Here is a 72,089-nt window from a genome sequence, read left to right on the forward strand (position 1 = left end):
ACCTGGGCTCAAACACCCTTATGCATCACTGTCTGCATTCAGTTCATATTCTACGTGGGTTTTGATCTTTAGAAATGATTTACTGTCTCCTTGAAGTGTACACAGCATTGTCATTCTTTACATTTCCTACACTTGCTCCATGGGATCCTTAACGATCTTGATATTCACCTTGTATATGATACTGATCATAGAGGAACAGATAGGTGTGGCTCTGAGAAGAGTTCTTGGGGCCAAAACAGAGCTTGTCTGAACCCTGAGAAGCTTTGTAATGCTGACCACCACTGCCTCCTTCCAATCATGGGCCCCGGGCATCAGTGGATAAGGCTCCAAGGTTTGTGCCCAGTCTCTCCTGATAATGGCCCCCGTTGCTTAGCATGTTGGTAAGAGAAAATATTGTGCAAGGTGTTGCAAGGCAAAGGAGGATCTCGCTTCTCTAAATGTTCCTAACATTTTTCTTCTTTGGGCTGTACATGAAATATCCCATCACCCTCTCCCACAATGCTGTCAGACATCATAAGATCAGTAAAGTCTCATAAGAATTCACTCTGACTTCACTGTATCCCTGGTGATTTTTATCCCACTATTCCACTACTGTGAAAGGGGCTGGTTACGGCAATAATGAGTGATATGTATACATGTACTGCACATATAGAAAAACACTGGCAAGAATATACCAAAATGCTAATGACTTTTCTAAGAGACCTGTACACTTTTTTGTATTTTTTAACTTTAGGGGGAAGTTGAAGTAATCATAATTCTTAGTTCATGACCTTCTTTTATCACTGGCCCACGAATTGCTCACTTTTAGTTAACTGTTTTGTTTTGTTAGGCAGTTGATTGTTATTCTTATGTAATAACCCATGGAAATACCACTCAAAGCTAGGTCCTTCACAGCAACGTACATAAGTATATGGTCACCCACTGGGACTATCCCCCTGCCTGTCTATCCAGGCATCTGTCATCCCAAATTCCTTGTTTACCATTTCCTTGCTTTTCTTTTGGCAATTGACCCTTGAACAACACAGGTTTGAACTGCCCGGGTCTACTTATACGCAAATTTTTTTCAATAAAAGTTACCCAATTATGCCTGCCTCTCCTTCCACCTCTTCCACCTCTTCTGCCTCTGCCGCTCCTGGGACATCCTCTGCCTCCTCCTCCGCAGCCTACTCAATGGGAAGACAACAAGGATGAAGACCTTTACGATGGTGCACTTCCACTTTATGAACAGGGAATATATTTTCTCTTCCTTATGATTTTCTTAATAACATTTCCTATTCTCTACCTTACTTTGTTGTAAGAATATAATGTATAATACATATAACATATAAAATATGTGTTATTTGACTGTTTATGTTATTGGTAAGGCTTCCAGTCAACAGTAGGCTATCAGTAGCTAAGTTTTTGGGGAGTCAAAAGTTATACGTAGATTTTTGACTGCATGAGAGGTCTGTGCCCCTAACACCTGCATTGTTCAGAGGTCAACTGTATATAGTTTTATTGTATCTGTATGTATTCTTGAATATATATACACATATTTGCAAGCAAGGGGTGTGTGTGTGTGTGTGTATATATATATATATATATGTATAAAAACATTTAATTTTAGTTTGGCTTAATTTTATAAAAAAGATATATATATATGTATATAATATATAAAATTTGTTAAAGCTTACTTTTTCAGTTGCTATTATATTGCTAGGTTTTTTTTATATTATTCTATGTTGCCATGGTTAATTTGTTTAACTACAACGTGAATATACCGCAATTTTTAACCATTCTCCCATTGGTGGGCATTGGAATTGTTTCTAGGTTTTTGCTATTGTGAATAGTTCTCCTAAGAACATATTGAACATGTTTCCTGTTGTATATAAGTATGAATCTCTCTCTCATATAAATATGTATCTTGGGGTGGACAGAAGGAAGATAAGGCCAAACAGTTTCTAAAGTTTTGCACCAGATTACACTCCCACCAGCAAAATATAAGAGATCTTGCGGGTATTCAGCCTCTCCAACCCTTGGTGGTGTCACCTTTCCTTTTGCCAATCACATGGGTATAAAATATGCACCTCAATTTCCAGATCAGTAATGACGTTGACTATCTCTACATGTATTTGTGGGCCTTATGTGTTTCATTTCTGTGATGGATCTGCTCGCGTCTTTTGCCTGTATTTTATTGGATTGTTTGTGTTTTTGTTATTGATCTGAAAGAGATCTTTATATTCTTGATATTATGCTTTTTTTATTGTTAATATTTTCTTTCAGTATGTAACTTATTTACTTATTTTAAAGTATCTTTGATAAACAAAAAATGTTACTACAAATTTATCCATTTTTTCTTTAATATTTAATATCTTAGGAGTCTTTTTCAAGAAATTCTTCTCTACCTCAAGTTTTAAAAGATAGTCCTCTGTGTATTTTAAGAGCTTTAAAGTTTCACTGTTGACATCTAATCCTTTATCTAGAGTTGATTTTTAAAAATTTTTTAATTGTAATAGAATATACATAAAATTTACGATTTTAACCATTTTTAAGTGTACAGTTCAGTAGTGTTGCACATTGTTGTGCAACCAATCTTCACAACTCTTTCCATCTTACTGAACTGAAACTCTGTACCCATTAAACATTTCCCCATTCCCCTCTCCCTCAGCCTTTGGCAACCCCCATTCTACTTTCTGTTTCTATGAATTTGACTACCCTAAGTACCTAATGTAAATGGAACCATACAGGATTACATTTTTGTCTTATTTTTATGTCTTTCTTAAGTGTGCCGTAGTCACAGATCTGGTTTTCAATAATGCTTATTCTGTGAAGATTGTTGAAGTTTTCTTTATGGACATGATCAATTTTTATAAATTTTCCAAAAATATATTCTCTAAGTATTGTTTGAGGATGCCTGAGAAAAAACATGTTTTCTAATTATTGCATGCAGCCTTCTATATATGTCCCTTAGGACAAGATTGTTCATTTAGATCTTTTATATCCTTGATGAAATTTTTGTCTGAGAGGACAATGTGGAAAATCTATTATTAAACACTTTCTGCAATAAACAAGCAGTATTTTTGTAATAAACAACAACAAAAAATAAACTAAAAAAAAAAAAAAGCTAAAGAAAGATGTCTCCTAGTTCCCAGAGTGGAAGGAAGAAGTGGAAGTGAGCCAGGAGACCTGTTAGTAGGCAGTCGGGGAAGTCCAGGTGAGCTCTGCTGATGGGCGGGAATGGGAGAACGACTCTGGCCACCGGAGAGGAGGATCGATGACAAGAGCTGATACAAAATATTGATGGAATGGAATAAACGTGAGCAAAAAAATTCAGCGAAGGAGAGAAAGAGTGCAGAATGACTTGTAGACTTCTGACTCACCCAAGTGGTTGCATGGTGTGAACAGAATCTGAAAATGAGGGTAGGGACTAGCAAATGGTACATCTGGTATCACACACAGCACGTTTGAGGGGTTTGTGGCACATCCAATATGCAGTAGGACAGATGGATTTTAACTATAACAAACTTGAGGTTTTATGAGTCAGAGATCTAATAAACTAACTGGGGAGAGGGATAGTGTCAGTGAGACAATTAGAGAACTACACAAGGCAATTACTAAAGGGCCTGAAATATTTGGAGGAGTTAGAAAAGCTGCAGGAGAGTAAAAACACTAAGCACTTATGCACTATGGCTGTAACTTTTGCAGTTTGAGTTGTTACAGCAAAACTAGCATGAGTTTTTTTCCCTTCTTTATAATTTCATGGATAGAAGATCCATTCTTTAGATCTTAGCAAGCTCAGCATATAATTTTTTTTCTTTCCTTACTAAGTTGAGAACTTTTACCTTTTCACTTAAAGGAAGCACTTTACGGCTTCTCTTTGGTATATTCGAATTGCCAGCATCACCATTCTTCGGCTTTGGGGACATTAATGGTAAAATAACAGTTACTTGAACACAAGCACTGAGTTACCACGACAGTCAATCTGATGGCCAAGACAGCTCTAAGGCGCTAACAAGCAGGTAACATCTACAGTGCGGACACACGGGACAAAGGGAGGATTCATGTCCCAGGCAGGACGGAGCAGGATGGAACAAGATTTATCACGCTACTCAGAATGGTGAGTAATTTAAAACTTATGAATACTTTATTTTTGGAATTTCCCACTTAATATTTTCGGACCACAGTTGACCATGGAAATTGAAACTGCAGAAAGTAAAACTACAGATAAGGGGAAACTACTGTATGTACTCTTCTATCACAAATGACACACTCAGGTTTTCTATATCTGGGGGATGGGCCATTCGGGATCAGCACATCCTGAGTGCAGTGGGTGAACCTCACCCTTAGAATCATGCCATCTTACCTGGTAGGTAAATATCATGCAGACGTTTTGTTTTAACTTTTCATTTTGAGATCATTTTAGACTTACAGAGCAGTTGCAAAGATAGAACAGCAAGCACCCACATACCCCTCACATTGCTCCCCCCAGTGTTAACATGACGTTGGTATAATTGTCAGAACTAAGAAATGAGTCTTGGTACAATATCACCAACTGTACTCCAGACCCCAGTCAGGTTTCCCCTTTCCTTCCTCTGTTTCAGGATTCAATCCATGATCCTCGACACTTGGTACTTTGTCAGATGTCCCTCAGTTTGAGTTTGTCTGAGGTTTTCTCATGATTAGGTAGAAGCCATGGATTTGGGGGAGTGCCCTCTCCAGTGGTCACACCAGGGGTACACAGCACAGACACTGACGTGTCTTATGACTGGTGTTAACAACCTTGGTCCCCTCATTAAGGTGGTATCTGCCAGAGTTCTCCAGTGTAAAATCGCATGATTCCTTGTAGTCAACACATATTTTGGGGGAGAAACTTTAAGCTATGCAATATTCTATTTCTTCTTAAGCTATTGTCCACTAGGTTTAGCATTTGTTGTTTGGTCTTGGCTAAGCAATTACTAATTTTCATATTCTTATGGTGATGTTTTTTATATCCCTCACTCCTAGCAAGTGTGTTATTAATAATTGGAATTCTTCTGTATGGAATAGTTGTCCTTTCTCCCCCATATTTTTTTTTTATTCACCCATGGGATTCATAGGGGTTTACTTTATCCTTTGAGTTATAACCCAATACAGTCTTCCCTTGGTGTCTACTGGGGATTGGTTCTTGTCCCCACCCACCCAAGATATCAAAATCCCAGGATGCGTAAGTCCTTGATATAAAGTGATGTAGTATTTGCATATAACCTCCACAATCTTCTCATATACTTTAAATCATCTCTAGATTATTTATAATACCTGATGCAATGTAAATTCTATGTAAATTGTGTTAAACTGTGTGTTTTGTTTGTATTATTTTTATTGTTGTATTGTTATTTTTAATTGCTTTTTTCCCTAATGTTTTTTTTTTTTTTTGAGACAGAGTCTCACTCTGTTGCCCAGGCTAGAGTGAGTGCCGTGGCGTCAGTCTAGCTCACAGCAACCTCAAACTCCTGGGCTTAAGCAATCCTACTGCCTCAGCCTCCCGAGTAGCTGGGACTACAGGCATGCACCACCATGCCCGGCTAATTTTTTGTATATATATATTTTAGTTGTCCATATAATTTCTTTCTATTTTTAGTAGAGACGGGGTCTCACTCTTGCTCAGGCTGGTCTCGAACTCCTGACCTTGAGCGATCCACCCGCCTCGGCCTCCCAGAGTGCTAGGATTACAGGCGTAAGCCACCGCGCCCGGCCCCTAATGTTTTTGATCCACAGTTGGTTGAATCCTGAGGAACCCATGGATACAAAGGGGCTGATGCATTCTTGTTATTTATTTTGTTGCTTAAATCTCAAATGGTTCCAGCTGTGGCCATTGAGAGCTCTTCCATGTTGGCTCCACGTTGTCCCTTTGACACCCTACCCTTTTGTGGTTTGAGCACTTCCTTACTTTCTAGCACCACAAGATCCTTCAGGCTCATCTTTTATTTTCCCTGTTCCAGACCTGGAAAGAAGCCTGGTTTCTTTCACTGGAGTATAATATTTAAAAACCAAGAGCTGAGCACTAGATGTATTGATCTAGGCCTTCTCAGGCAACTGAGCTAAGAAATACATGTATGCATCCTGACTCACGTATACACACTTATCTATATTTCTGTATCTATCTGTATGTGTGTATATATATTATGTGCATCTATTTAAATATGTGACATAAATAAATATTAATATATGTTTTAATAATATATTTCTATCTCACAAATATATATATTTTTTAATTTTTATTTTTTTAGAGACAGGGTCTTACTCTGTTACCCAGGCTGGAGTGCAGTGGTGGGATCACAGTTCACTGCAGCCTCAAACTCCTGAGTTCCAGTCATTCTCCTGCCTCAGCCTCCCAAGTAGCTGGGATTACAGGCATGTACCACCACACCTGGCTAATTTTTTTTTTTTTTTTTTTTTTTTGTAGAGTCAGAAGTCTTACTATGTTGCCCTGGCTGGTTTCAAAATCTTGGCCTTAGTGATCGTCCTGCCTCGGCCTCCCAAAGTTGTGAGATTACAGGTGTGAGCCACCATGCCTGGCCTATATTTATTTTTAAAACATGATTTATACTGATACTTCTGATTCTAATCTGGCACCACAGGATTCATTCTGAAATTTCCCCCTTGGCTTATTTACAATTTATTCCTTTTTCTGATAGTGAGAAACTTGGCTTTCAGTATCTTATGCAGAATTTACAAACCAATTTAAAATTTTGTTTTGTAAAATGCAATAATTTTATTCTGCATATTTATTTCAAAGCTTATGAATTTTTAACTACTCTAAGGGCTCATATAGAACTTTCACATGTTTTCTACTCTTCAACAGAAGGTGAGATTTTAATTTAGTCTATAATTCAAGAATCACATTACAAAAGGGGTCCTGTAGTTCTCTGAGAGCTAATTTGTCTTGGCTAGGTTTTAAGGAAAGAGTCATCTAATTATCTGATTATATAATTGGCATAAGATAGGAATGACCCTGACCTATTTTCTTCAATTTGCATTTAAAATAGGAGATTAGTAGCTGCTAAATAATATGTAATTGGTGTATTGGAGTTGAGAAGTGAATATTTTTCAAAGCAGAAGATATTTCTCATCCTTGCTGGCTTTTAGAAGTTGAAATTCAAGGAAACCCCTAATGTGGCACCTTATTCCAGGAAGGTATTTGGAATTAATTTCAGGGCTGAACAGAGTGTCTCTTTAAAACACTATTATATAACAGAAATATCATACAAGCCACAAATTTAGTCACTACAAGTAATTTTTAAATTTTCTAGTAGCAACATTATAAGAAGTAAATAGAAACAGATGAAGTTAATTTTAGCAAAGTATTTTATTTAAACCAGTATGTTCACAATTTTAAATTTCAACATATAATCACTACAAAAATGATGGATATTTTATATTTTTTCATATAAGTCTTTGATATCTGGTGTGTATTTTATACTTACAGTACCTCTTGATTTGGAACAACAACATTTCAATCTTTCAATAGTCACATGTCACTTGTAGCTACTGCATTAGAGCAACTTCTAGAACAAAGGGGTTCCTTTAAAAATATTTCAAAATTGTAGTCTATATGGCAATTTGAAAACTGATCTGAATGATTTCTCCTTTTTCAGGAAAGGAAGTAAGAATGAAATTAAGTTAGCAGATGTTTGATGGGTCCCAAGAGAAATGCACATAGTTGGAAAGAATGACCTCAGTCAGAAACTCAGAATGAATCATATGAATTAAACATTGGACAATGTCCAGTGCTTAGCATGAGTTTTTGGTTTACCAAACCAAATTTGCCACCAAACATAGAGATTTCCTAATTATGCTTCATGTAGAGGGTGTATTGATACACTGTTCTAGACTACTACAGTTCCATACTTTGTGAAAAATTATATTTCACTCTTTGGGAATTGTATCTCATTGTACTCTCAAACTGCACTGAAATAAATAATATAAACCACTTGTCAAATTTCTCGGAGCAGGTCTGAATTCTACTTTGGTTATAAGGGAAGGAATAAAAATCATGCTTTTGTGTACACACTAGACATCTAAAGCAGTCATCTATGGTTACAAGCCTAGGTTAACAAGCAGTGCTCTTACCAAAGGGTAACTCTAGAATCTGGCACACGATTTAATATCAGTATGGGCAGGCTTTGTTGTTCCATTGCAGAGCACAGGCATAGTAGATTTAACATAATTCTTAAGGACCCTAGCATTTTTGGAATGCTGAATGAATCCTGGCTTCAACTTAAAGTCACCAGCTGCATTAGCCCCTAATGAGAGAGTCACCCTGGCCTTTGAAGCTTTGAAACTAGGCATTGACTTCTCTCCAGTTATGAAAGCCCTAGATGGTCTCTCCTTCCAATAGAAGGTTGTTTTGTTTGCATTATAAATCTGTTGAATGGCCACCTTCATCAGTGATCTTAGCTTGGTCTTCTGGGTAACTTGTAGCTTCTACATCAGCACTTGCTGCTTCACCTTGCACTTTTATGTTATGAAAATGGCTCCTTTCCTTAAACCTCACAAACAAACCTCTACTAACTTCAAATTTTTTTTCCTGCAGTTTTCTCTCAGCTTTTCTAGAATGAGGAGAGTTAGGGGCCTTGCTCTGGATTATACTTCGAATCTTATAGCTGGTTTACTCTACCCAGGCCACTCAAATTTTCTCCCTTTCAGCAATAAGGCTGTTTTACATTTGTGTGTTTACTGGAGTAGCACTTTTAATTTCCTTCAAGAACTTTGCCTTTGCCTTCACAGCTTGGCCAAGTGTTTGGTGCAAGAGGCCTAGCTTTTAGCTTATCTTGGCTTTCAAACATGACTTTCTTACTAAGCTTAATCATTTCTAGGGTTTTTTTTAAGTAAGAGATGGGTGACTCTTCCTTTCACTTGAACACCCAGAGGATATTGTAGAGTTACTATTTGGCCTGATTTCAACATTGTTGTGCCTCAGGGAATAGGGAGGCCAGAGGAGAGGGAGAGAGATGGGGGAACAGGCAGTCAGTGGAGCAGTCAGAACACACACAACATTTATTAAGTTCATCTTCTTGTATAAGCATGGTTTGTTGCACCTCCAAACAGTTACAAAAGTAACATAAAAGATCATTGATCATAGAGCACCATACAGATATAATGAACAAGTTTGAAATATTGTGAGAGTTATCAACATGTGACACAGAGATGTGCTGTTGGAAAAATGGTGCCAATAATCTTGTTCAACCCAGAGTTGCTGCATACCTTTCATTTGTAAAAATGTAGCGTCTGTGGAGTGTAATAAAGCAGAATAAAATGGTGTATGCCTGTAAATGAACAGACATTTCACAGAATAGGAAACAGAAATGGGTAATATTTAATAATATAGGAAAAGGTACTCAACATCATTAGTAATTAGCAAGAAATTTAAAGCCATAGGAAAACTGTAAATTAAAATCACAGTAAGATTCTACCCACCAGACTGGTAATAATTAAAAAGTCTGATAATATCAATTGTTGATGAGAATGTGGAGCAACATGAACTCTCAAATACCATCTATCAAAAAGCACATTGGTACATCCACCCATTTGGCGTTATCTAGTAGGGTTCAACACATGTATACTCTATTATCCAGTATTTACACTCCTATGCCAGCTGATGAAATGATGGAAAGGAGAGCCTACATTTATTTCTCATAAAGGGTTGCAGCCTGCAGGCTGGCCATCTTACAGGCTGTGAGGCATAGCCTTGGGCAGAAGCTGAGAGCATGTACTTCAAGGGAGGGACAATAGGAACAGGAATTCACGCTGAGTGGGGTGGCCAAATATACCTATTTATAAGAATAACAGGCTATAGGAGGAGTCATGAATGTTTTACAAAAGGAGAAACATGTGGACACACAATTGAGCTTTATGCCTTTCATGGGATCCATGTTCAGAAAATGGTGGCCTTAGCATGATCTGAGGGTGGAGTTTTTGGTCATCTGATGTCAAAAGGTGAAGCAGAGGACATGAAAACCCTGATTGTGCAGATTCCATGGACTGATTAGAACCACTCTATGGTCGTGGTCTCTTATCAGGAAAGAATTCTGGTCAGTTGTAGTGCCCATAACTCAAAAAGGGAGGAGCATCATGCGATTGGTCTCTGTTCAGCCCTTAGGGAAGAAGCCTGCTGGCTGTTAGCCAGGGAGGGGGTGTAATGAGGCGTGTCTGACCTTCCTGTCATGGCTGGGCACTCAGTTTAAGATTTCTGTGGGGTTCTCTTGGCCACAAGGCGGTCCAGTCAGTTGGTGAGGGGGCTTAGGATTTTATTTTAGTGCACACCTACATATGCCAAACTCTTGTACATAAGTACCGTGAAACATGTAGAGTAACATACATGGCACTATCATTTGTAAGAACACAAAATGGCAACCATACAAATAGCTGTTGATAGATGGGATAAACTGTAGTATATTGATAAACTGGAATACCATACAGCAATGAAAACAAATGAACTACATCTCTATGCATCAATATGAATGAATTAAATAACATTCTTGAGTTAGAAAGCAAATCAGCTGAAAATTCAGTGTATAATTCAGGTTTTATAAAGCTCAAAAGCAAGAAAACAATAATATACACAAATTCATGGGTATGATTAATGCTAAATTCAGGATACTGGTTACAAATGGGAGCCTTGAGGGTTTGTAATCTGGGAGAGGCACGCAGGTATTGTACTTCAAAGGTATTGCTTTATTTTTTTAAGCTGAGTGGTGGGTGTATGTGAGTTCATTAAGCTATTCTTCATTACGTATACATGCTATATTAATTTTTTGTATGCATGGTCATTCACAATAAAAGTTAAATGAAAGAAAAGAAAATCACCATAATTTTATCTTTCCTGGTAACAGTAACCTGCAGATTAATTCAATGGCTGGCATAGCTTGCTTCCCTCTTTCTTGCCTTTCTTCCTTCCTTCCTTTTTTGAGACAGAGTCTCACTCTGTTGCCTGGTATAGAGTGCTGTGGCATCAGCATAGCTCACAGCAACCTCAAACTCCTGGGCTTGAGCAATCCTTCTGCCTAGCCTCCTAGCCTACAGGCATGTGCCACCATGCCTGGCTAATTTTTTTTTCTATATATTTTTAGTTGCCCAGCTAATTTCTTTCTATTTTTAATAGAGACAGGGTCTCGCTCTTGCTCAGGCTGGTCTCAAACTCCTGAGCTCAAACCATCCTCCCGCCTCGGCCACCCAGAGTGCTAGGATTACAGGCGTGAGCCACCGCGCCCGACCTAGCTTTGTTATTTCTAGACAGGTTGTTCAGGTGGAGGGCATACCCTCGAGACAATCTTGTTACTTAAAAATTCTTCTACCCTCCTCTGCACACCTTGTATTGGCAGGGTGGCATCGATGTTTATCTTTTTAGCTGGGACTTTTTAGAGTGAAAATGGGTGCTATTAATAACTGTGAGAATAACTGGTGTAAAACCACTGCTGTTCTGCGAAAAACAGAACGTTGGTCACTTTAAATGTCTCCTTTAAAAATGCATTTTGATGATATAAATTTATCTTAGTTAATAGTTTTGGGGCCTAAAAGTGTTTACAAAGACGTTTCAAGAAATGCTGTAGACCAAGTCCAGCACTAGTCATAACTCTGGGCTCAGGGTGGAAATCTGGATTCTAGTCCCAGCTCTTGGCAGGTGTAAAGTTTTGAAAAATAAATTATTAAGGTCAGAATGTAGGTAAACATCAGGTGTATTTACTGATTAATCCATTCCTTACTCATGAACTACATTTATTTAGTGCTACGTCTCATGCCTTGAGGTCAGGACAAGGAACGGAAGAAAATGCAGTAAACTGGTAAACCTTTTCACAGGCTGAGTAAGGAGGGAGGAAATGGTGTGCCTACTCAGTGCTGGGCTTTGTGATGTCATCTAATAACTCACAGCTGTCTAATTTATCTCCTTTTTAGCCATAAAGAAATGCGGGCTCAAGGCACTCAAGAACTCACCCCAAGTCATCAGCCAGTGAAGTAGATATTGTGCCCTGGTCTGTTTGAGTTCAGAGTTCACACTCTCACCATTGTGCTGTGTGAAACATCTGATATTCACTTTCAAGGCATGTGTAGGAAGTTGACTATGAGGGTGCAGAGATGTTAAGTAGAATCCAGTCACTTGACTCTCAGGTCCCTGGAATTCTCATCCCACGATTCTGTTTATCTCTGTGTGTCAGCTTAAGTTTCTTTGCACTCTCTGTTGGCTGGCTTTCTCTGCTCTTCCCAGGCATTTCAAAGCTTCTGTGTTTGTGTGTTGCAATTCCAGTCACAGGAAGATATTGACTTGACTCTTTAGTCCCAAGTGCATTTTCCCAAGAGAACCCAATTTGCTAGGCCTGGGTCAGAACTCTTTATCTGCTTCAGTTGATTATGGCTGGGCCTACGTGCCCCTCTGTATGGTGGTGGGGCAAAGTTCCCAGAGAGGCAGGGGTGGAGGGGATTGCTGTCTTCTCAAATGCTAGGCAGACATCTGGAGCAGTAACCACTACATGTTCAGAGTGAGCCCATCCTCGAAGAAAAACCAAGTTGGTCGCTTTCATTAGGAAAGGCTGGAACTAGATTCAGTGTTTATTCATTCAAATTTCCTGTTTTTTCAAAGTGACAATTTAAAGGTCACAACTTGGTTCTTTTTCATGTAAGCACATTCCCCCCCCCCCTCCCCCCCCCCCCCCCCCCCCGGAGACAGAGTCTTGCTCTTTCGTCCCGGCTAGAGTGCAGTGGAATCATCATGGCTCACTGCAACCTCAGACTCCTGGGCTCAAGTGATTCTCCTGCCTCAGCCTCTCGAGCAGCTGGTACTACAGGAGTGCACCACCACACCCCAGCTAATTTTTTCTATTTTTTATAGAGATGGGGTCTCATTCTTGCTCAGGCTGATCTCAAACTCCTGGCCTCAAGCAATCATCCCTCCTCAGCCTCTCAGAATGCTAGGATTACAGACATGAGCCACAGTGCCCGGCCAACATAATCACATTTTGAATGCAGGTGAAAAAGGTTTTTGTTTACATATAACTTATACATAAATACCCAAATGCTTTTTAATACCCATGAATGAGAATTAGCTCAAAATGCTTGCAAAATTGTTATCAGGTTATTTTCCTTGGTGTGTATTAATTTTGAAGCCAAGTTGACTTTCAGATACCAAGGCAAAATAAGAGTCTTTGAACCAAGTTGAAACCACTACATTGCAATTTAATCATAGGATATGAGCACTTTTTTGGTGTGTTATACCATTCACCAAATACCAAAATGTGTCTTTAGGGGAAGCTTCACACCCTCAATACTATACATTTCCAGTTATATCATTAGCTAACATGGAATTTAAAAAGAATACAAAGTACCGTATGCCTTTAGTAAGCCTTAACTTTGCTTGTGGTTCAGTTACAATTCTGCCAAAGTTTGTTTAATAGAATGTAATTCTCAACCTTACACTATTCAGAGCACAAGCAAATCTCATTGTACAGAAGAGATGTCTTAAAATCAGAGGAGGTCTGGAACTTAGAGATGGTGCATCAGTCCCCACTCTTCAGGGATAGTATGAATTCAGAGCCTAAGAAATCACGGAGTGATGAGTGTACCCGGCCCAGGGATGGAAAGCTGCTTCTCACCAGAGGCCACCTGCTGCCACGTCCACTCCTTTCCCGGGTCAGCTTGGTTCCTCTTTTTTTGTGGCATCTGTGTTTCTCTCTCTCCCTCTGCCTCTCCCCATCTCCCAGTCCAAATTTCCAAAGAACTCCAAACCACTGCCTCTAACTGATCAAAGCTCTTCATCTAAGGCCACCAGGTTGGTAGCCTTAGCTAGACACCTGCTTTGGCCGAATCCGTGACTATCTTGCCAGAAGAAAGGCCCAGTGCTGCTTCCAGTTTCAGCTGGAAGGAGGGTGTCAGAAACGGCAGGTCTAGATGGCACATACCAAAAGGTCTACATTCTCTCAAGCACCTAATAGGTCTGAATGGTGTCAGTAGTAAAGGACATTGCAATTCCAATTTATAAACCAATTTAAAACCCCAAAGAAACAGTACATGACAGAAAAAGAGCAGCCATAAAAATACAGTTAAACATATTTAATAGAAATATTAAAATATTACATCTCCTCTCATTGTTGAAACCATGAAAGAATATGCCTTTTGTAATCAAAGTAATAATTTTTAATCATGCAAAAGATATTTTTGTTATTACATTCATAAGTAGAGACTGTATTTCAAAACAAGTTTATATAGACTTTAAAAGGCCTACACTCAAAGAGAAAGTGAAATTTATTTAAATACTATTACAGTTTCATTGTATGCTGCTGGCATACTCACGTTCACAGTTTATAAAGTAAAAAAACTAAACTCAAAGTCAGATCTGAAATAGATGCAATTTCATTAATATATTCACTAGTTAGGTCTGTTCTAAGACAGGAGGAAAGAGAAAATGAAATACTTTTTAAAGAACAAACTCAACATGTCAGCAGTAAATTTCAGTTAAACTCAACTGGAAACCAAAGTTCTACCTAACCAAAGTACAAAGTTCTCCAGTGAGACTGAAAATCAAGAGTATAAATTAGAAGGCTTGAGAGAACTTCAGAGAGCATACTGTGTGGTGATTTATTAACAACAAATATTAAAAATAGAATTCTCAAATTTTTGATTTAAGAACACCATTTTGATCTAGTTCTTAAAACACATTCAGAAGCATTAAAGGCAAGTAACATTATCTAGGGTTATTCACAAGAACCATGAAAATGTGGCACTGACCTAGGTGTCTTTCTAAAATCCCTCCTGATGGAAAGCTTATGGAACAACTTTATCTGCCAAAACTCTAGAAGCACCAATTTCATATTTAGATACAATGCTGAAAAGTACAGTCACTGTTGTGATGTTTTTATTTGGGGAGATGGACAGAATTCTTAAAACAGACTTATAGCTTGCAAGTAGTGGTACCACACCAAGAGCCTGGAGAGACACCATGAAAGTACCCCAACGAGGTGGTGGTCCCATCTGTTCATAGTTAGTGTCACACTAGCCAGTACTAGGGCTTCTTACAACATGAGTTCTGAGAAAATATATTTTAGAGAAAAAAACCCAGTTTATTTTAAACTAAATAACTAAACTGTATTTTAACTTAGCATAATTAACTATAGCATATTTACTTCACAGCCACTTAATAACATAAGTCAACTTTACAATAAAGCATTTTCCTTCATATTCTAGTCACCAAATTATCTCAACAATTTATAACTAGTAACAATCTATCTGCAAATCTGACTTTGCAATAAATAGTCTTGAAACACTATTTTAAAAACCTAAATTCCAGTTGGTACAGGACCAAAATTTAGTTTAACTTCAAAATTCACAGTACTGAGGTTCCAAAGAAGGGGCAGTGAATTCATTCCTTGTGTTTTCATTCTGGCAGCATGCAGGGGAGAGCACGTGAGTTATAGAGGGCTGTGGACTGGTACCAACTCTTGAAGCTGCTGTACTTTTACTTCCAGCTGAGACTTTAAAAATATATCTGTCATATATATGTACAAATATATGTAGATGTGAACATATATACACACTTTTTGACAAAAGAATGACAGTAATATACATGAACCATTTTTGCAAAATGGATTCTATTTGGTCAATGAAGAATTTTCTTTCCATCAATCTATCGAAGTCCAGACCAACTATGCAGATAGGATGCCCATCCAGAAGAACGGGAAGCATTTTCTTCCTCACCTTTGGAAAGTTAAAAAAAAAAAAAAAAAAAAGACAAATATTCTCAATGTGAAATCTATATTCTAGAATCACTCTACAATATAAGCAAATAATATCTTATTGACAATTATATACCATTCTTTAGACACGAATTACTATTCTAAATTTCTCTTAAGGATATTAGATTTCCTTAGTTGAACCAATAATAGCTACTTTTACGTTTTATATTTTAACTCTAAAACAGTTGTATGCAACATGAAGCAATCTAGAACTTAATCATCAAATGAGACAGGACACATTTGCTCTTGCCCTGGAAGTTATTCTCTCCTGATAATGTTCTATATCCTCTGCAAATCAAATCAAGCACCTGCAGTGGATATGTGAGCATGCATTCTCTTCCTGCCAGTCTGGAGATGATCAAAAAGTTTATGATAGGCTTGGCCCATTTTCCTATTGGGTTGTTGGCCTTTTTTCTCTTTATTTACTTCTAAAAAGTGTTCGACCTTGGTGTGTGTATGATGTACTAAGGGATAATATTCAGTCCTGGAAACTGTAACCTAGTTTAGGAGTAAAGAAGATGAAGACAAGCAGCTTCTAGCTCTTGTTTGAGTAGCAAATTTGAGATTCCAATTTTGCATAGAGAAGTACTATATGGCTAACTTATCTGGAGAGCAAAGCTGACTCACCATAAGTTCTATCTCAGATAGAAAAGAAACCCCCAACTAGTGAACTGTGCTGAGATTCAACAGGCACGGGCAGGGTGAGTTAACATTTGTCACACAAGTAGAGGAGCAACCTATACTTCTTAGCAGTGTCTCCTGGATGTTACTTGTTTGGGGATTACTGTTGCACTCTAAGTAGTCTTACCTTACACAGAGGGTTGATAGGCTGCTCTAAGCAGCTAACTCATGACACCTGCTTGAAATTTAAGTTGGGCTCATAACAGGTGTTTATCATAAGGAGTTTGATGTTGCTTATCAGAGTTAGGTAACCTACTTTACTCCCTTAGCTAATGTTTCACAAATATACCAAAACCCATAGAAAGAAAAACTTTACATCAGGATCTGATACAGTCAGACAGATACCAACACTCATGTATATACCTAGAGTTTCAAGAAACAATTCTTAACTTTACTAGATTCAACAAAGCCTTTGACTTTCTCTTTTTATTTAAAAAAAAAAATATTTTGGATGTGATCCACCAAATTAATTTCAGTATTCACTAATGGGCAGCAACCTGAATGAAAAACGCTGTTATAAACTACACAAAATTAGAGATCACATTGTTTCCAAGGAGAAAAGGGGGCAAGAGGTATTTGTGTCACTTGCTCTGCTGGTCCTGCCCTCTTCAGTGCCAGGCAGAGTGGCTCTCAGATTCTTTCTTCTGGCATCCCACGTGTGTGCAACATGGGTTATTGTCTTCAGGGCCTTGGTAACGAAATGTCCCTGGTGCCCCAGTAAGGCCTTGCGCTCATATCTGTAATGTGGCAACAAGTTTCCTCCGCATGTCTTTCCTTCTTGCACCTTACACCTTCTACCTAGGAGGTTTTCCTTTTGCCTGAAGTACATTGTTGAGAATTTCCAATGGAGGCAAATTCTTAAAGTTTCTGTTTGTCAGAAAAGATCTTGAAAAATACTTTTACAAGACTGGCAGTTATTTCTTTCAGCACATGGGAGACAGTCTCATACCAGTGCTGTTGATAAGTCCGACTGTGGGTCTGTTACTCTCGCAAAGGTGAAGCAAGGTGTCTTCTTTCCCTGGCTGCTTTTGAGATTCATCCTGGTTTTGGGGGGGCAGTTTCACTTTTATGTGACTAGAGGTAGATTTTTTTTGTTTTTGTTTTGGTCCTGCTTGAGATTTTCATTTTTTAAATCTGTAGATGGATATCCTTCATCAATTCTGGAAGATTTTCAGCCATTCTCTTCACGTATTATATCTGCCCCATTCTTTCTTTCCTCTCCTTTATAACTTCAATTAGTAAATATACGCTTGATGCCTTCTTTGTATCCTCTATATCTTTTACTTACCTTTCTGTTTCTTTCATCTTTTTGTTTTTCCATGTAGAATTCTACATAATTCCTTCTGACATATCTTCTAGTTTACATTATCTCTTAGGCCATATCTAAATCTGCTGCTGAACCATCATTGTTTTTAATTTTTATAAGTTCTCTTTTATTTGCTCACATAGATAAGAAGTAATAACCTTTAAAAAGCAAACTAATTTAATTTAATACGTGGAGTTTTCCTATATGGTTTTTTTTTTTTTTTTTTTTTGAGACAGAGTCTTGCTCTGTTGCCTGGGCTAGAGTGCCGTGGCGTCAGCCTAGCTCACAGCAACCTCAAACTCCTGGGCTCAAGCAATCCTCCTGCCTCAGCCTCCCGAGTAGCTGGGACTATTGGCATGTGCCACCATGCCCTGCTAATTTTTTCTATATATTTTTAGCTGTCCAGATCATTTCTTTCTATTTTTAGTAGAGATGGGGTCTCGCTCTTGTTCAGGCTGGCCTCGAACTCCTGGCCTCGAACTCCTGGCCTCAAGCAATCCTCCTGCCTCAGCCTCCCAGAATGCTAGGATTACAGGTGTGAGCCACCACACCTGGCCTTCCTACATGTTTATAAGCCTTAGAAAAAGCATGTTTTAGAGTTCTGGGTTTCTAATGAACTTCTCTCTCTCTCTCTCTCTCTCTGTGTGTGTATATATATCTTTTATGAAATTATTTAAAAATATCTGTTATTGGGATCCCTTAGGTTAGTCTTTTAGACCTTTCAATCAATGGACCCTCAACTTACAGGAGCCACTTGGGTGTTAGCAACATCTGCATTACATTAAACATGGTGGGCTTTTAAGAGAGACATGCTAAATATTTTGAAATCATATCACTGTTCCATGGAAAGCTATGCTTTAATTTAAAAATACATATATTGTTCTTAAAGTCCTGGTTAATTTTATAATGATAAAAATAGGTTTAGTTTTGATGGAATAAATTAAAAATAATATATAAAAGCAAATAATAATGTAGAATAATTATATTACTAAAAATATACACAATGTATTCTTATTTTGGATCTTGTTACAACAATGCTACTGTGGCTATGATAAAGTAGCTTGTAGTTTGCAAGATTGAGATTACTATCTGTATTGAGATCATTCCTTCTTCAACATTACAAAGATGTATTCAGAAAACAGATTTAAAGAAACTATCAATACTATTTATGAAGTATTTCCGCAAAAAAAATTAAGCCTGAATCTTATCAGTCCTCTAGATCAGGGGTACTCAAGGTGTGGGCCCCTAGACCAGGAGTATCAGCATCTAATTACTAAAAATACAAAATCCTGGGTCAGAAACTGGGGTGGGATCTAGCAATTGGAGTTTTAATGATCAAATGATTCTGATGCCTGCTCAATTTTAGGATGACTCTAATCTAGCTGTTTAGAGAAATCTGTTAAAGAGCACCAACAAGATGAGGTCAGTCAGTCAAAAGTAGGACACCCAGACATTCCGGGTCTACCGATGTCTTAAAAAGTACGCAATACTACCTATAAGGTATTTTTGTCCCCCACCTAGCCCAATTATATCTGGATCTAATCAGCGATCTAACTTCTTATTTATAGGCAATTGGAACAAGTTCAATGCTACCTTGAAGAACCAAACCCAGAATATAGGACTGCTATAGGATAAATGACCGATTTCTTTAATTAATAAATGGCATATTTAAAAAAGGAACATGGAATTGTTATCACTAACCCCCCCCAACAAAACAAAGCTTAAGGAACATCAACTAAATGCAATGTATGAGCACTCTTTGGGATATTGTGAAAAGACAGTTGTGAGAATCCAGGAACAATAAACATGAACTAGGTACAGATAGAGGAATCCAATAAACACTGATATTCACTGGTAAAATGAAATGATGTGTAGAATTTGCTTCAAAATCTCTAGCTTTCCCCTACCCCTGCCAAAATATTATTCATGAGTTGAAAACTATTAGAGATGACAGCCATTAAATAACTGATAACTACAAGGGATTCTTAACATGTAGTCTGAAATCAGGGAACTACAGCAGCTATAAGTGGAGCATTTCAAAAGAGTTTATGGCATCACAGTATTAAGTCTTTTGGTATGGAAATCTAAACTCCAACTACAAGACAGCTTTAAAGCTGCATTTGCCTGGAAACTGGAGTGCTGGATATGGACCAAGTGTTGGGCTATATGATTCTGGGATCCCTAGACGATCTGGGAAGCAGAAACAGGGCTCAGGTAGGAAGGGAACAAGCCAATACATGTTAAAAGTATGATATAAAACTAAACCACATTGAGCTCAACACCAGTACTCAACACCGGGATACAAATCTAGTTTTCAAAGAGCTCGAAGATCAAACTAAGCATTGTATTGTATTTTGCTGAATGTTAAAATTATATAAATGTACTATAGTTGCCCCCAAATGTTAAAAAGCCAGCTTTTCAAATCTAGTCACAGCTTACACATATGACAGAACTAATCCAAATGAGAAAAATTTAAAAGCTATAATTTTAAAAGTTGTAGTGTCATGAAAAAGATTATAAGCACACATACAAATTCTCAACCAAAGGCCAACATTTAATATAATTATAAAACAGAAGTTGTAAGACTGCTTTCACCCACCTTGAGCAATTGCAGCAAGTTTTCCCTTTTCTTCAGGGCTGAGCTGCAACATTGTATCAATAACAGGAAGAAGCCTCTCTCTTTCACTACCTGGTTTCAGGAATATGAACTGTAGCAAGACATTTTTCAAGTATTCCAGGTTAGCTACAGACTTTTCTCGCTCTTGATTTCTTTCCAATCTTCTTATTTCACTTTTGAGAAGCTAGAGTTAGGAGAAGTGAATTAAATATAGGTTTTAGGAGCTTATAGTTAAACATGGCAAGCTGAACACATGCATTTTCCCTCTCTTTCCCATGAAAGCTCTCTCCCCCCTGCAAATGTCAATAAAGAAGCCGGGAAGGAGATGAAGAAGTGAAAGTGACTCAGTCTAGCAGTTTACCAGGTACCACCACCAAGAGAACAGGACGCATCCTGTGTAAATACCAGTAAGTTCCTGCCTCAGAAGCTTAGGGTATCATGGAAATGGGGCTGAAAGCTCCAGGACTGATGGAAAGTTGACATAAGGAGCAACTGGGGCCATACGTTGGTACCATGATGCTCCCTCCAACTTCTACTCTCTATAGAAACTGAGCCAGTGGAGTTCGGGGGCCCTGGGATAACTGACACACTGTGAGGAGTGTGAATGAGCCTGAAAACGGGCTGAAGTGAACATCCACAGCTTCCACAAGCCCGAACCCCTACCCCACTCCCACAGCCCCAGGCAGTTAAGATGCCCACAGTTAATAGCACTTAAGTAAACCAAAACTTGAGTTCAGGATACAGTTAAAATTCAAGAATGTAAGAGAATATACAATACTATCAGAAAAATGGGGCAAAGGATGATATGAAAAAGGCAATAGCCCATTAAAGTCTTTGAGGAAGATTTCTGGGTTGAAACAAAGCTGTGGCTTTTGTTGTATTTTCATTATTTCAGGTTAGTCCAGGAAAGTTAGCCAACTTTGTCCTAAAACCTATGGTCATTTAAAAAAGTGACAATAAAAAAGATTAAGCAATTATGTAACAGAGTATATATTTGTGGAAATATAACATTTAAATAAGTCACTTAGGTTCCCCGGGCTAAATAGTGATTTGTTAGATGTGATAATGTTTTGCCTAGTGGGAAAATGTTATTTTACAGAGATGCACACTGAAGTATTTAGTGGTGGGATGTCATCATAGATATAATTTACTGTAAATAACTAAATAATTCAGCTCCAGAAAAATTAACCTGACAAGGGCAGCTGGTGGCCCTACATAGAGGCAGGATGGATTTATTTGGAGCAGCAAAGTACAGGGGCAAAAGCATGCACTGTTCAGATAGACATCAGTTTGAATTTTGCTCCACCATTTACCGGCTTCAATTTTCTCTCAGCCAGCGATCATGAGATTAAATAAGATAATATATGCAAAGCCCAGGGCCCTGCTCATCAGAACTGCTCAATAATAGAATGACTATATACTGAGAGGTGATTTACCAGTGAGCCAGGGTGGAAATATCTCACTTGAGTAATCCTCAACTGCTTCACAACATTCCTAGATGTTCCTGGTGTCCACTTTAATTAAAAAAAGCTTCCTATGCCACTTTGCCATCTCTACCTACAAACTGTGTTAAGTAGTTCAGTGCCATAAACATCAGATGAATGGTTTGAACTAGAAATGCTCCATTGTTTATCTTTAGAACGTAAGGACCTGTGTTAAGTTCTATTTAAGCATGTATAGAACAATGACTTGTGAACATTTCTCTAGTTTCTGAATCTATTATAGTTTCTTAGAAAAAGTAGGAATTAAAAAATAGTCTTTATATAATAGATATAAAAGCAATATTTCTCACTGTCAGGAATCTAATATAAAGAATCAAGACATTATGGATACATCTGAAATGTGAATTTTTAAACTTGGGCACACATGTATGGAATGTCAAGAAAATCAAACTGGTGGTTTTCATGGTGATCAGGTTTTTTGGCCTCACCTTAATTTGCTCCATAAGGATTGCATTGGTTGCTTCTGTTTCCCGCAGCAGGCTGTTCAAGTGATCTGCACTTTTTGTGGTGGAACTCAGCTTTTGAACCAATTCTTCTTTGGTAAATTCAGCATGCCATAAAGGAGGCTCTGCAAGATGTTGTTACAAGAATTAATTTTCAAAATCAGAGATTACAGATAAAGATTCTAAATAAGAAAAACATTTTAATACAAATATCTTACTCTGTGACATTATATAGGTTTCTTTGAATCTCTGTGCAATTCACCTATTCAACATGCCTCAATTAAAGGGCTACATGTTGAATAAAACTCAAATAAGACAGTATCTCTGTTGTAAAGCATGTAATCTAACTAAATACAAGCCCTATGAGCTCTAATGTCAGGACTGCATTTTTAGACCGTTTCATTATGCATCCTCTTCCCATCTATTATTATTTCAAGAACTTATGTGATTTCACTTGTAAATGAGGGAAGCATTAACATTTACTGGTGACATATCACGGACCCTCATATTAATCTTTTTTGTGATGGGGTAGGTATCATTATTTAAATTTTATAGATGAGAGAACAGGCTGAGTTGTCAAGAAATTTTGGCAAACATCACAAAGCCAAATCTGATTCTGGAGTCTGTTGCCACTCTATCATGGTGTCTCCTTGACACCACTATTAACTTTGCCTGAAGGAACCATAACTCGCAGTTTCCACCACACATGGTCAGTGACCATGGATACAAATGGCCTTTATTCCAGATGATCCTGAAACTTCAGGAAGATGACAAGCAGATTCCTCCTGAATCATGAATAGCAATATTCATTACAGGTAAGAATAAAATATGCCAAAACTTTACCTTATTTAAAAATGTAAATTTAGCATTACTTCATCAAGAGGAACAAGTGGAAATTGTCAGTTTCTTAAAAGGGTGAGAGAATAGTTTATCCTGCTTTCTAATACCACTATAGAACTTCCAACCACCTATTTCTGGTTCAAGCCTAGGGAAGCTAATATTTTATTTTAAAAAATGATTTGTTTCATAATCTTTCCATTTGAACAGGTGCTAGAACAGTGAAAAGAAATTTTATTGGAGTGGCTCAAAAAAAGCATATATGACTTAGAGTAATATTAATGAAGAAAATAAAATTAAATAAGAAAAACATTTTTGTGCTTCGTGAAAGATCCCTATAAACACAAACAAACAAGAAAGAAAGAAAGAAAGAAAAAACCGTATTTAGGCAAAGTAACACACCAAGTTTAGTTTCAGGAGAATTAAGCAGCTGTTCTAAAGACTGTGTGTGTGTGCTGGTGGAAGACACAGACTCAGTGTCAGTTGTCTCCATCCCTTCCCCCTCTTCCCGGGCCACGGTGTGCATGTCAAACAGTGGGAGGTCTGTGTTTCTTCTCTCTCGAAGGTTCTTCAAAGGTTGGTGGGAAGAAGCTGGGCCTATTGAAAACAATTTTTTAAAGGGCAAGTGTGAGATAGTTCAAATTGATGGATTCGGCATTAATAGAGATATATAATAAAATTAAAATGTCAAATGATAGGGTAGGGAAATTAAATAATTAGAAGATAAGTAAATAATATATGAAGAAAGAATTGTTAAGACAGTTCTTACAATTTAGTCATTGAACTTTTAACCATTTTAGTCATTTCAGTAGAAGCTATAAATTAATTGCTACTAGCTAGCTAAGATATACTGTTAGATAACACAAAGCTCATAAGACTACTAGTCATTTTTATTAATTTAGGGTAACAGAACATACTATTGCTAAATACTGGTAGAAATTCAAAAACCAGATTCTAGTTATTTTTCTGGATTTGGTATTTAGATTGCTGCATACTTCCTGACAACACACCTGCTAAAGTCTGCCTGGCAGACGTTCTTGATCCCTGCCCTTACACCTTCACCTCTGCTGGCTCCTAATGTTGCCACTTACACCTATAGCACTAAGACAACAAGAGTCCAGAATCCAATCCAGGGAACTAATCAATTACATCACTCGGGCAAGGCTTTCCTGTTTGCTGATATTGAATACTTGCACAGAATTGTAAATTTTTTAAGACATTTTCAAATACATTCATTTATTGACCTCAAGAAATCTGAAATTAAGAGAAATTTAATGACATTGACCAAGGTCTCACAGCTGAGTTAGACGCCAAAATTTCAACCCAGTTTTTTAACTACAAATTTCATTTATCTTCCATTCCATAAAGTTGCCTCCTCTGTCCTTTCAAACCTTAGTTAGCCTTAGCTGCCTTTTCTGAAGCATCTGCTGGGTTTCTGAAACTTTGCTAACTGCATATTCCACTGTTGATTCCTAGATTACAATCTCTTGTGTAACCTGATTGTCCCTGGCTGATTACTTACTTTGTTGATCCTTGGCATACATTAAATTTTTCTGAAGTTGGTTTCTGACCCTGACAAGTGACCTGTAGCCGCCAACACTCTAGTGACAATATTTTCCACGGGAAACAAAACACTATCAACTTACTACCAAAATATAGCATAGTCATGCCTGACACTTTCCCATCTTTTTCTGTAGAATAGAAGATATTGAGTGTCGCTGAACTAAAATTCCAACCAGTTAGACATTTGGAAGAGAAGAAGCTGTATTGGCAAAACAATTCTACAAGTTTAGTACTGCTTGAGTGTTTCTAAATTCCTTGCTCTAACCCTAATGTTTCTAATTAAAAAATAGATATATGAGATGATTAACAATGGAGAACACCAAACAGACACAGTGAATACTAGAATTAGGACACATGTCGTGAGACTGACAGAGTATGTTTAAGTCAGAGAAAAAGAAACATTCCTTTACATGGAGGGCAATAAATACATGAAAATCAGTATTCTCAGAGGTTACACAGGCTTCTGTAAGCATAATCAAGAAGGGTTCAAATGGTTCAAATGTCTTCCCAGTAAGCAAATTTTAGAATTCATTACCACAGAATTGACATTGGCTGTCACCTAGTAAATTTCCTACTTTCTTAAGAATTTGCGAAGAATGTATTTAAGTCTGCTGTTCCCAACCCCTGGGCCATGGACTGGTACCGGTCTGTGGCCTGTTTGGGCCCGGGCCGCAGAGCTCTGTCGCACCTCCACCCCCCACCCCTGGTCCGTGGAAAAATTGTCTTCCATGAAACTGATCTCTGGTGCCAAAAAGGTTGGGGACCACTGATTTAAGTGACGTAAATACATGAAAACGTGAACTAATACTTCCTTGGGTACATACATACTTCTTGTGGGAGGTTCATTCTTCAGCTGGAAGAGCTGCGCCTCCACCTTGGAGAGCTGCTGCTGTAGAGTCTCCACTGTCTTTCTGTGCTCTTCCTGCAGATGCCGCACCTGATCGCGGAAGCTGTTTCGAAGGACCTCATTTTGGGACGTTAGTTGACTCACAGTCTGTGCATGTTCAGACTTCACCATCATGTTCTCTGATTGTATTGAACACAGCCTGAAAGGTGAGAGGAACATAGTTCATATAAGATCTTTCAACTTTATATACTGACTTTCTCAATTGAGTTCTGCAAGAGAATTATAACAGCTCTGGCCGGGCGCGGTGGCTCACGCCTGTAATCCTAGCACTCTGGGAGGCCGAGGCGGGTGGATCGCTCAAGGTCAGGAGTTCGAGACCAGCCTGAGCAAGAGCGAGACCCCGTCTCTATTAAAAATAGAAAGAAATTATATGGACAACTAAAATATATATAGAAAAAATGAGCCGGGCATGGTGGCACGTGCCTGTAGTCCCAGCTACTCGGGAGGCTGAGGCAGTAGGATCGCTTGAGCCCAGGAGTTTGAGGTTGCTGTGAGCTAGGCTGATGCCATGGCACTCACTCTAGCCCGGGCAACAAAGTGAGACTCTGTCTCAAAAAAAAAAAATAAAAAAAAAAAAAAAGAAAAAAAAAGAAAAGAAAAAAAAAAAGAGAAAAAAAGGAAAAAAAAATTGAGAAAAAAAAGAATTATAACAGCTCTAAGGCATCTACTGAATATATAAATCAATTTCTCTCCTAAATATCTATAATGTACTAGCTACATAACAACTTACGTATAATAGAACTGACACCGGCTGTCATCTAGTTCAAATTGTTTTCTATGTCCCACAGTTCAGACGAAGAACCTCACTTAAGAAACTGTGTTGCATTCTTCAGACGAGGAATTTCCTTCATGGTTCATCAGAAAATATGACTATATTTATAGCATAAATTAATTTTACTCTGAAAACATGAAAAAACCCACCTTCTTTCAATTCATAAAAAAAAAAAACAACTTTAAAGTACCCATTTTTAAGTCAATTAACATCAAACAAACCCAAGGACTTGGTTTACTATAGCTGTTTCCAAATCTTGCTGTACATCAGAATCGCTGGGGTTATTTGTTGAAAACACACACATCTAGTTTTCATGCTATCGCCAATGAATCAGAACTTCCATTGGTGGTCCTAGGGTTTACTTTCAGCAGTTCTCAATGTGATTTTTATGTAGTCAGCCTGAAATTAGCCAGTGGATCTACAATTGGGGAAGCACTACTTTTACTAGTTTACTTGTAGTTTTCATGTTTTATACATTTGGTGTAGATCCTTCCTTTTTACATAAGGGATCCACAAGTACTCTCTCATAAAAACCCAAAAAATTCAGAAGTATTTAGAGAAAGAAGTAAAAGCCCTTCTTTAGTCACTCCCATCCCCAGCAGTATAAAATCCCAATTCCAGGGGTCAATAAACATTGTTAACAGTTTGGCGTGTGCCTTTCCAAGATATTTTTCTACCTACTACACATATGTATATCACACAAGGTTTAAAACAGGATGTAGTGGCTGAAGGGAGAAATGCAATAAAAATACCATATATTTTAGAAATGGTATTCTAATTGCCAAGTTCATATTGATTAATGAGTCTAAAGAATGAGTATACACATTTTTCTGCAAGCATTTTGTTCAAACATCTACCAAGAAAGTAAAGGAAGGATCACTGGCAATCACAAAAATTTTCTAAGGAGGATAAAAGTTACATTTTACAGGTAAGGTAAAGCTTCCAGTTTTCAGGCAGTACCAACAACATTTCTGAATTTACCTACTTGAAAGCTAGATGTTTGAACCTGCCATCTGGCATCTGAATGACTGTGCTGATGGTCACTGCTCTGTCCCTGTTGTTACTGGGGTGTTAAACTGAAGCCTCTGGGTAATGCAGACATTAACTGTTTGGCTTAATTAATTAGCAGATTCCCCTGGAGTCATTTTTACAATCTCATACAGAGAAAGTAGGAACATAAAAAATTTTTAAAAGTAGAAAATATATAATGAAAAGGCTATTTCTTCATACTAGGGCATAGACAGTATCAATACTATTAGTTTTTATTATTTCCAAAGAAGAGGAAAAAGAGAATCCTAAAGATACCTCAAAATGCTGCGAAAAGTTTCCAGTACCTACAGGAGACACTTAGGTGCTAAAGAAATATTTATTGAATAACTGAATTACTTTAGAGGCATCAATTGTACTTGGTGTTAGAAATGTAATTTGCAATAACTTTTCTAGAGTAAACAATAAGTGTTAAAAATTTCTTATGTAAGTATCACACAAGCATCACTATGACTAAGTTAATCTCATGGTAAACCCTGGTGATAGTTAGAAAATTGGTGGATTTTCCCTGAAGCTTTTGGTTTATATGATTAACATGTAAATTACACTGTTAACAGATAATTGAAAGGTGTCCTTACTAATAACCTATCTAACAGGAAAATAAATTATCAAACAGAAAGAGAAATAAATCACAACACATAATTGTCCCTTTGAAGAGAAAACTCAAAGCACAAGTTTTAATTAAACATCTGTGGCCTAACTGGTCATCTATAAGAATTCATTTTCACGGCCTTGAAGAGCCCTAAGTGGACAGTAGGGATGCAAACTCCCTGCTCCAGCTCTCTGCCTCAGTTCCTGCTAAAAAACCAGATTCCAAGGACTCAGATAAGCCAGGCTCACAGAGAGAAGAGAAAAATAAAGAACACCTGCAACAACTTTGCTTCCACTTCTGTTATCTGAAGCAGAGAAAAAAAAAAAGCTATTTTTTACCCTTTAAAACTCCAAATAACTTTCCCTCAGCTGCCTGGCATTTTCACTCCTTCATTCATGTGCTGTAGCCACTCCCTCCTTCTCTTTCTCTCTCTCATAGAGAAATGAATAAACTTTGTACTTCTTTCTATCCTAAACTCCGTGTGAGAAATCCTTCTCCCCCAACATATGAATTCCACACCCTTTCAATAGTGTAGCCCAAGAAAACTCAAGTGTTTTCCCTTTTCAGATTAGCATAAGATTAGATATTTACTATAAGCATATCTGGGATGTGAAAAGTATTTTAACACCCTTGATGAAAAATACTCAAATGAAGAATTCTTTTCCTCAAAGATACAATGAATATTACTATCCAATTTCTTTATCACAGGAGTTCAAAGTTTCTTGTTCACAATAATCTATTTATTCTGCTAATACTCCTAATGTCTATTTAGAGTATGATAATGATTAAGAAAATAAGACAAGTTGAGGACAGAGTTGCAAAGATAAGTTACGTATTCTTTTTCAGTCAGCAGATATTTGAATGTTTTCCTCTAGAAAGAAACATGCTTATAATTTGACACCTGGGTTGGAAAGTAGTGAGGTTTTTTGTTTGTTTGTTTTGTTTTTTTTAAGAAACATCCTGGCCATGAAGACTATAGGAGAGGCACAATATTGGATGAACAGATAAACATTAATTGTTTTTAAAAATTCAAATTACAAAAGCAATTGAAAGGGGAAGCTTTAAGGTAGATGAAGCAAAGTTACCAAGCCTTTAAAAATGTCTATTTTCTATTTTCAAATCTGTATTTACCCCGAAGAGCAACATATTAAAAGTTCCAACAAAGAAATATGCTGCTGCCTGGTACAATGTTAGTGCTGCCAGCAACCTTACTTTTCCCGGAGTTCCGCCTCTTTGGACACGGTTTCCTGCAGCATCTTGTTGTGCCTTTCTAGCAGGGTATCATGTTCAGACTGTAATGTTTGAAGTTCGCATACATTGATCTGTAAGTTATTTTGGCTATCTTGTAATTTGATTTTGAGTTGGTCAATCAGCATTTCCAGATGTTCCCTAAAACAGAAATAAACAGTTTCAAATATTTTTTGAAAGTGGTGAACCTGACCGGGCGTGGTGGCTCACGCCTGTAATCCTAGCACTCTGGGAGGCCGAGGCGGGTGGATCGCTCAAGGTCAGGAGTTCGAGACCAGCCTGAGCAAGAGCGAGACCCCCGTCTCTACTAAAAATAGAAAGAAATTATCTGGCCAACTAAAATATATATAGAAAAAATTAGCCGGGCATGGTGGCACATGCCTGTAGTCCCAGCTACTCGGGAGGCTGAGGCAGTAGGATTGCTTAAGCCCAGGAGTCTGAGGTTGCTGTGAGCTAGGCTGACGCCAAGGCACTCACTCTAGCCCGGGCAACAAAGTGACACTCTGTCTCTCAAAAAAAAAAAAAAAAAAGAAAGTGGTGAACCTGATTTTGTGGTTTCAAATATATTTTAATCATTTTAATATTTAAATGTCATATTGTTACTATTATTATGGATAATTTTAAAGGAAATATAATAATCAGAGGAATTCAGAGACTAAGATTAAATATAATACAAAAGATGTTACAGCCAGATTTTAAATATCTGGCACCACAAATCTGCAAAAAATTTTAAAATTTCATATTCAAATGTAGTAGACCATTAAGTGGCATTGAAATGGCCCATTTTATGTTATAGGACTATATCATTACTTAAAAAAGAATCACACAGTTCTAAGTTAATTGTTAGGAGAATGATATATTAGACCAAGTTACAGTGAAAGATAATCCCTGAACAAAAGCAGGAGTCTTTTTGCACTTAGAATAAAAAACTAAGTGGAAACAGTTAAAATCCATAATTAGTACATGATTAGCCTATTTTTTAAAAAAAGTGTATTAAATTTATAAGAAACTAGAAGGAACATAAGCCATTTACATTCAAATAATTTGAACCCAAATTTGGGGCATGATCAAAAATGGCCCTTGCAAATGGTGACATTTTTATATTTATTCAACTTTAACTTTATAATGAGCTATTGGAGACAAAATAATCTGTGACAGTTTCAGTCTATAGTACTCATATTTAAAAGATTCCTAAACGAAAAGTATCAGAAACAAACATACAAACACTACAGAATAAATGAATCTTATTTAGAACAGTAGGAGCCAGGTGTAAAACTTCTTTGAATACTGAACCTCTAACTCATAAAAACACCACAAATACCATGGAATGTTCTATCTTTTGTTACAGTATGTTTTTTATTAATTTACAAAGGGGATCTTGTATGCCAGTTTTAAAGTAGCAAAAACAATATATACTATTCAAATAGAATTGAGATGGTCATAAATTTAAGAAAAGTTTAATTATAGACCAAGATTTAGTACTTAATTTAAAACTTTTTGAAATCTAAGTAAAATATTTTTTTTTTTTTTTTTTTTTTTTTGAGACAGAGTCTCGCTTTGTGGCCCAGGCTAGAGTGAGTGCCTTGGCGTCAGCCTAGCTCACAGCAACCTCAAACTCCTGGGCTCAAGCGATCCTACTGCCTCAGCCTCCCAAGTAGCTGGGACTACAGGCACGTGCCACCATGCCCGGCTAATTTTTTCTATATATATTTTAGTTGGCCAGATAATTTCTTTCTATTTTTAGTAGAGACGGGGTCTCGCTCTTGCTCAGGCTGGTCTCGAACTCCTGACCTTGAGCGATCCACCCGCCTCGGCCTCCCAGAGTGCTAAGATTACAGGCGTGAGCCACCGCACCCGGCCTTAAGTAAAATATTTTTAAGCATCTTCTGTATAATCTAATTAATGGTGAATAAATATATTAAGAAAGTATTTTTCTTTTACTTCTAAATTTACAAAATTGTTAAAACTAGTCATAATACAAATTTAATGCCTGTATTTCTACTATGACCAGATCTTACTAAGACAAGATTGAGCTTTTAGCCTGTATGTCGGAGACCACCAGATCCTGGCTTATGGTTCACTTTAACACCTTCCAGAGTTTGCAGCAGTGCCCTTCGTAGTGACGTTCCCTGTGACTAACTGGAGACGCAGTGAAAATAAGAAAGTCTGTTCTCGTTGGTAATTATATGTAAAATTCCACAGTTAAAAAAAATCAAAGTAGGATTTTCAATCTACTTGGTGAAGAACCTGCACTGCAGGGAGAAAACCCTGCATGTTTCTTTTAATTTAGACTTTACCTTTCTTGTTTAGCTCCTTCAGTTTCAGCCTGAGACACAGATTTATTTTTCTGTTGTTTTAAAACATTATGAACTCGGACTTTGTAGCTCTCAAATTCAGAGGTTATTGTAGCTTGTTCTGCCTATAACATTTAAAAAAGAGAGAAAAAATTTTCTATTAACACAATCCTCCTATTTTCTCTCAGAGATTAACAGATTGAGATGAAAACCTGTTTTTGAAAATGAGGAAAATGGTTGACATTCTTTTTAACCCCCTGATTAACTTTGCTGAAAAGTACACTTCTGTTGGCCTTGCACTTAAAAAGTTTTGTTTTCATTGATACATAACTGTACATATTTACGGGGTACATGTGATATTCTGATACATGCATACAATGTGAATGAACAAATCAGGGTAATCAGAATATCCATTACCCTGAACATTTATCATTTATGTTGGGAGGTCTTACACTTTTTAAAAGCCTTTGAATGATATAATTTTTTTCTGACAACTGACATATTTCTGCCATGTTGTCTACCCTGTAGATTAATTTACTACCCATAAATTTTATAATGGCACTATGTGCTTTTGGAACTTTATAAAGATTTTTAACTTATGATTATCTCCCCTCTTTTTATAAAGATGAGAAAAATTAATTCAAAGAAATTACCCTCCGTTACTTGAACTTCAGTTTTCAAAATAGGGTGGTAAAAGTTAAGTTCCAGGTCTTCCACTTTCCTGAAATGATCTGTAGACTCCCATGACACTTTTGCCAAGATTGCTAAGAGCTGCACCCCTAACTACTGTTTTGTATATTGAAGACTAAAAGGCAGGACCCCACAGTCATTCTATTAATATTAGAATGTTACTTTATAATCATTCAGCACTCAGAACTATAACACTTTTCTAATAAAAAAAAAGTTTTACAAACGAGTGACTTTCTCACACACATAAACTGCAAAACAAGGTTGAAACGGAAATGTGCTCATTTTTCCTTTTAGCAAAAAAAGTGATCCAAGGGATGGGTAGGGTTGGCATGGGACTGGGGTTAGAATCAGGTGAGCTGAACGAGGCCTTCATTTAGTAAGTGCTCTTAACAGCAAAACACCAAAAGGGGAGAGCCCAGCCCTGGAGTAAAGGGCTCACGGCCAGTAATAGAACACCCGAGGCGGCCGCTGCTGCCCTGAAGAACGCACCTTGGCAGCCCGGCTCTCTTCCTGCAGCGCGGTCACTCTCTGCTGGTACGCGCTCACCGTGCGCTGATGCTGCTCCACAGAGGTCTTCAGGTGCTCGTGGATTTTGTGTTTCTCAGATGTTAATTCAGCCAGCTGAATCTGGGGGCAAAATCTTTAAATTTAGCTCTAGCAAATCAGATCTTCACTGGTTAAAGAGATTTTCCTTAAAACTCAAACTTGAGGTTTGAGACACAAGTGTATGTAAGGGACATAATTAAATAGCAGAATATTTTTATGTATTATTATTATTATTATTATTAAAAGAGTACAGATAATATGAGTAGAACATTTTCTCACTAAAATGTTTCTTAAACCAACGTTAATCAAAAAAACAATCATGAAGACTATTCTAGATTACATATTTAACATTTATTGAAATACCTAAAGATATTATATATAAAATATATAAATACAAATTTATAAAGCTATTTTATAAACTTATGACTGTAATAATCATTAAGTTCAGATACATATTTATTTTATTTAGCCCTATAGTATGGTGTATTACAAATTTTCAAATACATGAAAATAATATAGCTTGAGCTAAACAGTATACTCCAGTTATATGCCACACTTGATTTATTGCTTCTACTTCCTCAAAATGTTGAGGAATCTTTCTAAATGTCCTTATAGGATAAATCTTCATAGGGTAGTTAGAAAAATACCTAAGTGGTACCTTAATTCTACATGAAAAATTTTTTTAAATCTTAAAAAGAAACTTACTTTATAGAGTTCTACTTGCTGCTGGCTTGCCTCCAGCTCACCCTTTAAAGATGCTTGAAGTATCAAGTGATCAGTTTCCTACAAAATGAGAATCTTGGTTAAGTTAAAAAAAAGTTATTCATAAATAAACTATGAAATAAGTACTAAAATACGAAACTGAGAAATTAACATACTGCTTGTTTTGAATCTGCCAGTTCTTTTTTGGTTTTCACAAGCAACTGCTTGATTTTGGTGTTTTTTTCTTCATATTGTTGCACTGAAGACTGTAGTGAAGCTAGCATAAGAAATAATTTCACAAGAGATGAAAATTTATATGAGTGAATTTAAATATATGAATGATGAGTCTTTTCTTTATATTAATTTACCTTTATAAGAAGCCTGTTTTAGCTTTTTATTATCAACTATTTCAAACATATATGACAATAGTGGTAATAGTACAATAGTACAGTAATACTCTACTATACCCATCACCTAGCTTTAACAATTACCAACACAAAGCCAATCTCATTTCACCTGGACCAGAAATCAGCAAAGTATTTAAGAAATGTTTAAGGGAGTGAATGTGGGCTATAAACATCTTAATGGCAAATGGTTTAACACCCCTTCTGGTCCTTAACAGTTAGCACTATGTTAAATACCTGATTAGCAAAGACTGGTGAAATAAATTACTAATGCCCTCCCCGCTAAAATTCTGTTATGATGAAATAAATATAAGATAAAGAGAATTTTGTTTAACTCACTTATTTCTTCTTGTAGGGTTTCTTGTTTCTGTTTTTGAATTTTTATTTCTTGCTCCAAATCTTCTATCTTGCTATTTTTACTAGTTAACTTTTGATTTAGTTCTTTCACCAAACGTTCATAATCAGCTATTTCCATATTCATCAATGTGGTTTGTTGGGCATCCTGCACATTTTATAAATAAAAGATTTACATAATACCAGATCATTTAATTTCATTGTGAAATTGCTAAAATGATGCCACAGGAATAAACAGGTTCTATTATATTTCTCTGTAACATAAAAATAGTTTACACAGTAATAAAGAAACGAGAAGTTGGATACTTCCTAGTTTTTAATTTTGTAAAATAAAGTATTTTCTAATCATTTAACTCAACTTTCTTAATTTTGTTATATTTCATTATAACTTTCATTAACTATAGTATTTATAAAATATTATTTTAAGTGGCACTTATAGTACCTTTCTTTTTAGCCTAATCTTTGAAAAAGCAGAGAAAAGTTAGCCGAAGTTCTAAGTATAACACAAATTTCAACTTTGACAACCACATACAGAAAACAAAATACCAAATCAAAATCTTGGAATGTGTGAACCTTGATTCTTCTGAAAAGACAAGTACTTAGATAAAGAAGTTAAATTTTCAATTTTTTGAGGTTAAAAATTTATAAAGGATTATTTTAATACCACAAATAACATTTTTGAATGTTTCTTTTCAATGTGTACAGAATAGTTTAACAATGTGAATACTGATACCAGTTTTGATTCTGGGGTTTTATTTTACCTTTTTAACCAGCTCTAATTCTTGCATGGTTTTCTGAAGCTGTTTCTTTTCTTTTTGAAGCTGTACCTGAAGTTCTTCAAGTTCATTTACAGTACCGGCATGTTCCTAAAATTAAAAATAAAAACAACTTCCACAACCCAATAGACATTAAAAAAGGTATTTGTAAGGGGCTATAAATAAATCAGACACTCTAAAATACAAGAAGTTTGGTAATATTTCAATATTTAAAATATGTACACACCAAAATCACAGCTTGGATTCTCAAATTTGTAGGTGGTATACATAAAGAAGTAATGAACTCTCCTGTATTCACAAATGTTATTTTTTAGTGTTTCCTTCATTTAAATAATATTTTGATAAACACATCACTATATATATGTGAATCAATCACACACAGGATTGTTTTTACCTTTATCTTCTGCTCTTTCTGAAGTTTCTCAGCTTCCAATTCTTTGTCTACCACTGCTTTGGCTTTCTGGATGTCTAAAATCTGTACTTCTAATAACTTGGCATTAGACTGTAATGTCTCAATACGAGCCAGGAGATCTTCATTATCAGAATTTAATTTTTCACACTAGAATGACAAATCATTCATTACCATAAACATGCAAAAATATATACAGGAGAGGAAGACTAAAAAGGTACATAATAAGAATATTGGCATAGTGTGAAAAATGAAGATTTCAAAATCAATTCCACAGAATGTTAAATTAAAAATGAGTTTAAAAAACTATCATCCTAATACTGACATGGGAGACCTTATAAGAGACCAGATGCACCAGCAGAGCAAAGAGCACAAGTGAAAACAACAAACAAAAAACCCAGGGGAAGTGAGATTAGAGTAATAAGTAAGACAGCATAGTTGCTAGTTGTTTTGTTATATCCTTTTCTCAACAGAGGTTGAGGCGGGAAAGAAATTCTGTTTCTGGCTATTTATTAATTTTTTATGCAAAAAGTACTGACATTAAAATATATTTATTATCATTTTCATTTCTGAACTTACTCAATTTTAAATTACCTGAAAAGTCGAATTTCTTAATTGTCTTGTAAGGTCTTCAATATGATGCTCAAAACTATTAGCACGTTCTTTTTCCACATCCAACTGCTCTGACTGCTTATCATATTCTAATAAAAGATTCTTTAATAAAAGACAAAAGGATTTAACTTTGGGATATTATTATGCATTCAACAGGTCAGACTGTATTATCAAGCCACTTTGAGATAAGGTTTATGAGTCCATACTAGATGCTTAAAATATTTACCCAAGTTCAACATTTGATAGAATACCTAACTGACATTAGATAATAAAATTAGCGCAATTCAGATGACTGTTGGTATTGGGGATGGGAGGAATATGTTAAAGGGGAAAAAATTTAAACATACACAATATAATAGCTCCAAGGTTAAATATTCTACTTATCAACAAAAATGAACTTCTGAAATGCAAACAAAATTTAAGGGGGGAGGATAAAAAGTTTAATCTGGACATTTATTAATTCCACCTGAAGAACTCTGATGAGGCAACTATTCCAGGCCCGGTCTAATATAAGGTGGAGGTGCTAATGGACGCACACCAGGATTTATTACATAAATTTAGTCTCTCACACTTTGCAGCAAAACTTTTAATATTATCTGAAGAATCCAAAACCACCTGAATTTTTCTCTTTGACATTCCTCATTGGCCTACTCAAAGACAGAACACCCAGAATTTTGCTACACATTAGCTGATTAGGTTTACCCCCCCAAATATGTAAAAGAGATTCACTGTTTCCGGACTGCCTACAGTTTTTTTTTTTTCCTCCCTTCTCCCTTATAAATCCTGTTTTTGCCTTTGTTCCTGGACAACTTCTGACTGTTCTTCTCATAAATGAACGTGCATGCAAAATAACTAGCAAAATGTTTGTGTTTTCTTGGAAAGTTTACTTATTTCTTTTTAGAGATGGGAGTCCCACTGAGATGCTACATGTAAACACAAGAAACTGCATGAACCAAGGATTGTGAAGCCTGGAAGTAGACTTTATCTGGACCTGGACCCATACAGTCTTTGGCTTATCTTCCCAGGCTTCTCCGGTGGTCTAGTGTGGCATTTACATTCTTTCTGGATCTTGCTTGCCAAATCTGATTCTTGGCCAATGTAATTTTGTTTTTTTCTTTTCTTTTTGTTAAGAGACAGGGTCTCCTGTCACCCAGGCTGGAGTACAGTGGCATGATCATAGCTCACTGTAACCTCAAACTCCTGGGCTCAAGTGATCCTCCTGACTCAGCCTTCTGAGTAGCTGGGACTACAGTCATGCGACACCATGCACAGATAATTTTTAAATTTTTTTGTGAGAGATGGGGGTCTTGCTATGTTGTCCAGGCTGTTTTGAACTCCTGGCCTCAAAACATCCTGCCCTGGCCTCCCAAAGTGCTGGGATTATAGACATGAGCCACCGTGCCCAGCCTGTTTCTAATTCTGATTTATACACAATTAATTGACTCAGCTGGGGGCTGAGTGTTAGAATCTGAATTTTGATTTTATGGTTTGCCCATTTAGTGACTTGAGTGGCAGAACACAGGAACTGGCAATCTAGAATCTTGCTTATATTTTCATTTGTCCATGTTTATTTGTCTGAGGATTCTGTTACTTTCTGGTACATGTGAATACAGGGCTGAGAAATCATTAGTATCTTTCCTTTTCCGTAGAGAGAAGATTTTGTGCTTGTTTTGTATTTGTGTAGTGGACTCTTCTAAAGATCAGAGATCTTTATTATCTTACACTCTATCTAGCCTTCTTCATTTTTCCTTATTATGGTTCTAATAGTTGTCAATAGCTGTAAAATTGAATTGCTATGCCAAGGCTAATTCTAGTAAATAATGGCTCCCTACAGGAAATTCTGACTTTAATCATGTATTATTTCTAAGGAGAGTCTTGGAACAAAAAATGAATATTATACATGGAATGGTCTACTTTCCTTGATGCTTTGTAGGGTAGATGCTTCTAAACATCTGAATAATTACACATTATTGTCTCTCAAGACTCTTGTGTGTTCAGATCTTTTAATAAACTGATAAAAATTATTATAAGTGATATGAACAATGAAAAAAGAAACAATTTAACAAAATAAGTAAATTACAAAATTACTCAGTATCTTTATAAAGCAGATCCGTGAGGAACCTAATAGAGCTTAGTTATATATATTTTTTAAAAAGTGATCAACATTCTTAAACCTCTGACTCTACCCTAAATCCTTTGTCATATTTCATTTGTAAATTTCATATGAAAATAGGAAAATGTAAATTTACATGAAAATATGATAAAGCATTAGTATGCTGAATATATAGAGAAATCTTATAAATTCATTTTTAAAAAACACTTCTTTAAAAATTATACATAGTGGCTGGGTGCAGTGGCTCACACCTGTAATCCTAGCACTCTGGGAGGCTAAGGTGGGAGGATCACTTGAGGTCGGGAGTTCGAGACCAGCCTTAGCAAGAGTGAGACCCCGTCTCTACTAAAAATAGAAAAAAAAAAAAATCAGCCAGTCAACTAAAAATAGAAACAAAAAATTAGCTGGGCATGATGGCTTGTGCCTGTAGTCCTTGCTATTTGGGAAGCTGAGGCAGGAGGATCACTTGAGCCCAGGAGTTTGAGGTTGCTGTAAGCTAGCCTGATGTGACAGCACTCACTCTAGCCCAGGCAACACAGCAAGACTCTGTCTCAAAAAAAAAAAAAAAAAAAAAAATTACACGTGGGTTTCTTTTGTCTTTTAGAGCCAGTTACATTAGGAGCTTGCTTCTTTACATTTTAGGAGATCCTATAATCTGATTTATTAATTTCTGTTAGAGGTAGATCAAGTATGCCAATTTCATAAAGTTCAATTCATTATATAAATATTTTCCTTTGTAATTACTTAAACTGCTTTTAAGTCTGGAAAAGTCTTTTGTATCCAGAAGTCAGTTAAAGCATCAAGTATTTTATTCTAGGTTTTAAACATTCTTTACAAAATTTTTTAATCCATGCAGAATTTACTTTGGTGTGTGGAGTAAAATAAAAACCTGACTAATTCCCGAGAAGGAATTTCTAATTCTTTCTTCACTGGTTTCCCTTTCCAAATTTTACTGACATAGTATTATTATAGTTGATGAAAAAACAGATCTGGAACCCGGGACAGACTGAATTCAAATCTGCTCTGCTGTTCCTTGTTCTGTGATCCTGAAGTCTCTTAAGAACTTTGAGTCTGTGACGTTAATCCTTAAGCTCTTTGTGCCTCCGATTCCTCAACTGTGAAGTTGTGATGCTAACATACATCCTGAGATTGTTTTGAGAATTAAGCATATTAAGATATAAAGTGCTCAGAAGAGAGCCTGGCATATAAGTGTCTGTTGTTGTTATGTAGAAGTATCTACCTCTTCTGCTACATTAATCTGTCTGATTCTTGCATCAGAATTCTACTATGTTACTGTAGCTCTGTAATAAATTTTAGTGTCTAGTGAGCAACATAATACTTTTTTCTTTTCATTTTCAAAATCTTAGCTGTTTTCTTGCTAGTTTATTTTCCATTTAAAACTTAGAATAATTGTCAAGATCCTACCAAAAAAAAAAAAAACCCTAGAATTTTAAATGAAATTGTTTTAGAATTTAAAACCAATCTGCGATCTAATACTTCAACTAATATTCTGTCATCCTATATAAATTTCATAATTTTCTTCATTAAGTGCCAAAACTTCTCATTAAAGGTCTCCCTAAAATTTTATTTTTTGGCTACTGTGGGATTTTCTTCTTTCCATTAAGTTCCACTTGATTACTGCTCACTCTCTTCTCCCTACATACCATACTTTTCTACAAGTGTGCATCTTGTACTTTTGTCTGTTTTCCTGTTATTGCTGCTGGAATTTAAGTCATAAAGGGACAAGAATTTAGTCTGTTTGGTGGACCACCATCTACCCCAGGACTTAGAACTTAGTTCACCATATAAATATCCAGCGAATGAATAAATACATGAAGAAATGTAATGATATTTATCTTACATTTAGTGGTTTTGTTGTACTTTTAATTCTTATATTTTTAATAATAGATCCTTACGTTATTAAGGTAGACAAACATATTGCCTCCAAATAACAATGGTTTCACCTTCCTGTGAGACCGCTTGTTTAGGTTTCACGTTTATTTACTTGGCCAGAATGATATTAAATAATTACGGTAAAAATAGCCATCTTTTTGTTAGTGATTTTATTAGGAAATCCCAAAATAGAATTTTACTTAAAAAGTCAAATGGCACTATTTAAAGCTTAACTACTTTAAAATGTTGATATTAAGACTCTACTACATTGCACAAAACATAGAAAAAAAATAAAGATTTACTAAAAAAACAAACAAACAAGTTATTTTATGGATAAGAGTTTTACATTTCTAGTACATTCCTTGATTTAAAAGTTGTGAACATAACTTGTTATTAGTATGACTATTTTTACCTTATAGCTTTCTGCTCCTTGAATGAGCTCTCTCATAGAAGCAGACAACTGGTCCTTTTCTGACCGAACAGATTCAAGTTCTTCCCTTACAGTCTGGACCTATTTCAAATACACAGTAAAGTTAAGAGTTTTTCGGGGACAGAAAACTCTTAGTTTCCTAAAATATGAGATTCCTGAATCTTGCATTTTTAAGTCAGCTTACCTCCTTTCTGCTGGAATCTAGTTCTTTCTTTGCCTTCACGGCAACTAATTTTATCTTATTTATTTTCTCCTCCTTCTCTTTGCATTCTTTTTCCAGATTTCCTAAAAATAGAAAATGAAAGGATTATATATAAACACAAAAGAAAAAAAGGAAAATATTCAAATTCCTTGCTTATTTAAGCCCTAGAAATTGATTTTTATTCTGGAATACAAAATTGGCAACTTGAAATTAAAATAAGCAACAAAAATATTACCTTTTTAAAAAGTGAAACGTAATTATTCATTATGTGAGGAAATAATGTAAAAATTTTCCATTTTCTTTTTTTTTTAGAGACAGGGTTTCGCTGTTGCCTAGGCTGGTGTACAATGACACAATCATAGCTCATCATAGCCTTGAACTCCTAGGCTCAAGTGATTCTCCTGCCTCTTTCCATTTTATTTAATCCTCCAAAATAGTCTACCATTTTTAGCCATTTCATAAATTTCTAGGAATTGAGGAGGCTTTTAGGACATCTTTAACATTAAATTTCTTGGAAATGCAGGTATGCTAGGACTTTAGGTGACAGTTTGCAAATTAGATCAAGTAGAGGAGATCAGATGCAGATGAACATTTATGCTCCACAGGCACAATCCTTCTCTTGGTTGGCAGGTCTGATTTTTATGATTAAATCTGTAATATGTTTTACCTATCCAATCTTGATCTCTCCCTTAACCTCTTCAGCTACCTCCCCTATTTCAACTCCAGTGTTCAGGACTTTACTTCTTGGTATCTTTGCTTAACTTCAGTTATGATCTTAATTTCTGTACCTGCCTATTAATTTACTCACACCTGTACCTTCCCTGTGGCTGCCACGGTGTCTGTGTGAGTAGCAAAGGCCAACTGTTCCACTTCTGCATTTCATCCCACACCTCCTCACCTACTCAGGTATCAGAGCAGCAATTCCCCCCTCTCTAGTGGATTTTTCCCAACAGTTTCTAAACATGCAACAAGAAAAATATCATCAAGAAATTAAGGTCAGTAACAAATAGTGAAAGCAGTGAAAAAGGTTAGGGCAGAGATCATGATCAGACAGATTAAGTAATTCAAACATGCTGTTATTCTCTCTCTAAAAAAAATAAACGAACCATATTGCCCTCTAGATATTGTCCCATCTCTTTTTTTTTTTTTTATAGCAAAACCCCTTGAAACAGTTGTCTGTATATGCTCTCAAATTTTGTTTCCCTCATTTTTTTTCTAGAACCCTCTGCAATCAAGCTCTGGCTCCAGCACATCACGGTAACTGACCTCTGTGTTGCTACACTAATGGTTAGTTCTCAGTATTCACCTTACTTGACACATCAGCAACTTCAGCCTTGGTTAAATGTTTCTTCCTTCTTTAATTTGCATTTCACTTGACTTACCTTTCAAGACATTTTACGCTCTAGGTTTTCCTCCCTCACTGGCTGCTCTTTCTCAATCTCCTCTGCTGTTTCTATTTTCTCCATCTTTAAACGATGGAGAAGTGTTTCTGGTCCTCATCTTTTTTCTATACTCCCTTGATGATTTCAGTCTCCTGGCTTTTAATGCTACCTACTTAACTACAAATTTTTACCTTTAGCCCAGCTATTTCTTCTTAACTCCAGATTTGCACAGACTTCTATACAACATCTCCACTTGGATTGGTATTTAAACTTAATTTGTCTAAAACTGAGCATCCCAATCTTCCCCAATCACCCATTATGTTAATAGAACACTGGCCCATTCTAAACTCTTCAACTCTCCCACTATTCCAAAATAATTGAGCATCAAATTGAGTAATCACCAGCACATTACCTAACACTTGTAAGTCCTCATTCATTTCCTCATTTATAAATGTGAATAAAAGAGCTACCCAATAATATTACTATGAGGAACAAATGGATAAGATAAATTCCCAACTCCTCTGCGTATTGATCACATTTGTGCATTTATGATCATGCTTCTACCTCTCTGCACTTCTCTGGTATGCTCCTTGATGTTATACTTGTCAACATATAAGCACCCACTGTTCCTTCTTGCTAGAATACCTTTCTTCTTGTGTCAAATTTATCATTCTTCAAGATCCAACTGAAAACGCTATTCTGTGATGTTTTCCCTAACTCAAAACAGGCAACTTCCTGTGCTGTCAGCACTCCAACACCTCAAACTACTGTAATTACAGCCCCTTCTGGCAGTGAGCACTTTGAGCACATGGTCTGTACCTTAATCAGTGTCTAAGATAGTTGGGTATTCAAATAAAGTTTGCTAAATGAATGAAAAGTCCAAACACAATCAGGGAGCCATTTATAAATGGAAACACTCTAGTCTTTTGTTTAGATCAAACAATAGAAAGTGAAGCTTTTGAAAGGGAAGGTAAACAGATGGCAGAGGGGCAAGAATGGAGAACCAGGAAAACATAGCTACTTATTGCGTTTTTTTTAACAACTCATCAATTGGCTATTATAGTTCTCAATCTACTCTAACACAAATAAGACTTTCTCTAATTAATTGTGACAACATTAATTGTAAAACCATAGTTACCTATTTTTTCTTCCAGCTCTTTTACTGAAGAGAGTTGATCACTTTTTACAGGTGATTTCCCTATGGAATCCTAAATTTTATAGGGGAAAAAAACAAAACAAAAACCAAAACCAGAATTCATTTCCCATGATGAACTAGCCATCATGTTAAGCATGAGAAAATCATTATCAAAAAGAATTTCTACAAAAAGTAATTTGGACAACAGTTTTTTTTCTTCCCTTGATAGACCAGGTAATACTGACCTTACCAGGCATGTGGCATTTACTGTAAAAAATAGTACCCAAGGCCAAGATGAAAAACCTGACACACATCAAATACATATGTTTATCATAGTTTCAAAACATGACTTTTTGAGAAAAATCCTAAAATTTTAATTGAAGAAAATACCACTATAGCCCACCTTTTTGCTTAACTGTGCTCTTTAAGAAAGATATTAATACTATGTATATCACACAAGAATTGAAACTCAAGTTTTTTCATGTTTAGTTATAGTTTTGCTAGTGACTAATATACTTCTGACCAAGACATTTAAACTCAAAATGAATCATTTAATCTTATGTAAGTTCAAGATTTTAAAGTGACTGAAAACCAAAAAATGATCAATGTAATAAGCAGGATATAGAACATGAAAATGTTTAATACACTTTCAGAAATTTATCATTCGAGCTTAAATGCTAAAAATTTACTTCTGACACTGAAGTGTAAAAATAGAAACAATAGGCTATATTCTAGTCTATGACTGGAACTAAGAATTTATTTGAAACAAAAAATTTCAATTTTTTCAAACAAAAAAATTCAAATTAGTAGTACCTTTAAAGATCTCAACTCTGCTCTCAAATCTTGCAACTCAGATTCTTTTTGTTCTAGTAATGGCTTTAGGTTTTCATCTTCCTTTTTAAAACATTTTTCTTTTTCATTACGGATTTCATTTTTGCTATATAATGTTTGAGATACTTCTTCAACTTGAATTAAAAGATTCTGATTTTCAAGCCTTGTTTTTTCATTAGCATTCTTCATTTCTAGAAGGTCAAATTGTAGGGCCTCTTTTTCTGACTGGATTTCTTCTAACTCTTTTCTTAAGAGAACTTTTTCTTGCTCATGGTCTCTTAGTAAAGACTTAAGTTCTTCAGAATGAACTACACTCTCTTCTTGAAGGCACTTAATCTCTTTTTCTAACTCAAATACTCTTTTGTCATATTGAGAAACTAAATTGTGTTTTTCCTCATTTATTTTTGCTAAAGATTCACCCACAGCATGTAGGACATTTACAACATCTTGTTCTTCAGTTTCTTCTGAAACTTCTGACCTCATTTGCTTAAGAAAACCATACAACTGAGTTTTCACAAATAACTTCTGAACTTGCTCATTTTCAAACAGTTTATTTAAATTATCTTGCTTTTCAACAGCTAGCTGAAGTTTCTTTTCTAATTCAGTTATATGTTCTTTAAGGATAACATCTCCTTCTTTTTGAGACAGAAAAACTTCCAAATCCTTGCTCAACTGGTTCTTCTCTGAACTTAGTCTATTATTTTCCTCATAAAGAGATTTCACTTCAGATGACAATGCTTCTTTGTCTTCAGAGAGAGTTTTCATTTGAACCGTAAGTTTTTCTAGTTTTTGGTCACTTTGATCCTTTTCTTTTAAAGTCTCTTCTAGTCCTTCTGTTAATTCATTTACCTTTTGTTCTAGTTCACTGTTGTACTGAGCAGTTTGCTCCACTTTCTCCTTAAGTTCTATAATCAACCTTTCTTCCCCTTCAGATTTTTTATGGAGATTATCCATTTCTTCATGAGAATTTTTTAGTTTATTTATGAAATCATTTTTTTCCTCAGTAAGAGAACTAATCTTTGTTTCTAATTCTTGTAACATCATGTCTCTTTGACTGAGACTAAGTAAGTGCACTTCATTCTTTTCTTGAAGGTTCTTTATAGTATTTTCAAATTCTGGTACTAATTCTTGTTGAGATAATAACTTTTCATTTTCTCTCTGGAGATGATTCACAGTTTCAAGAAGAGCATCTTTTTCAGTAAAAGCAGTTCTAAGTTTCTGCTGGAGCTCATGAACATCAGAGGCTTGCTGTTGCTTCATTGATTCAAACTCTTGACTTATTTTTCCAGCAGATTCCCCTAGTTCTGTCTGTAAAATTTCCATAATCTCTCGCAAACTCTCATAATTTAAGATTGCTTCTTGCTTTTCTTGTTGTAGGTTTTCACATTGTTCCTTAAGACCCTGTATTTCAAACATTAACGTTAATTTTTCTTTTTCTGAACCTGACAAAAATGTCTCATTTAGTTCTGATATTTCTTTTTGATGTTGTTCCTTAAGGCTCTGCACTTCTTTGTTATGTTGTTCTACAGTACAGCAAAATTGTTTATTTAAATCTTCTAACTCAGATTTTAATTTTTCAATTATACAGCTCTGTTCTTCTTTACCTAGTAATAGTTCATTAATTTTAAACTCTAGGTCTTCCCGTTCATGAAAAAACTCATCCTTTATATGTTGAGCATCCATTTCAAGTTTTAATTTAAGATTATTCATATAAGTTACCTCATCTTTTAAGATACTATGTTGCGATTCCAGTTCTTTTAAGGCATCTTCTAGGTGTTTGACTTTTTCACTTACTACTTGTTCTAAAGAAGTATTTTCTTGTAAGAGCACAGAACACATCTGACTGTCTTGGTTTGCATTTGAGGTGGCTTTCCTTAAGTTTTCTAATTCACGTTCATATTTCTCCTGAATGTTCTTCTCACTTGCCTCACATTGTTTTACTAAATTCTCTTTTATCTGGTTTAATTTATTTATTTCTGCTTCATGTTCTTTAGCTGATGCTTCAATTTGGCACATCAATTCTTTCACCTCTTCTTGGTGCGTAGCTTTCAACTGTGAAAGCTCTTCTTGTAAACTATTAATATCTTTCTGATAATGCTGAGAGTTAGCCTCAATGACTTTTTGGAGATGAGAAATTGTTTGCTCCTTTTCATCAGTGGTAGCTTCTAATTGTTTTTGCAGATATAAAATTTCCTCTTCAAAGGCTGGCCTAATTTTCTGAATCTCTTCTTGTAGTCTTTTAAGATCACCTTCAGAGCCACTCTGAAATTTAAGTTGTTCTGAAAGCTCAAATTGTTTATTCATTGCTTCTTCCAGTTCCTTTTGTAAGCTAGCTTTATCTTCACTGTGTTTGGAATGTACTGACATCAATTCATTTTTCAAATTTTCAATTTCTTTCACATAGTTTCTATGAGATTGTTCAAACTCCTTTTGCATATCTTCCATCTTAGTTACAGAATCCTATTACAAAAATAAGCACAAAGAAATTCTTTCAGTAAGACAAAAGAAACCCCTGCCCTCAGGAAAAATAATTAGCCACAGGCTAACTACAGAGCAAAGTAAATGAACAGTAATGTACTTAGAGAAATACGATACTCAGATTCCCAAAATTCTGCTTTGGCTCTGTCTACCTTAAGTACGACTATATATCAGCAATACTAAATCTATTACTCAAATTAGGTCAGACCTAATAGGCAAGAAAATAGAAACATGCTTCTGAATATCCTAGAACTAAAATATATAATGGTATTTGGAGTCATATGTGAAAATCAACTTACTTTTTTTCATTTTTATTAAAGAATGACATTACAACTATAGGAAGATTAACAATGCAACAAGTAAATGTTCCCTCTATCTCTGCACAGTTGGGTGATTTCAGTTATTTTTCTTTTAAATTCTTAATCTCTGTTTCTTTGTCCATAAAAAGTTAAAATCTGATTAGATGCTTTTTTAAGTTCTTTCTTAGCTCTAAAATTCATGACTACACTATATAAGTTAGTAAAAAAGGAAAAAACATTAAAATGTTACCTCACCTCAACTTCTTGCTTCACTTTAATATTTTCCTTCTTCAGAGAAAGACACTGCTGTTCAGTCTCTGCTTTTTCCAGAAGAATAGCATCTAGACGTTCAGTCAATGCCTGTTTTGGAATAGGATGATTTGTTTGCCTGAGGTCAAAAATAATGGATTGACCGTAAGCATAATTATCTCCTGACCTTTTCTAAACCATGCTAAAGGGAGAATAAAAGATTTAAAAAGGAATAAACATAAGAACAAATAGAAAAGAAAAAGGCACGAGAATAGGAGAAATTTCAACACATTTTTAGAAAACTAAAAGTGAAGGAGGAGAAGTAACTGAATCAGAAAGAGGAAAAAAGCTATAACCTCAGGGCCTACACAAGGAAAACACATGAGGAGCTGGAAAATACTCTTCAGAAAGGAAATGCTCAGGAATTAGAGGTACCAGATATTGTCAAGGGAGGTGTAACGTGGTGTAAGCGTGGGGCTCAAAAACTGGAGATTGGTCAACAATTTGAATAGGAAGTAGTCAGAAGAATGGGCAGGAAATAACCTATGTCTGTCCTCCCTCAGTGACAGGTTTATTCTCTGTGGAAATTAAACAGAAGAGGAAGTTAATGAGACGGAAAAGAGATTAAAAAGCCAAAAGTCAATTCTCTGAAAAAAATCTAACAAAATAGATACGCTCTAGTAAAACTGATCAAAAGACAGAAGTCAGAAACAATATAACTAAAAAGGAAACACATCTACATATAAATCTTAGATTAAAAAGTTAAAGAGAATACTATGAACAATTATTTGTTAATAATATTGAAAATTGAAGTGAAATGGGTAAAAATTCTTAGAAAAATATACTTTTACTGATTCAATAAAAAAATTAAAGTGCATAATACTAAAAACCAAACCAGCAATTAAAAATTGTCCAATAAAAAAACAAGACGAATAGATGGTTTTAAGGTGAGTTCTACCAAATGTTCAAAAACATATTATTCTAATTTCATACAAACTCGTTTAGACAAAACAAAAATCAAGAATAATTCCCCAGTTATTCTACAAAATCAGCATAACTTGAAACCAATGTCCACTTTACAGAAAGGAAAAATCAAAGACCCACTTTTACCACAAATCTAGATGCAAAAATCATAAATAAAACAGTCCACTATCACTATTTCTAAACAACATTGTACTAAAGATCCTACCCACTGAAATAAAGCTTAAAAAAGACACAAGGCATAAAGATTAAAAAAGAAATAATTTTTGTTTGCAGATGATATGACCTTTATACAAAAAATCTAGAAGAATCTATAGGTGATTAGAAACAACTAATAGTTTCACAAAGTAACTAGATATATGATGAATACACAAAAGTCAGTTCCATTTTGGATACTAGTAGCAAACAATTAGAAAACATAAGTAAAAAGAAGCCACCATTTACAACAGTATCAAAGAATACGAAGACTCTAGAAATAACTTTACCTAAAGATGTGTAAAGGCCTTCCACAGGAAACATTATAAAACTTCACAGATTCCATCTAATTCCGATCTATTGCAATGAGATTTTTCATGGAATCTGACAACATGATTCTAAATGTATATTGGAAAGTAAAAGACCAAGTATAGCCAGGATACTTTTGAACAAGAGAACAGAGAGAGGACTTACTCTCCCAGATATCAGAATTTACTATAAAGCTATAGAAAAATAATGAAGACAATATAGTATTGGCAAAAGGACAGACAGAATAACCAGTAGAATAGGAAAAAAAAAAAAGAATCCAGAAACAGACTCAAGCATGTTTTGAACTATAATATTAGATCAGTGGAGAAAGACTATTAATAATTAAGGTTGAAAAACAACAGTTATTGATATTTAAAAAAAACCTTTATACTGTATTAAAAAGAAATCAACTCCGAATGGATTAAGACTTATTTTTTTTTTTTTTTTGAGACAGAGTCTCACTTTGTTGCCCGGGCTAGAGTGCCATGGCGTCAGCCTAGCTCACAGCAACCTCAAACTCCTGGGCTCAAGCGATCCTACTGCCTCAGCCTCCCAAGTAGCTGGGACTACAGGCACGCGCCACCATGCCCAGTTAATTTTTTCTATATATATTTTAGTTGTCCATATAATTTCTTTCTATTTTTAGTAGAGACGGGGTCTCGCTCTTGCTCAGGCTGGTCTCGAACTCCTGACCTTAAGCGATCCACCCACCTCGGCCTCCCAGAGTGCTAGGATTACAGGCGTGAGCCACCGCGCCCGGCCTGGATTAAGACTTAAATGTCAAAAACATAGCTTTAAAATTCTTAGTAAAGAAGATGTTCACCACATATAACCAAGAATATATATAAAAAATATATATACATACACATGTATGTGTATGTGTGTATGTGTATGTATATACGTATGTATGTATGTATGTATAAATTCTACAAACCAATAAGAGCCTCACTGGGCCATTGAGAAAATGACTGTTGGACAGAGAAAGAGTAATTTCAATCAAGACCACAGTGACCTATTTTATATACATTTGACTGGCAAAAATGAAAATGCACAATATCTGGTGCTAGAGAAGACATATAGATCCATAGGATCTCTTGCACATTGCTGGTGGAAGTGTGAATTATTTCAAATACTTTATAAAGTGGTTTGACATTATCTCCTTCATGTAACTTCATGTTACATGTAAGCTGAACCTTCATGTAACTTTTGATACAGCCATTCCACCTATTTACCTATGAGAATCCTTTGCATATTTATAAAGGAGATGCATACAAGAAAGTTCATAGCACTGTACTCCATGGTATAAACCTGGGTATTACCCCAATACCCATCAATAGTGTAGTTCATGAGTAAACTGTTACAGTAATACAATGGCATATTCTATAGCAGTAATGGTAACAGGCAATGATACAGATGAGCTTTAGAAAAATATGAAGTATTAAGTATTAATGTGTTAAAGCCTAATACATTACAAACAATATGATACTCTTTCAGTGAAGTTAAAAACTAAAATAAAAAAATATAAAATGATACTTACAAATGCAATAAGACTTCATAAAAGGAAATAAAAAGGAATGATGAACATGGGACTTAGGGAAATGGTTACCTTGGGTGAGGGAAACTAGAAGGGTGGAATAGGAAGTGGGTGGAGACTACAATGAAAGATGTATATTATCTTTAGATCCTAGCTTTTTGGGGGATCATAGGTGATTACATTGAAAATAATTAAATATGAAGGAAACAGAAACAATGCAAAAGAAGCAGAACTTGAAGACACCATGAATTTTTTTCTTCAGAAAGATAACAGAATGTGTTGAATCTTTAAATAATAATATGAAAAATAATATTCAGATAAAAAGAATGACCTCTTTCAAATTAAATATTTTACACTGATACAGAAATTTCAATACAATGGTGTAAAAATTAAGAGTTGATGACATTTCTTAAACTGGAAAACTGGAATGAAAATACAAATTCTAGATGAATATTCTAGGAAGTTCAGTGGCATACTCTTTAGACTGTCTCCTTCAACCTCTATAATCAACACTTTCTTCCTTGCCTACCTCTTCAATGGACAGTATTGAAGCTAAAACCTTAAACTCCTGATTTCCTAGGTCAGTAGGATGAGAATGCAGGAGGACAGGGATGAAGAGAATCTGTGTCCTGATAGCATCGCTGGGAGATTGCACCAGCCTGAGAACTGCTACCTCCAAACTTCTAATGTGAAATAAATACCACTAATAAAAAAATTTTGTTGTTTAAAAAAACAAAACCAAAACATGTACAAAAATTTAAAGTTCTATATCAAGTAATAGCTATCATTCAAATGTGAGAGTAGAAAAAAGGAACATTTAAATACGAGACAACACAAACATTTACCTCCATGTATCTATTCTTAGGAAGCTACAAAAAGATGAGCTCTATCAAAATGAGATGCTTAACTCAGTAAGTGAATGACGTGACCTACCAAATAGTGGAGACAAAAATAGGAAAGCAGTGTAGAAGTTCATAGAAGTATCACAAAACGCCAAATCCAAGAGATTTGTGCAGCAGATCTAGAGAACATCCAGACCTAATTAGCATAGGAAGACAGAAAGCCTCAGAAGGCAGATGCCCAGAAGAAAATGTAAAAGAGATTATTTGACCTGTTTGATTATTTCGAAAGTAGAAGTGGTGGTGAAAGATAGCTAAATTTTCATCTGCTATAAAAGGAAGTTAATAAATGTCTAAAATTGATAAACCAAGGAATAGCAGTACAAGCATATTTAGAAATACAGAAATAATTTCCAGAAGTTATTTGGTATTATAAGTTATATAGAACTTACTATTATTTTAAAATCATGTGCATATTACTTTGGTTAAAACAATTTTAATTTTAAAATTAGTTGTTTCAATTTATGTATAGTATTACAATATAAACTTCTGATTGGTAAGTAGAAGAAACCTAAATTAAATAATTAATTTTAGGAGATATAGAGAGAGGCTAAATGAAAACAGCTATAAAAACCTTAAAGATTAGGTTTTTAGAATGCACAGAATGGACAATATTTCTTCGGAAATACAAATCTGATTTTAACTTAAAAGAGAAATTATTAAGAGTGACATGTACTAGAAATTCAGGTCTCTTAACATGTAATTTTTGTCTGCCTCTTGCATTTAGAAGCAGCACAAAAGTTGACTGTAATACCATGCACCTCAAATTTTGAGATAGGACACAATGGTTTCTCATTCTTCTTATTAATATTTAAAAGTCAAACATGTCAGGTTGGCAATGAAACTTTAGAGAGAGAACGCTGGAATTCAACAGAGAAGTGACAGAAAACACTTAAAGCAAGAAAAGAGAAGGAAGTGAGGCAGTCTGCTAAGCAGAGACTGGCTGGGGGCTAGGAGCCGGAAGAGACTCCCTAATGTGGGGAATAGGCAAGTGAGAGACCCCAGTGGTTCACATTCCTGCCATGGACGTCTACAGTCCTAGCTACGGAGAGCCCCTTGACCCTTGTGGGCACCAAAACTAACATAGGGAGCTTCCTAGAAACCACATGAAGGCATTCCTCCAAAGAGAGAGCCCACACTGGGTCCCACAAACCCCAGGGGGTTCAACCAAAAAACTTCTGTACAGCAAAAGAAACAATCAACAGAACGAAGAGACTACCTCTTAAATGGGAAAAATTATTTCCCATTTCTACTCATTCAACAGGGAACTAATATCCAGAAAATATGAGGAACTCAACTGAACAATAAAAAAAAAAAAAAAAGAAAGAAATCCCATTTAAAAAATTGACAAAGGACATAAATAGACATTTCTCAAAAGACATACAAATGACCAACAGATACATGAAAAACCGGTCAACATCACTAATCATCAGAGATAACACAAATCAAAACCACAATGAGATACCATCTTACTGCAGTTAGAATTGCTACTATTAAAATGGCAAAAAAATAACAGATGTTAGTAAGGATGTATAGAACATCCTTACTGTCTACCTACACTGTTTGTGGGAATGTAAATTAGTAGAGCCATTATGGAAAACAGTATGGAGATTTCTTAAAAAACTGAAAAGAGAACTACCATATGATCCGGCAATCCCACTACTGGGTATTTATCCAAAGGAGAAGAAATCAATACATCAAAGGGATACATGCACTCCCATGTTTATTGCAGCACTATTCACAACGGCCAAGATATGGAATCAACCTGAGTGCCTATTAACAGATAAATGGATAAAGTGGTACATATACACAATGGAATCCTATATGGCCATGAATAGTATTCATGAAATAAGCCAGGCACAGAAAGTCAAATATTACATGTTATCACTCATATATGGGAGCTAAAAAAGTGGATCACATGAAGGTAGAGAGTGGAATGACAGATAACAGAGACTGGGAAGGGTGTATAGGGAAAGAGGTATGAAGAGAGATCGGTTAAGGTATACAAACATGCAGTTAGATGGAATACATTCTAATGTCTGATAGTAGAGTAAGGTGATTATAATTAACAACAATGTGTTACACTTTTCAAAATGGCTAGGAGACCTGAAATGTACCCAACACATAGAAATGATAAATATTTGGGTTATGGATACCTTAAATAACATGACTTGATCATTACATGTTCTACCCATGTAGTAAGAGTTCACATGTACCCCATAAATATATACAAATATAATATATCCAAAAACAAAAATAACCTGAAAGGTAAAGTTTGCTAGCTTGGAGACAGTTTCTAGTTTTGTCTTTAGGAGCAGTTTTGAGAGAGCGCCTCTGTCAATGAGAATGCATTGATTGGTGACAAGAAGGAAACAGGGCAGATACTTAGATGTTCTTATTCTGAAATGCAATTTTATAAAAAGTGTTTTAAGGGTTTAGAGTTAATTGACAAAAAAAAATCAGGAAAGACTCTGTGGTTCTTTTATAAAATATAAAGGCCCCCTTTTAGTGTGTGTTTATGTATGTATGTATACATGTGTGTATTAAAAATATCCCTCAGAAATAATACATGATAATAATGAGATAATAACGATTATTGAGAACTTATGAGACAGACCCAGTTCTAAGTGCTGTACATGTATTAACTCAATACATCAACCCTACAAATAGTAGGTATTATTATCTCTATTCTACAGACGAAAAAACTGAGTCATAGAGAAAGAAATTAAAAAACTTAATCAAGGTCACATAGGTAATCAGTGGAAAGGCAAGGATTTAAAGACCTGAGTCAGGCAGTTTGGGTGGAGTTAGCACTCTTCCTCAACTAACACATAGTTGTGTATTAGCTATCAACAACTAAGAAAACATATAATAATCAAATATAGAAACAAAACGGTGAACGCAGTAATACTTAAATGAAACCATATATTATGAATTGAAATTGCACTCATTCAAGCTTCATATACTGTTTTAGCAAAATAAAGAACAAAATGCTAGTGTGTGAATATGGATTTAAAGATCCTTTGTAGCAACCCTCTGAGAGTCCTTCAGTGGCCCACTGCTCACAACTTGGGACCCATCTAACGAGAAAATAAGATAACATATAATCAAAGGATATTATGCAACACACTACTGAAGAGCTCCGAGAAACAAAAGAAACTTTAAGGAAGCTTAGGCGAACTGGAGGAATGAAAAAGTATTTTAGTTAGCATTAAGGGAATGGAAATAAGAATAAGCAACTCAGGTTTTTAAAAAGGGAATGAGAAAAGTATTTTGTGATCTGGCAGGAGTCTGTAAGACTAAAAAGAGAAAGAAACACCATTTAGATGTTTATTAAAATATTAATAGGTCAAGTAAGACACAGTGTATTTTACAGCCATACAAATGGAGAGAAAAAGATAAATTGGAGCAATACCTTAAAGCAAATAGGTTTCTAGTGACTAACACATGTACAGGATAAAGGACATGGGAAAGTTAAAGTGACTCTAATGTTAAAAGGCATGAAAAACAGTAGTGCCACTAACCCAAACAGGTGAGAGGATATGGTCGTGTTGAGTTTGAGGAGATGATAAGTGAAATCCGTGAGGAATTTTTTTCCCCAGGCAGCTAGAAATGCAACTGTGTGATCTAGGTCAGTAGTCATGTCTCGGGATGCAGATCTATCTATAGATTATATACAGTATACCTATAAATCACTGAAGTCCTAAGTGTGGCCAGTTTTTCTGAGGGGAGGTGGGGAAGAGCATGACAGAAAACCACCACAATTAGAAAATATGTGAGAGGAAGAGAGAATAATAATTTAAGAAAAGAAAAGGACCTAGAGGTCATTAACCCTCTGGTTTTATGGTGAATCAGACAGGTAAAAAAACAACCAAGGCCAGAAAGGAAGTGATAGAGCAGAAACAGAAAGCCAGAAAGCCTCTAGCAGGCTGGCAATTCTCAAGGAAATTCTATTTGTCATTAGACATTTCCTCTAAGTAAATAAATACAAATTAAAACAATATTCACAACTGTTTCATTACCTTAGTAATATCGTCAGTTCCTCCAGCAACAGGTTTTGATTTGAGTTCTTCAATTTCTTTCTCTAATTCTAAACAATTATAAATGATTCCAGTTCAGAAATGAACAAAATAATTACTGAGAAACTGATAAGTACATTCAAAAAAAAAAAAAAAAAAAACCCCAAAACCTACAAATTAGAATATTTGTAAGAAGCAGATACTTTGAGGAAGTATTAGCTTGACTCACAGAATAATATTACCTTTTCTTTTCCTTTTTATTATGGAAAACTTCAAATAGAAAACTAAAGGGAACAGTATGATTAATCTCTACTGCACTCATTCCTAGGCTTCAGCATTATTACATGGCTAATTTTGTTTTCTCCCAACCAGTAGTCATATTCTTTTTCTCTGCTTTTCTTACCCATCCTGATAACTTTGAAGCATATCCCAGACATCATATTATTTCAGCTGTAAATACTTCTTACTGTATAATCTGAAAGCAACAACTAACCCCATATTAAGCATGTTAATCTAAATATTTCATCAACACATGTCTACATCTTGTGTAGGCATCTTTCCAAATAAATTATTCTCTTTCTTACAAGGTGATCCAACCTCTCAAAACATAATTTGTCCTTTTCTAGTACAAAGTCAGTTTTAACTTTTAGGTTTAGCAGTTAACATTTTGTAAGTCATTGGAAATTCAAGAGCTCACCCGTGTATAATAAAAAAGCAAAGGAAACTGAACAGGGAATCAATCAACTTTATCAGATAAATATACTTCAAATTTCCATGAATGGAAATCTTTCATTACCTAACTTGAGGACTCCTCTTTTTTTAAAATCTCTTTGGGCTTACAACCTTGTGTCTCTAACATTTCAACTGACTCCTCTAGAAAAAAACATTTTACTCCTAAGAATCTAAAATCCTTACGAAGGAAAAAAATGTTTAACAAACTTTTAAAATTGTCCTCCCTTACTTTATTTTAATAACCCAAAGGTAACTGCTGTTTAGAGATGTGGGATAATTAAAAAATCAGACATAATATGGTTAGGATGTTAAGTAATAACAGATTCTACCAAACTGTCTAAAATGTATTAGGAATCACTGGAAAATAAAGGAAACAAGCCAATGCACTATTAAAAAAACTGCTTTTTTAAACCATGATTAAATGAGATTGTGGCCAAGGTGAATATTTTCAATCCAATACCTGTACACCTTGATTTAGCTTTCTGTATTAGCATCATCTGCTTCTTGGCAAACTTGATGAGATCTTCCTTGGGCAATGTTTCCAGCTGAAAGATGTGGTCATGTTACCATCTTGTTATAACTCATGCTTCTAGTATACCACAAAAAAGAAACATAAGGTCTGCCTAAAAATAAAAACATTCTACTGAATATATCTTTATGCCAACCAAATACTGTACTTTGTTCCACATTTAAAAAAAATTAACAAATACAACTTCAACTGAATAATTAATTATTAGGTCTCAGTTTTCTCATCTGTAAAATGAAGATAACAACAGTATCTATCTCATGGTTACCAGGAAGCTTAAATGAAGTAACCTAGCTAGTGCTTAGACAAATGCCTGAAACGTGGAATGCAAACAATAAACCTCAGCAATAAACCACTATCTTTCTGAATCACTGAATGTTAAACTTTGTACAGGGCCATAAGAATTGACTAATTCAACTCTCACAATGTAGGAACTGGAGCCTATAAAACTGTCTCTTGATTTCTACCCTATGTCACTTCTCTTTCCACCACACCACTATATAAACCTTCATAAATTAGACTGCTTTGTTTAGTATTTGAAAAGTTGCAGGATCTCTCAGCAGTGTGAACTAGGAGCAGGAAGTAAACAAAAAGTCAAGTCTTTTCCCTATCAGGAGACTCAAAAAAAGAAAGAAGGAAACAGGAAATAGATGGGTAACTGTGTAAATCAAAATTGAGATCCCTTGGGGTAGGGCTATATTTTTCAAAAATAGGCCACCCTCTTCCTATGCCAAAGTTTTCCAATTCATCACCCTTCCACTCTTCAGGGAGTCTGCTAGTCAAGTATTCTCTTCACCTTAGATTTCCCGGGCCCAGGGGTGGCTGGTGAAGCCACCCCATCTTGAACAGGATCCTGCAAAACAAAACAAAACCCAGGTGTCAGAAGGACTCTTTTCCTATTAATAATTCCAGAGAGAACGCGTGGAACCTAACAGGTATTAACAAAAACCCTTCTGTGGAATGAAGTGGAGGAAAGGCTTCTAAGTGAGAAAGAGAATGAGGGCAGTGACTGTCACTGTGGAAAACCGTACCCACCGGGCTCTAAGGGGACAGGTAATCGCGAGGGACAGAGTTTGCGGAAGGGGAGGCGGGCACTGAGGGCGAGGATGCCGTGCCCTCCCGCGGGGCCCGCTCCCACGTCCCACATCTCGACACGGAAGGCTTGGTGAGTGGGTCCGGCCCCAGCCCCAGCCCGGCCGCCCGCGGCTTGTTACCTCCATCGCCTCGCACCCGCTGCGGTCCCGAGACCCCGCAGCCCGGCCGCCGTCGCGGTAACACTGTAGTCTACCGCCACCTCTGACGTCGCTTCGACTGCGGGTCAAAGGTTGCGCTCTCCGGGGCGGCCCCACCTCCCGCATCTCCATGGCTACGGCCCGGCGGCGCTTCCGCTTCCGACTCTGCGTCCGGGAGGCGGTTCCCCGTACGTGCCCTGCCCTCCCTGCTCAGCCACCGTCCCTGGGCCGGAGCAGTGTGAGCGCTCCACCGCCCTGGGCCCATGGGTTGCAAGCTAGCTTTGAAGCCTGCAACTGCCGTGTATTGTCAGTGGGAACGTGGGCAGATTGCCCCTCCAGGCCTCGGTTTCCACGTCTGTAAAATCTTAGAAGGGTGATGAGAATATTGTATTGGAGGACAGGTCTCCCCAAAAAGGTGTCTACCAGTCTCCTCCCTAAACATCTATTTCTCTTTGACAGTATGTAGCGCCTCTGCTGTTTGGCTGAGATTGGTTCTGGGGTGGTGTATGATCTAAGATGTACATACATACAGTCAGGAGGTTCGGAATTCTGTTAAATATTTTGGTTCAGTGATAATGTTTTCTCTTTCTTTGGATATGATTGAAGAAACATACAGCCCTAATTGCTGTTGGCAGACATTTGGCACTACAGTAGAAGGCAGCCTGAGGATTAAATTGATAAGCGGGAGGAGGCAGAGCCCGGGCAGCTGCAGAGGAATGAAACTGGAGTCCTGATCAGTGATCAGTGAGTCAATAAATTCCTTTTATTAAGTGAGCCAGTTAGCATTGGGGTTTGCTGTTATTGTAAAGCATGCACATATTTTGGGAGGAAGAGTTTTACAACTTGAAAAAAAATTCTCTCTGTAAAGAGATGGCTTGAGAAAATGTCCATAAATCTGGACATTGTGCAATGTTGTAAAATGGATAACTTTCCTACTGGACTAGAAAAACAATCTTGGACAACTTTTTAGAAAAGTAACTCTTGAAAGCCAACCAAAATTGTAATGTTTTTATGGCCCCAAGTACTATTAAAGAAGAGTGGATAAATGATTTGGCAGATAGTATTGGAAAAATTCAAGACTTTGAGCAGTGTTAGAGAAAAAGAGGATTTTCTGGTGTCTCATCTCCATCAAGTACATTACCTGTATATAGTGGGCACTCTATGAATACTTAATTGAATCAATTAATTAATGTAGAAAAGAACTTAAGATCACTAGTTAATTTTTTTCCAGATTTTGAGTAAGCTTAGAGTGGAAGCTTCAGGGATATTTGTTCTATCTGTTGATATAAAGGACATTATAGCATTTTTTCCCTTTCAGTATAGAATTCAGTCAAGGATCAAGTATTGCATTTAATTGTCATATCTCTTCAGGCCCCTTTAATCTGAAGCATTTCAATTAACATTTTTGAAGACTATAGTTCTCCTCACCTTTTATTTTATTTTTTCAATTAACATATAGTAAAATGGACTTACTGGCATGCAGTTCTTTGAATTTTAATACATATATAGACTCTTACAACCACCAGCACAATCAGGTTACAGAAAAGCTCTATTATGTCCCAAATCCCCCACACTAGTCCATTATAGCCACACTCTCCTTTCATATCTAATTTCTGGAAACCATGATCTATTCTTCATCACTATAGTTTGGTCTTATCATGAGTATCACATAAATTAAAGTTTTAACGGAAAAAAACAAACTCTGTAAAATAATTTAAAGAGGTTTATTCTGAGCCAAATAAGAGTGACCATGGCCTGGAACTGCACAATCTCAGGGGTGCCTGAGAAAGTGTGTCTGCAGTGGTTGGGTTACAGTTTGGTTTTATACATTCATGGAGACAGGAATTACATATAAAATCATAAATCAATATGTGGAAAGTATACATTGGTTCAGCTGAAAAGGCAGGACATCTCAAAGTAGGGGGACCCTACAGGTTATAAGTGGATTCAGAGATTCTTTGCTTTGCAATTGGTTAAGGAAATGAAGCTTTGTGTGAAGCTTAGAATTAGAAGAAAGGAATGCTTGAGTTAAGATAAGGAGATCTACTATCTGTCATGTGATGCTATACCAGAGTCAGATTGGAAAGTAAGCCACATTATTACCAGGCTAATAAAAAAAAATATTTAATGAGATTTTACGGTTTGTAAGGACTGACTTAATCTTTGCCTTGCATGGCCTTAAGTCCTGTTTGTAATTTAGTATTTTATTGTCAGGAAGAATCTGTTTTGTCATTTTTGTGATCTCTATTTTAACATTAATGCTGTTGAGTCTAAACTCTAAATGGGAGAGAGCATAAGGAGGTGTGTCTTGGCCGGGCGCTGTGGCTCACGCCTGTAATCCTAGCACTCTGGGAGGCCGAGGTGGGTGGATCGTTTGAGCTCAGGAGTTCGAGACCAGCCTGAGCAAGAGCGAGACCCCATCTCTACTAAAAATAGAAAGAAATTATATGGACAGCTAAAAATATATACACAGAAAAAATTAGCCGGGCATGGTGGTGCATGCCTGTAGTCCCAGCTACTCGGGAGGCTGAGACAGGAGGATCCCTTGAGCTCAGGAGTCTGAGGTTGCTGTGAGCTAGGCTGACGCCATGGCACTCACTCTAGCCTGGGCAACAGAGTGAGACTCTGTCTCAAAAAAAAAAAAAAAAAAAAAAAAAGAGGTGTGTCTTATCTCCCTTCCCTTCATGGCTGAGAACTCAGTTTTAAGGTTTTTCTGGGGTTCCCTTGGCCAAGAGGTGGTACGTTCAGTCAGTGTGGGCAGGGGCTTGGGATTTTATTTTTAGTTTACAGAAACATACGGTACTAACCTTTTGAGACTGGCTTCTTTCAGTCAGCACAATGCCTTCGTGATTCATCCCAGGTGTTGCATTTATTAATAATTTGTTCCTTTTCATTGCTAAGTAATATTCATTGTATGAATGTATCACAATTTTTTTTTTTTTTGAGATGGAGTCTCGCTCTGTCACCTGGGCTAGAGTGCCTTGCATCAGCCTAGCTCACTGCAACCTCAAACTTCTGAGCTCAAGTGATTCTCCTGCCTCAGCCTCCTGAGTAGCTGGGATTACCGGTGTGCACCACCATGCCCGGCTAATTTTTCTATTTTTAGTGGAGATGGGGTCTCACTGTTGCTGAGGCTGGTCTCGAACTCCTGACCTCAAGCGATCCTCCTGCCTGAGCCTCCCAAAATGCTAGGATTACAGGCATGAGCCACTGTGGCTGACCAGTATCACAATTTCTTTATCCATTCACCAACTGTAAGATATTTGCATTTGTTTTAAATTTTGTGTGATTATGAATAGAGCCACTATAAACATTAATGTACAGGTTTTTGTGCAAACGTAAGTTTTTATTTCTCTGGGGTAAATACCTAGGAGTGGGATTTGCTAAGTTCTATAGTAAGTATATGTTTAACTTTTTAAGAGACTACCAGACTGTTCATCCTGATTATTACTCAGAATACCACTGAGAGGAGATGATCTAATTCTGGGGACAGCTGTATTTGGTGACCAACTGATTGAGTAAGGGGCACAGACCATGAGAAGAGGGAAGCAATCAAAAACCTTTTTGAGTTGGTTTTTAAGGACCCTTTCCAATGCTTAACAATTCCAGGTGCCTATGGATAGCAGGGAGTATGAAAGGTTCATTGGATACTTTGACTATCAACCCATTGTTGAGCAGCTTTGCAATAAAATCTGTACCCTGGTCAGGTATCAAATTGTCCAACAAACCAGACACATGACACATATTAATATTAGTTTCAGGGCAACAAAAGTGTGATTGTAGTTAGCTGATTGGATGAATTGACATCACTATAACCTTAGAAAGTGTCAATGATCATAAGGCACCACCGGTAGCCAGAGAGAGGTCAAAGGTCCAATGTAGTCAGTCTGCCAGTTTAAAGCTTATGATCCAGAACAACTTTGGGTAGGAGCCACAATCTGCCATGCAGCGACAGCCTCTGCAGAGAAATAGTGTCCTTTACTTTGGGCTTTGTCTGCTGTGGTGGATGTTGTCATGTCTCATGTGATGATGGATCTAGGCAGCAATAAATTAGCAACCAGGGCAGTGCAGGCTCAATTAGCAGCTTGATTCTGGTCTGTCTCATCAGACATTGGGCCCTTCCTGTGGGCATCTACAGGAGAACCCCTGAAAGTTTAATCAGGAGCTGTAATTTGTTTCCACAGTTCACAGCCCTATAGAGGGGTATCTTTAATCTGCCAGTCTGTAGTTTTCAAAGAGGTAGACCAATGGCTAAGCCCTTGGCAGTAGCCCAAGAGTCAGTAAACATGAAGCAAAGTTCATTAAGGGAGTATTGGCCAGATCTCTGATAAGGGCCTTGAGTTCTTTCCTTTGAGTGGAGGTACCACGTCGATTTTTGGTTCTGCAGAGCTGGCACTGAGATTGAAAAGCTATTGCAGTTCCATAGAAACCACAAAGTTTCAGCTTAGCCAAGCCAGGCTCAGGATTTAGGGGAATCTTTGTGAATTGAAGGCCCCATTGAGCCAGTGCAATGGCTCATATGGCTGAGTGGGGTAAAATTTTCCCAAGATATATATAGCTGCCACTTTTCAACATAAAGTCCAGGGCCAGTAGAGCCAGGCCAGCTGTGTTCTTGAATATGCATTTTCATTTGACAAGCAAGGTTTTGTGGGTCTTCTCGCATTGTTAGTCATATAGTCTGAACAGAGCCACCCATGAATGGGAGTATCAGGTCAGAGATTCACAGGGCCTACGAGGGTTAGGCATTCAATTTGACCAGAGCTCTGAGGTGAGCTAAAAGCTGCTTTTCAAGAGGGATGCACCTGGTAGCCATGCTAGGGAAGCAATGCGTCTAAAACCCAAGGGAATATTTCCAGATGGAGGCTGCTTGCCTTCATGACAACAAAATTAACTGAGAGAATAGAGGAGGAGAGAGGGATCAGTGGCATAGAAGGAGACAGTGGCTTCATATCAGAAGACAGGCATTATATTATATTCCATTGTGTTTTGAGTAGAGTGGTGACTACTTGGGGCTCAACCAAATTTATATTTAGTGTTTATGAGCCACCAAAAGTTCTGTACCCCTATTGAGAACACCATTTATTTCAGCGGTATAACATCCTTGAAAAGATAGTCCAGATAAAAAAATGAGTTTCTCTGCTTGAAAGATGTACAGAAATGCCAAATTGTCTTGTATCCTGTGACCTTGCTGAACTCACTTATTAGTTGTGGGAGGTTTTTTTTTTTTAGTATAGTTTTTTCCGTGGATTTTTTATGTAGACAGTTGTTATCTAAGGAGAGGAACAGTTTTATTTCTTCTTTTCCAATATATATGCCTTTTATTTATTTATTTCCTTATAGCATAGGCTAAGACTTTTAATACTATGTTAAATAGAAGTATGAGAGTGTACATTCTTGGCCTTGATCTGATTCAAGGGGAAAAGCATTCAGTCTTTGACTATGGAGTATAATGTTAGCTGTAGGTTTTGTGTGATGTCCTTTATCAAGCCTCTGCATCTGCAATGAAAAAAGCCCTCTGCTTTTATAACACCAGTATATCTTTATTATGAAAATTAAATTAGGGTCTGGTGAAATAAAAAAATATGATTTGCCTCAGTCCACTACATTTCTGAAAATTCCCCTATTCTTTTTGTATCTCCTTTGTATCACTAAATGGCCAACTTTTTTTACTTTGTATACCCTCAGATGACATTCTAATTACATGTAAGTCTTTAAATGTGGCCCCAAAAGACATGGTCTTGTTTATTATGGCCCCTGTTCCACTGGGGTAACATGGCCAAGGAGATGGCCACATGCTTTTCTCTATCTGTCCATCTATCCATCCATCCGTCTCTCTCTCTCTCTCTCTCTCTCCACCTTCCCAAATATATATATACTCACTCATTTATATTCATCTTCTATCTTCAATAATTGTCAACTTGTAGCCAATCTTGTTTTACCTCTATGCACATCTATTATTCTCCCGAATTTTCCTACATTATTTTGAAATAAATCCAAGACATCATGTCATTTTATATTTATAAATATTTCTGAATGTATCTCTAAAAGACAAAGACACTTTTAAAAAAGTAGAACAATACCACTATCATACAAATAACAGTAAATTCTTAATATCATCATGTATCTAATTAGTATTCACATTTGCCAGATTTTCTTAACAAAATATTCTTTTAGAGCTTGATTGTTTGATTTAGGATTTTAAGTAAAGCCCATACATTGCAACTGGATTTATATCTCTTTAGTCTTTTTTAATCTGAAGTTTCTCCCTCTATCTTTTTTTATTCCTTGCTGTTATTAAAGAAGCTGAGTCATTTGTCCTGAAGACTTTCTTACAATTGGATTTTGCTGATTGTATCTCCATGGTCTCATTTACCATGCCCCTTTTCCTATAAATTACTTGTTAAATTTAAAGGCTTGATGAGACTCTCATTTGTGTGTGTGCGTGTGTGTGTGTGTGTGTGTGTGTGTGAAGAATACTTCAGAGGTGATGATGTAATTCCATCAGGAGGTGTTTAAAATTTGTTGTATTACAAGGTGAGCAATAACTGATGATCAATGCCTGGATCCATTAATTCATCAGGAGTTGCAAAATGGTGATTTTCTGATTCTTTATTCTTTATTAATTTATTAGCTGAGATACTTCTCTAGGGAGAAACTTCCCCTCATTAATAATTTTGTTACTCTGAGGATCAGTGTTTGACTGTCACTTTACTTACTAGTTTTCAAAGCAATGAATTTCAAAGCGATTCTCCAAAAGTGACCTAGGTTTTTTTTTTTTTTTTAATCATTCAACATTCATAGGGTTAGAAATATTTGATGAATGTCAGTCCATTTCAGCTCTTATCCTTCCCAGTGTTCAGATTGTTACATTCTTGGCTTATGGGAAGGAGCCTCTTCAATTTGGCTCTAGAGTTGGCCATGTCCTTTTATATAGACCTTCGGTGTTTAACTCTCAAGATTGGATGATACCGTAGAAGTCAGCTGCTTTAATCTCCCTTCTCTTCCATTGAAGCTCATTTCTTCTTGCCATTCAAAGAGTCCCTGAAATTACATATTACAGCTACTTTTCTTGTACTAATTGAGATGATCTGTGGATATTGTTCCAACACAACGATCATTCCTAGGTAACTTGAGAATATTTTTATGCTTTTTTTGCTTTAACTTGACAATTCAAATATAGCAATGAAACTATGCATACACACACACACACACACACACACACACACATCACTAGGCTGGACTGGAAAGCTATTCGGTATGTCATCCCATTCTTTTTCAACTCCTCTAATCTCCCAGTCCATTCAAATTTTGTTCTTCATACTTGAGGGTAAAACAGCATCATCTCTAAAAGTTAAAAAAAGAGTTGTTGAGTTTTTTTTTAACCCCTTAACTTTCCTGACTCACTGTTTCTGGGATGAAAGGAATACAATGAATGCTTTGATTTTATGAGCTTTCTTGGTGGGCTGAGGGGCATACACAGTGAAGTTAGAGTAAACAGCAGGGTGTGTGTGTGTATGTGTGTGTGTGTATAACATACATATTATGCATAAATGTATATATATAAATATACATACACATAATCCCAAAGTGTACACTGCTTTTAATGGCCCAAATTACTTTAATGCCATGGCAAAATAGTTCCTCAAGTTATGAGAAACTTATGATAGATTCCTATTTTAATTAATAACTTGAAGAAATCACTTGCAATAAAATGGTGGGTTCACCAGATACTGTACTCATTCCAATCCCGTAAAAATTTCTCAGAGAAACACAGTAAGAAATAATTACATTCCAGGAATGCAGCTACATGAATAGCTACAAAAGAATTGATGTTCTCACAGTAGAAACTTTCTCACACTTGAAACCGAAGGAATCTTTCTTTTCTTCCCTTGGATCTTCCTCCCCTCACCCAGTCCTCCATTGCATTGTGTTGGGAACACCGTCCTGAGTTGCAGTGGCAGGTGGGGTATAAGTGAGTATTTTTCTGGGGGTCCCCAGGAGGAGGAAAGCCAGGGTACCCCTAACCCTCAGGTCACCAGCAACCCCCTGCACAGCTCCAGCTCACTACCATCTGCCTTCCTGGCTGTCATAGTATGGGGATTTTATTCTGTGAGATGATGGAGGCAGGCATAATGTTCTTGACCACCTGAGAGCCTCTGCTATTGTTCCTCTTAAGGAAAAAAATTGTTTATTTCTTACCTCACTAGTTACAGTGAGTGTTGAAATCCCCTAAATATATTTATCATATTTTATACTTTAGGCAAATTAGTGAATATTTATGAAGTGATTGTGAGCACTCTGAGATCTTCTCATATCCTTCAACTTATAGCAAAGACGTTTTTAGATTTTAGAAAAAAACCTCTTCTTTATATTTCACATTTTCTGGACAACAGATTAGCTCACATTTTTAAGATCTATATTACCTTAATGAGCCTAACCGTGACTTGTTTAATGAATATGTTTCCTTCCAATTGCAAAAGTAACACAGGTTCATTGTAGAACATCTGGAAAATATAGGAAAATCTCAAAAAAAGACAATAAAAATCACCTTGAACACGTTATGAAAATAGAAAATAGGAACAATGTGTTCATCAGTAATATATGTTGTGCTGGGCACATTGTATACCAGATGCAGACTGCTTTATGTTAACCAGCACTACTCACATAATTTGAGGACGTTGCCAGGCCTTGCCTAAGTATCTTCTTTACAGCTTGGCATGGTGCCACCATTCCATTTTCTCCAGAAGAGTCTTATTAAAATGCATCTGCTACTTAGGGCCCAGAGAGACACCTGATCTTTTTTTGTTAGTATGCTAAAGAGTTTTGTTTAAAAAAAAAAAAAATCAGTCCTTGGTTTTTAGAGCTTCAGTTATAACTCTTAAGGTAAGCATGGAAAAAGTACATCACAAATTGTATTGATATGGCTAAAACCCACATCATATATTTTAATTTACTTTTAATATAGTTACTACTTAAAAGTGAATATAATTCTTCTGATCTAACCTCTTGCCCCTTACTGTACAGGGTAAGAAACTGAGTTTAAGGTACTTGTTAAAGACTACAAAATGGTTAGGGGCAGAGCCAGTACCAGTACCTGAGGATTCCTGACCCTCAGTGCCATGCCTTCTCCTCTATGACACAAAAATATTAGCTGCATGGTGTTATACTGTAGAGTCACAGGAACATGCTCTAGCCAGCCTGCATTATATTTTAATTTATTAAGTAAATTTTTATAACACTTTTGAAATATCCATGATCCTTAGGTGTTCACACTGGTGAATTCTAGTTTCTACTTGAGACTTTCTGCATTTAGCATATGAGGTTATATAATTATTTTATTAGTTTCCCAGGGCTTCTTTAACAAAGTACCACACCGCAGACAGGGTGGCTTAAACAACAAAAGTGTATCATTTCATAGTTTTGGAGGCTAGAGGTCCGAAGGTGTTGGCAGGGTTGGCTCCTTCTGAGGCTGTGAGGGACGGATCTCTCCCTGGCCTCATTCCTCACTCCCTGTGCAGTTTTGCCAGAAATACCAGTGAAGCCATGTTGTGTCATGTCAGGAGACATATGCAATATGGCTCATTATTGCTGATGTTAACTGTGACCATTTGGTTAAGGTAGTGTCTACCAGCTTTCTTCACTATAAAGTTACTTTTTTCCCCCTTTGTGTGTGTGCGTGTGTGTGTGTGTGTGTGTGTGCGTGCGCGCGCGCGCGTGAGAGAGAGAGAGAGAGAGAGAGAAAGAGAGACAGAGAGAGAGACAGGCTCTCACTCTGTCACCCAGTGGCATCATCATAGCTCACTGCAACCTCAAAACTCCTGGGCTCCAGTGATCCTCCCACCTCAGCCTTCCAAGTAGCTGAGACTACAGGCACGTGCCACGACGCCTGGCTAAATTTTAAATTTTTTGTAGAGATGGGGTCTTGCTCTATTGCCCAGGCTGATCTCAAACTCTTGGCCTCAAGTGACCCTCAAGTGCTGGGATTACAGGCATGAGCTACCACACCCAGCCTTCCTTTGTACTTAATAAGTATCTTGTGGGAGATGCTTTGACACTACATAGATATCCTGTGTCTCATTAAACTTTCATCCACTAGTTTTAGCACCTCCTGACAATTCTTGCCTGAAACACTTGTTATTCTTATGGTGAGTTTCTGATTTCATCATTCTTCCTACATTTATTAGTCGTTCTACTGCAGCAAAGAGCTTTCCGTCTCCCCTGTTTATTTATTTATTTATTTATTTATAATACTATGAGTTCATGGATTCTTATTTTATTCTATGAGTTATAATTTATTATTAATGCTATTTATTTCAATGTTTGAATTGTACCAGATTTGACCAGTGGGAGACCTTTCAAGCTTCCATGTCCTTTTTACATGACCCCATCATTGTTAGATCCTTTTCTCATTTTCTGGCATAATAAGATAGTCTAGGTTAACCTTATACTTTCCATGCCCCAGTCCTGGAATCAACCATTTCTTTGAGGAGCTCTGGTTCCTTTAATGGAGTATGGTATTTAAAAAACCAGGAGCTGGGGAAACAGTGTGCTCACTGCTACTGGGTGTCATTGCTTCTAGTCCCTCTCAGCCTAGAAGAGGAAGAACTAGGGAATATATGTATGTATGTATATATGTGTATGTATAAGTATACACACATTGTGGTACACAGAAAAATGGTTCCCTATGTCCTAACCCTGGAACCTGTGAATATGTTACCTTACATTCAAAAGGAACTTTGCAGATGAGGTTAAGGATTTTGAAGTTGGAAAATTATCCTGGCTTATGTGGTGGGCCTGGTTGTAGTCACAGCATCCTTATAAGAGGAAGGGAAGAAGTCAGAGAGAAGAGAAGATGCTAACTTTGAAGAGAGAGGCAGAGGGCTACAAGCTAAGGAATGTAGGGGACCTCTAGAAGCTGGAAAAGATGAGGAAACAGATTCTTCTCTGAAGTCCCCAGACGGTACTGCCAAACTCCTTGATTTTAGACTACTGACCTCCAGAACTGTAAAAGAATAAATTTGTGTTGTTTTAAACCACTGTTTGTGGTAATGTGTTACAGCAGCAATAGGGAACTAATACAGAAGTAGAAAATATATGTATATGTGTGTATTTGTATGTGTTTGTGTATATAGGTCTACACACACACACACTGGTATCTATTATTTGTGTAGTAAAAACTATGAGTTTATACTGATACCTAAAATTCCATTTTAACACCATAGGGATTATTCTAGCCCCCCCACTGTGAGAGGAAAAAAAACAAAGGCTTTTTTTTCCTGTTCTCTTACTCCACAACAACAATCAACACAGAAGACTTCTGTGACCAAATATGTGTGTGTTTTTCCCCACAGGCTAAGCAGCAGACACCAGCTAGGTGTCCTGTAATTCAAGTCATTTCTGACACTATTTACTTGGAGATAGCCTCAGATCCCACAGGTTGAGGGCACTGTCCCATGATTGTCCCCTCCTTCAGATGCCAGTCGCAACTCTGGGCCTTTGGAACTTCTGACAGATTGGCTCCAAATTGGGGTTCCCATAACCCCTTCTTTGGGTTTGATTAATTTGCTAGAGCAGCTCACAAAACTCAGGGAAACATTTACCTACATTTACCCGTTTATTACAAAGGATATTTTAAAGGATTGGGCGAGGTCTGGAAGTTGCCCTGAGCACAGGAGCTTCTGTCCCTGTGCAGTTGGGGTGTGCCACCCTCCTGGCGTGTGGGTGAGCTCTTGTTCACCTGCCTGGAAGCTCTCTGAACCCTGTCCTCTTGGGCTTTTTATGGACATCCCATTGGATAGGCATGACTGAAGCATGGACAACTGTGTCAAAATGCGAGTGGACGTAAAGGGTATGATTCAATGCTAATAGACTGGGGAAATGCAGCTTGTCCTGTCTGTGCAGATTCTTCTTGGTCTCTCTATGCAGCGTTCCTTCCTCTAGGGAATAGGGCAGGGCCCTCTCTGGAATGAGGGTCTTGTGACCCACAGGCAGATTCGAGTTCTCCCTTGGCAGGTGATAGGAGGGCAGGAGACGGTTAGAGAGAAAGAGAAAAAGAGAGAGATTCTGTTTATTGTAACTAGGGCTATGGGTCTCACAGTACTACACCTCTTATAAGACATGTGCCTTTGCTCTTTATTGTTTTTTTAAAGAATGTATGGTGGGCCGGGCAGGTGGCTCACGCCTGTAACCCTAGCCCTCTGGGAGGCCGAGGTGGGTGGATCGTTCAAGATCAGGAGTTCGAGACCAGCCTGAGCAAGAGCGAGACTCTGTCTCTACTAAAAAAATAGAAAGAAATTATATGGACCACTAAAAATATATATAGAAAAAATTAGCCAGGCATGGTGGCGCATGCCTGTAGTTCCAGCTACTTGGGAGGCTGAGGCAGGAGGATTGCTTGAGCCCAGGAGTTTGAGGTTGCTGTGAGCTAGGCTGATATCATGGCACTCTAGCCTGGGCAACAGAGTGAGACTGTGTCTCAAAGAAAAAAAAAATGTATGGTGAACAGCTTTAAAAGAGAGATAATGTCTCTTTCTGAAGAAAAGGCCAGGCATACTTACTGGCCATTATAAAAAATTAAGGCTCTTTAAGTTCAGGGGATCCTCATTTATAATATGACCCACTGCTAAGAATTAATTTTCTTATTGCCTGTGGGAATTGGGGTTGAGGGAAATGTTACTCTGGTTACTACTGTAAGTATTAATTTAAAAAAGTCCTTTGTCTTTGAGCCAGGAGTCCGGTGTCTTCCACCAACGTATATGAAACCGTGTCAGGATTACTTAGCTAGTAAGTGGGATAAAATCTCAAACCTTCAGTTCTTGACATGTGCATTCCAATCCTTCCTGCTTCGTCTGTACTCAGCCCCTGATGCAGCCATCAGTATCATGCAGACTTCAGACACCTCTGCATGGGTACAGCTTGACAACTTGTTGCCAGACCTGTGCTGCTATACCTCTTACTTCCTGGATTAGGGCTTCTCCAAAATGCTCTTGCTCCAGGAACCTGCTCATCATGTGTTCTAGGCATGCACAGCTGGGAAGTGTTTGAAAGTTAAAGCCCGTGCAACCATTGCTGACCCATGCTAAGAATGGCATTTTCATGTACTAAACTAGCAAAGACTGGGGCTGGGGGAAGAGCAGGAATTTTGTTTGGTAGTTAACTAATTGTGCTAGTTACTGTTGGAAGATCCAAAGATGAGTAGAATATAGTCTCCTCCCTCAAGAAACAGTAAGGAAAATAGGACACATTAAAAAATATTAGTAATTGTATAGGATATTTTGTATGTGCCATTCAAATCCAAATGGAGAGGCCAAGAAGACAGTGGATATATGTCTCAAGTTTGGGGGATATCTAGACCCTTCCTGGAAAATAGGTTGTGGGTACTTGTATACTTTGATTTCAATAAAGTGGGAGCAAGGTGATCTGCTTTGAGTAAATTCGAGCCTTGAAATGAGTGGAAAATATTTAAAACAGTTGCTGTGAAAAGTTTGAAAGAGAATTGATAGGTGAGGAATGAAAGGACTGCAAAGAGGCAAGTTTCCAACTGAAATTAGATAGAAGACAGTCATGGGCCTAACAGCATAATTTTTAACAAGTCTTAATAGCTGGAAGGTGATGGGGGTGGGTACTGTGCAATTTTATAGTCTCACAAAGTGGCCTCAGCGAATGATAAAGGCCTGAGTCCAGCGTGGTGATCAAGGCACCTTTGGAATGACAAACCACAGAACCCAGGTTAGGGAAAGAAGCCAAATGGAGATGAGGATAGGGAAAGAAAGAGGGATCGATACAGTTGAGATCCAAAGAAGGCAAAGAGGGTTTTGTTAGGAGTGTGGGAATAATAAATTTTGAAAATAAGGACACTGTGATCCCAGACGAGAAAGCTCAGAATTCAGAATATTGGGGTGAGGTATTTCTGAGTGATTAGGAGTCGATAGGGTGCTGAATTTCAGGGCTGATGAAGGTCACTGCAGTTGAGGAGGTTGCATATCTGTGAGGTCAGGGTGTTAGATGGGTCATTAGTGTGCACCAGAAGCATCTATCCTGCGGGTGCAGCAAAGAGGAATGTGGTGAGGCAGAGGAACAGTGTGGACATCTGCAGATGACAAAGGCAGGTTGCAGACATCGTCAGTTGTCTGCTTCTTATCTCTACCTCTTTTCCTTGCTAAGAGACCCCCAACCTTGTTCAGGATTAGGGTACCCAGAGCTCAGGCTCATGAATGGTCTAATCCTTAAAACTAGGGTGGCCTGGTTCTGGGGGATGAGATGTAAGAGGAAGTCTGTTTGGGGAGGGTTTCTGGAAAATATTTTGCTTTTTTGTTGGAGAGTATAAATGGGGCTGGTGTCTCCTTTTTGCCCTAGAGCTATGGCAGCCATCTCTTGATCATGAGGAGAAGGCCAAGAAAATCACAGAGACGCTAGCCTTGGTATCAACTTGTTATCTACTTATTTCCAGATGTCCCATCAGGGAGAAAGATAAAATCTATTTGTTTTGGCCACTGTTAGGTGCTAGTGCTACTTGCAGCTCAAAACAATATTTACTGATACAACTGACATATAATATTAACAATTTTTAGATTCCTTAATTCACTGTTGGACAATGTATTAGTTTGCTAGG

At 36.8% G+C, this 72,089-nt stretch overlaps 1 protein-coding gene across 1 annotated transcript; it reads right to left on the minus strand.

Annotated features, from left to right (window-relative positions):
- Positions 1–14,392: 14,392 nt before the first annotated feature.
- Positions 14,393–57,486, minus strand: GCC2 (GRIP and coiled-coil domain containing 2). Its single transcript, XM_069494521.1, has 23 exons — positions 57,461–57,486; positions 57,043–57,099; positions 56,181–56,265; positions 54,992–55,059; positions 47,058–47,162; positions 44,008–46,485; positions 43,198–43,267; positions 40,660–40,760; positions 40,458–40,556; positions 36,022–36,141; positions 35,413–35,577; positions 35,004–35,108; positions 34,228–34,390; positions 33,661–33,761; positions 33,488–33,565; positions 32,726–32,863; positions 31,550–31,671; positions 29,217–29,393; positions 25,515–25,732; positions 23,526–23,720; positions 22,272–22,411; positions 20,324–20,525; positions 14,393–15,699 (listed from the first exon to the last, which is right to left on the minus strand). The coding sequence occupies exons 1-23, from the start codon at positions 57,464–57,466 to the stop codon at positions 15,629–15,631; spliced, it is 5,064 nt and encodes a 1,687-aa protein (XP_069350622.1). The 5' UTR covers positions 57,467–57,486; the 3' UTR covers positions 14,393–15,628.
- Between the last annotated feature and the right edge of the window lie 14,603 nt (positions 57,487–72,089).

The sequence above is a fragment of the Eulemur rufifrons genome, chromosome 19 (assembly GCF_041146395.1).
Source record: "Eulemur rufifrons isolate Redbay chromosome 19, OSU_ERuf_1, whole genome shotgun sequence".
Lineage (NCBI taxonomy): Eukaryota > Metazoa > Chordata > Mammalia > Primates > Lemuridae > Eulemur > Eulemur rufifrons.

Excerpts from the sequence above, each read along its gene's own strand:
- GCC2 (XM_069494521.1), bottom strand. Across the intron at positions 55,060-56,180 it reads AGCTAAATCAAGGTGTACAG|AATTAGAGAAAGAAATTGAA; the intron begins GTATTGGATTGA and ends ATAATTGTTTAG. Across the intron at positions 32,864-33,487 it reads AGCAAGTAGAACTCTATAAA|ATTCAGCTGGCTGAATTAAC; the intron begins GTAAGTTTCTTT and ends TTTTGCCCCCAG.